Below are 71,630 nucleotides of genomic sequence, written 5' to 3' on the forward strand. Positions count from 1 at the left end.
GAGAACCAGGTCAGCAGAGCTGCTCTAGAGCCTAAGAACCAGGTCAACAGAGCTGCTCTAGAGCCAAAGAACCAGGTCAGCAGAGCTGATGTGGAGCCAGAAAACCAGGTCAGCAGAACTGCTTTATAACCATAGAACCGGGTCAGCAGAGCTTCTTTAGAGACAGAGAACCAGGTCAGCAGAGCTGTTGTAGAGCCAGAGAACCAGGTCAGCAGAGCTGCTCTAGAGCCAGAGAAACCAGGTCAGCAGAGCTGCTTTAGAGGGAGAGAACCAGGCCAGCAGAGCTGCTTTAGAGCCAGAGAACCAGGCCAGCTGAGCTGCTTTAGAGCCAGAGAACCAGGTCAGCAGAGCTGATTTAGAGCCAGAGAACCAGGTCAGCAGAGCTGCTCTAGATCCTAAGACCCAGGTCAGCAGAGCTGCTCTAGAGCCAGAGAACCAGGTCATCAGAGCTGCTGTAGAGCCAGAGAAACCAGTTCAGTAGAGCTGCTTTAGAGGAAGAGAACCAGGTCAGCAGAGCTGCTCTAGAAAGAGAGAACCAGGTCAGCAGAGCTCCTCTAGAGCCAGAGAACCATGTCAGCAGAACTGCTTTAGAGCCATAGAACCGGATCAGCAGAGCTGCTTTAGAGCCAGAGAACCAGGTCAGCAGAGCTGTTGTAGAGCCAGAGAAACCAGGTCAGCAAAGCTGCTTTAGAGGGAGAGAACCAGGTCAGCAGAACTGCTTTAGAGCGAGAGAACCAGGTCAGCAGAGCTGCTCTAGAGCCTAAGACCCAGGTCAGCAGAGCTGCTCTAGAGCCAGAGAACAAGGTCAGCAGAGCAGCTGTAGAGCCAGAGAAACCAGTTCAGTAGAGCTGCTTTAGAGGAAGAGAACCAGGTCAGCAGAGCTGCTTTAGAGCAAGAGAACCAGGTCAGCAGAGCTGCTCTAGAGCCAGAGAACCAGGTCAGCAGAGCTGCTTTAGAGCCATAGAACCAGGTCAGTAGAGCTGCTTTAGAGCCAGAGAACCAGGTCAGCAGAGCTGCTCTAGAGCCTAAGACCCAGGTCAGCAGAGCTGCTCTAGAGTCAGAGCACTAGGTCACCACAGCTTCTGTAGAGCCAGAGAAACGAGGTCAGTAGAGCTGCTTTAGAGGGAGAGAACCAGGTCAGCAGAGCTGCTCTAGAGGAAGAGAACCAGGTCAGCAGAGCTGCTCTAGAGCCTAAGAACCAGGTCAGCAGAGTTGCTCTACAGCCAGAGAACCAGGTCAGCAGAGCTGCTCTAGAGGGATAGAACCAGGTCAGCAGAACTGCTTTAGAGCCATAGAACCGGGTTAGCAGAGCTTCTTTAGAGACAGAGAACCAGGTCAGCAGAGCTGTTGTAGAGCCAGAGAACCAGGTCAGCAGAGCTGCTGTAGAGCCAGAGAAACCAGGTCAGCAGAGCTGCTTTAGAGGGAGATAACCAGGCCAGCAGAGCTGCTTTAGAGCCAGAGAACCAGGCCAGCTGAGCTGCTTTAGAGCCAGAGAACCAGTCAGCAGAGCTGCCCTAGAACCAGAGAACCAAGTCAGCAGAGCTGCTTTAGAGCCATAGAACCAGGTCAGCAGAGCTGCTGTAGAGCCAGAGAAACCAGTTCAGTAGGGCTGCTTTATAGGAAGAGAACCAGGTCAGCAGAGCTGCTCTAGAGGGAGAGAACCAGGTCAGCAGTGCTCCTCTAGAGCCAGAGAACCATGTCAGCAGAACTGCTTTAGAGCCATAGAACCGGATCAGCAGAGCTACTTTAGAGCCAGAGAACCAGGACAGCAGAGCTGTTGTAGAGCCAGAGAAATCAGGTCAGCAAAGCTGCTTTAGAGGGAGAGAACCAGGTCAGCAGAACTGCTTTAGAGCGAGAGAACCAGGTCAGCAGAGCTGCTCTAGAGCCGAAGACCCAGGTCAGCAGAGCTGCTCTAGAGCCGGAGAACAAGGTCAGCAGAGCTGCTGTAGAGCCAGAGAAACCAGTTCAGTAGAGCTGCTTTAGAGGGAGAGAACCAGGTCAGTAGGGCTGCTTTAGAGCAAGAGAACCAGGTCAGCAGAGCTGCTCTAGAGCCAGAGAACCAGGTCAGCAGAGCTGCTTTAGAGCCATAGAACCAGGTCAGCAGAGCTGCTCTAAAGGCACAGAACCAGGTCAGCAGAGCTGATTTTGAGGGAGAGAACCAGGTCAGCAGAGCTGCTTTAGAGTCATAGAACCAGGTCAGCAGAGCTGCTTTAGAGCCAGAGAACCAGGTCAGCAGAGCTGCTCTAGAACCTAAGACCGAGGTCAGCAGAGCTGCTCTAGAGCCAGCGAACCAGGTCAGCAGAGCTGCTTTAGAGCCAGATAACAGGTCAGCAGAGCTGCTCTAGAGCCTAAGACCCAGGTCAGCAGAGCTGCTCTAGAGCCAGAGAACCAGGTCAGCAGAGTTGTTGTAGAGCCAGAGAAATCAGGTCAGCAAAGCTGCTTTAGAGGGAGAGAACCAGGTCAGCAGAACTGCTTTAGAGCGAGAGAACCAGGTCAGCAGAGCTGCTCTAGAGCCTAAGACCCAGGTCAGCAGAGCTGCTCTAGAGCCAGAGAACTAGGTCAGCAGAGCTGATTTTGAGGGAGAGAACCAGGTCAGCAGAGCTGCTTTGGACCCATAGAACCAGGTCAGCAGAGCTGCTTTAGAGGGAGAGAACCAGGTCAGAAGAGCTGCCCTAGAACCAGAGAACCAAGTCAGCAGAGCTGCTTTAGAGCCATAGAACCAGGTCAGCAGAGCTGCTGTAGAGCCAGAGAAACCAGTTCAGTAGGGCTGCTTTATAGGAAGAGAACCAGGTCAGCAGAGCTGCTCTAGAGAGAGAGAACCAGGTCAGCAGTGCTCCTCTAGAGCCAGAGAACCATGTCAGCAGAACTGCTTTAGAGCCATAGAACCGGATCAGCAGAGCTACTTTAGAGACAGAGAACCAGGTCAGCAGAGCTGTTGTAGAGCCAGAGAAATCAGGTCAGCAAATCTGCTTTAGAGGGAGAGAACCAGGTCAGCAGAACTGCTTTAGAGCGAGAGAACCAGGTCAGCAGAGCTGCTCTAGAGCCTAAGACCCAGGTCAGCAGAGCTGCTCTAGAGCCAGAGAACAAGGTCAGCAGAGCTGCTCTAGAGCCAGAGAAACCTGTTCAGTAGAGCTGCTTTAGAGGGAGAGAGCCAGGTCAGCAGAGCTGCTTTAGAGCAAGAGAACCACGTCAGCAGAGCTGCTCTAGAGCCAGAGAACCAGGTCAGCAGAGCTGCTTTAGAGCCATAGAACCAGGCCAGTAGAGCTGCTTTAGAGCCAGAGAACCAGGTCAGCAGAGCTGCTCTAGAGCCTAAGACCCAGGTCAGCAGAGCTGCTCTAGAGCCAGAGAACCAGGTCACCACAGCTGCTGTAGAGCCAGAGAAACCAGGTCAGTAGAGCTGCTTTAGAGGGAGAGAACGAGGTCAGCAGAGCTGCTCTAGAGGAAGAGAACCAGGTCAGCAGAGCTGCTCTAGAGCCTAGGAACCAGGTCAGCAGAGTTGCTCTACAGCCAGAGAACCAGGTCAGCAGAGCTGCTGTAGAGCCAGAGAACCAGGTCAGCAGAACTGCTTTAGAGCCATAGAACCGGGTCAGCAGAACTTCTTTAGAGACAGAGAACCAGGTCAGCAGACCTGTTGTAGAGCCAGAGAACCAGGTCAGCAGTGCTGCTGTAGAGCCAGAGAAACCAGGTCAGCAGAGCTGCTTTAGAGGGAGAGAACCAGACCAGCAGAGCTGCTTTAGAGCCAGAGAACCAGGCCAGCTGAGCTGCTTTAGAGCCAGAGAACCAGGTCAGCAGAGCTGCCCTAGAACCATAGAACCAAGTCAGCAGAGCTGCTTTAGAGCCATAGAACCAGGTCAGCAGAGCTGCTTTAGAGCCAGAGAAGCAGGTCAGCAGAGCTGCTCTAGAGCCTAAGACCCAGGTCAGCAGAGCTGCTCTGGAGCTAGAGAACCAGGTCAGCAGAGCTGCTGTAGAGCGAGAGAAACCACTTCAGTAGAGCTGCTTTATAGGAAGAGAACCAGGTCAGCAGAGCTGCTCTAGAGGGAGAGAACCAGGTCAGCAGAGCTCCTCTAGAGCCATAGAACCGGATCAGCAGAGCTGCTTTAGAGCCAGAGAACCAGGTCAGCAGAGTTGTTGTAGAGCCAGAGAAATCAGGTCAGCAAAGCTGCTTTAGAGGGAGAGAACCAGGTCAGCAGAACTGCTTTAGAGCGAGAGAACCAGGTCAGCAGAGCTGCTCTAGAGCCTAAGACCCAGGTCAGCAGAGCTGCTCTAGAGCCAGAGAACTAGGTCAGCAGAGCTGATTTTGAGGGAGAGAACCAGATCAGCAGAGCTGCTTTGGACCCATAGAACCAGGTCAGCAGAGCTGCTTTAGAGGGAGAGAACCAGGTCAGCAGAGCTGCCCTAGAACCAGAGAACCAAGTCAGCAGAGCTGCTTTAGAGCCATAGAACCAGGTCAGCAGAGCTGCTGTAGAGCCAGAGAAACCAGTTCAGTAGGGCTGCTTTATAGGAAGAGAACCAGGTCAGCAGAGCTGCTCTAGAGGGAGAGAACCAGGTCAGCAGTGCTCCTCTAGAGCCAGAGAACCATGTCAGCAGAACTGCTTTAGAGCCATAGAACCGGATCAGCAGAGCTACTTTAGAGCCAGAGAACCAGGTCAGCAGAGCTGTTGTAGAGCCAGAGAAATCAGGTCAGCAAATCTGCTTCAGAGGGAGAGAACCAGGTCAGCAGAACTGCTTTAGAGCGAGAGAACCAGGTCAGCAGAGCTGCTCTAGAGCCTAAGACCCAGGTCAGCAGAGCTGCTCTAGAGCCGGACAACAAGGTCAGCAGAGCTGCTGTAGAGCCAGAGAAACCAGTTCAGTAGAGCTGCTTTAGAGGGAGAGAACCAGGGCAGCAGAGCTGCTTTAGAGCAAGAGAACCAGGTCAGCAGAGCTGCTCTAGAGCCAGAGAACCAGGTCAGCAGAGCTGCTTTAGAGCCATAGAACCAGGTCAGCAGAGCTGCTCTAGAGGCACAGAACCAGGTCAGCAGAGCTGATTTTGAGGGAGAGAACCAGGTCAGCAGAGCTGCTTTAGAGTCATAGAACCAGGTCAGCAGAGCTGCTTTAGAGCCAGAGAACCAGGTCAGCAGAGCTGCTCTAGAACCTAAGACCGAGGTCAGCAGAGCTGCTCTAGAGCCAGAGAACCAGGTCAGCAGAGCTGCTTTAGAGCCAGATAACAGGTCAGCAGAGCTGCTCTAGAGCCTAAGACCCAGGTCAGCAGAGCTGCTTTAGAGCCAGAGAACCAGGTCAGCAGAGCTGTTGTAGAGCCAGAGAAACCAGGTCATCAAAGCTGCTTTAGAGGGAGAGAACCAGGTCAGCAGAACTGCTTTAGAGCGAGAGAACCAGGTCAGCAGAGCTGCTCTAGAGCCTAAGACCCATGTCAGCAGAGCTGCTCTAGAGCCAGAGAACAAGGTCAGCAGAGCTGCTCTAGAGCCAGAGAAACCAGTTCAGTAGAGCTGCTTTAGAGGGAGAGAGCCAGGTCAGCAGAGCTGCTTTAGAGCAAGAGAACCACGCCAGCAGAGCTGCTCTAGAGCCAGAGAACCAGGTCAGCAGAGCTGCTTTAGAGCCATAGAACCAGGCCAGTAGAGCTGCTTTAGAGCCGGAGAACCAGGTCAGCAGAGCTGCTCTAGAGCCTAAGACCCAGGTCAGCAGAGCTGCTCTAGAGCCAGAGAACCAGGTCACCACAGCTGCTGTAGAGCCAGAGAAACCAGGTCAGTAGAGCTGCTTTAGAGGGAGAGAACGAGGTCAGCAGAGCTGCTCTAGAGGAAGAGAACCAGGTCAGCAGAGCTGCTCTAGAGCCTAGGAACCAGGTCAGCAGAGTTGCTTTACAGCCAGAGAACCAGGTCAGCAGAGCTGCTGTAGAGCCAGAGAACCAGGTCAGCAGAACTGCTTTACAGCCATAGAACCGGGTCAGCAGAACTTCTTTAGAGACAGAGAACCAGGTCAGCAGACCTGTTGTAGAGCCGGAGAACCAGGTCAGCAGTGCTGCTGTAGAGCCTGAGAAACCAGGTCAGCAGAGCTGCTTTAGAGGGAGAGAACCAGGCCAGCAGAGCTGCTTTAGAGCCAGAGAACCAGGCCAGCTGAGCTGCTTTAGAGCCAGAGAACCAGGTCAGCAGAGCTGCCCTAGAACCATAGAACCAAGTCAGCAGAGCTGCTTTAGAGCCATAGAACCAGGTCAGCAGAGCTGCTTTAGAGCCAGAGAACCAGGTCAGCAGAGCTGCTCTAGAGCCTAAGACCCAGGTCAGCAGAGCTGCTCTAGAGCCAGAGAACCAGGTCAGCAGAGCTGCTGTAGAGCGAGAGAAACCACTTCAGTAGAGCTGCTTTATAGGAAGAGAACCAGGTCAGCAGAGCTGCTCTAGAGGGAGAGAACCAGGTCAGCAGAGCTCCTCTAGAGCCATAGAACCGGATCAGCAGAGCTGCTTTAGAGCCAGAGAACCAGGTCAGCAGAGTTGTTGTAGAGCCAGAGAAATCAGGTCAGCAAAGCTGCTTTAGAGGGAGAGAACCAGGTCAGCAGAACTGCTTTAGAGCGAGAGAACCAGGTCAGCAGAGCTGCTCTAGAGCCTAAGACCCAGGTCAGCAGAGCTGCTCTAGAGACAGAGAACTAGGTCAGCAGAGCTGATTTTGAGGGAGAGAACCAGGTCAGCAGAGCTGCTTTGGACCCATAGAACCAGGTCAGCAGAGCTGCTTTAGAGGGAGAGAACCAGGTCAGCAGAGCTGCTTTAGAGGGAGAGAACCAGGTCAGCAGAGCTGCTTTAGAGCAAGAGAACCAGGTCAGCAGAGCTGCTCTAGAGCCAGAGAACCAGGTCAGCAGAGCTGCTTTAGAGCCATAGAACCAGGTCAGCAGAGCTGCTCTAGAGGCAGAGAACCAGGTCAGCAGAGCTGATTTTGAGGGAGAGAACCAGGTCAGCAGAGCTGCTTTGGACCCATAGAACCAGGTCAGCAGAGCTGCTTTAGAGCCAGAGAACCAGGTCAGCAGAGCTGCTTTAGAGCCAGAGGACCAGGTCAGCAGAGCTGCTCTAGAGCCTAAGACCCAGGCCAGCAGAGCTGCTCTAGAGCCAGAGAACCAGGTCACCAGAGCTGCTGTAGAGCCAGAGAAACCAGGTCAGTAGAGCTGCTTTAGAGGGAGAGAACCAGGTCAGCAGAGCTGCTCTAGAGGAAGAGAACCGGGTCAGCAGAGCTGCTCTAGAGCCTAAGAACCAGGTCAGCAGAGCTGCTCTAGAACCAGAGAACCAGGTCAGCAGAGCTGCTGTAGAGCCAGAGAACCAGGTCAGTAGAACTGCTTTAGAGCCATAGAACCGGGTCAGCAGAGCTTCTTTAGAGCCAGAGAACCAGGTCAGCAGAGATGTTGTAGAGCCAGAGAACCAGGTCAGCAGAGCTGCTGTAGAGCCAGAGAAACCAGGTCAGCAGAGCTGCTTTAGAGGGAGAGAACCAGGCCAGCAGAGCTGCTTTAGAGCCAGAGAACCAGGCCAGCTGAGCTGCTTTACAGCCAGAGACCCAGGTCAGCAGAGCTGCCCTAGAACCAGAGAACCAAGTCAGCAGAGCTGCTTTAGAGCCATAGAACCAGGTCAGCAGAGCTGCTTTAGAGCCAGAGAACCAGGTCAGCAGAGCTGCTCTAGAGCCTAAGACCCAGGTCAGCAGAGCTGCTCTAGAGCCATAGATCCGGATCAGCAGAGCTGCTTTAGAGCCAGAGAACCAGGTCAGCAGAGCTGTTGTAGAGCCAGAAAAACCAGGTCAGCAAAGCTGCTTTAGAGGGAGAGAACCAGGTCAGCAGAACTGCTTTAGAGCCAGAGAACCAGGTCACCACAGCTGCTGTAGAGCCAGAGAAACCAGGTCAGTAGAGCTGCTTTAGAGGGAGAGAACGAGGTCAGCAGAGCTGCTCTAGAGGAAGAGAACCAGGTCAGCAGAGCTGCTCTAGAGCCTAAGAACCAGGTCAGCAGAGTTGCTCTACAGCCAGAGAACCAGGTCAGCAGAGCTGCTGTAGAGCCAGAGAACCAGGTCAGCAGAACTGCTTTAGAGCCATAGAACCAGGTCAGCAGAGCTGCTCTAGAGGCACAGAACCAGGTCAGCAGAGTTGATTTTGAGGGAGAGAACCAGGTCAGCAGAGCTGCTTTAGAGCCATAGAACCAAGTCAGCAGAGCTGCTTTAGAGCCAGAGAACCAGGTCAGCAGAGCTGCTCTAGAAACTAAGACCGAGGTCAGCAGAGCTGCTCTAGAGCCAGAGAACCAGGTCAGCAGAGCTGCTTTAGAGCCAGATAACCAGGTCAGCAGAGCTGCTCTAGAGCCTAAGACCCAGGTCAGCAGAGCTGCTCTAGAGCCAGAGAACCAGGTCAGCAGAGCTGTTGTAGAGCCAGAAAAACCAGGTCAGCAAAGCTGCTTTAGAGGGAGAGAACCAGGTCAGCAGAACTGCTTTAGAGCGAGAGAACCAGGTCAGCAGAGCTGCTCTAGAGCCTAAGACCCAGGTCAGCAGTGCTGCTCTAGAGCCAGAGAACAAGGTCAGCAGAGCTGCTGTAGAGCCAGAGAAACCAGTTCAGTAGAGCTGCTTTAGAGGGAGAGAGCCAGGTCAGCAGAGCTGCTTTAGAGCAAGAGAACCACGTCAGCAGAGCTGCTCTAGAGCCAGAGAACCAGGTCAGCAGAGCTGATTTTGAGGGAGAGAACCAGGTCAGCAGAGCTGCTTTAGAGCCATAGAACCAGGTCAGTAGAGCTGCTTTAGAGCCAGAGAACCAGGTCAGCAGAGCTGCTCTAGAGCCTAAGACCGAGGTCAGCAGAGCTGCTCTAGAGCCAGAGAACCAGGTCACCACAGCTGCTGTAGAGCCAGAGAAACCAGGTCAGTAGAGCTGCTTTAGAGGGAGAGAACGAGGTCAGCAGAGCTGCTCTAGAGGAAGAGAACCAGGTCAGCAGAGCTGCTCTAGAGCCTAAGAACCAGGTCAGCAGAGTTGCTCTACAGCCAGAGAACCAGGTCAGCAGAGCTGCTGTAGAGCCAGAGAACCAGGTCAGCAGAACTGCTTTAGAGCCATAGAACCGGGTCAGCAGAACTTCTTTAGAGACAGAGAACCAGGTCAGCAGAGCTGTTGTAGAGCCAGAGAACCAGGTCAGCAGTGCTGCTGTAGAGCCAGAGAAACCAGGTCAGCAGAGCTGCTTTAGAGGGAGAGAACCAGGCCAGCAGAGCTGCTTTAGAGCCAGAGAACCAGGCCAGCTGAGCTGCTTTAGAGCCAGAGAACCAGGTCAGCAGAGCTGCCCTAGAACCATAGAACCAAGTCAGCAGAGCTGCTTTAGAGCCATAGAACCAGGTCAGCAGAGCTGCTTTAGAGCCAGAGAACCAGGTCAGCAGAGCTGCTCTAGAGCCTAAGACCCAGGTCAGCAGAGCTGCTCTAGAGCCAGAGAACCAGGTCAGCAGAGCTGCTGTAGAGCGAGAGAAACCAGTTCAGTAGAGCTGCTTTATAGGAAGAGAACCAGGTCAGCAGAGCTGCTCTAGAGGGAGAGAACCAGGTCAGCAGAGCTCCTCTAGAGCCTGAGAACCATGTCAGCAGAACTGCTTTAGAGCCATAGAACCAGATCAGCAGAGCTGCTTTAGAGCCAGAGAACCAGGTCAGCAGAGTTGTTGTAGAGCCAGAGAAATCAGGTCAGCAAAGCTGCTTTAGAGGGAGAGAACCAGGTCAGCAGAACTGCTTTAGAGCGAGAGAACCTTGTCAGCAGAGCTGCTCTAGAGCCTAAGACCCAGGTCAGCAGAGCTGCTCTAGAGCCAGAGAACTAGGTCAACAGAGCTGCTGTAGAGCCAGAGAAACCAGTTCAGTAGAGCTGCTTTAGAGGGAGAGAACCTGGCCAGTAGAGCTGCTTTAGAGCAAGAGAACCAGGTCAGCAGTGCTGCTCTAGAGCCAGAGAACCAGGTCAGCAGAGCTGCTTTAGAGCCATAGAACCAGGTCAGCAGAGGTGCTCTAGAGGCAGAGAACCAGGTCAGCAGAGCTGATTTTGAGGGAGAGAACCAGGTCAGCACAGCTGCTTTGGACCCATAGAACCAGGTCAGCAGAGCTGCTTTAGAGCCAGAGAACCAGGTCAGCAGAGCTGCTTTAGAGCCAGAGGACCAGGTCAGCAGAGCTGCTCTAGAGCCTAAGACCCAGGCCAGCAGAGCTGCTCTAGAGCCAGAGAACCAGGTCACCAGACCTGCTGTAGAGCCAGAGAAACCAGGTCAGTAGAGCTGCATTAGAGGGAGAGAACCAGGTCAGCAGAGCTGCTCTAGAGGAAGAGAACCGGGTCAGCAGAGCTGCTCTAGAACCTAAGAACCAGGTCAGCAGAGCTGCTCTAGAACCAGAGAACCAGGTCAGCAGAGCTGCTGTAGAGCCAGAGAACCAGGTCAGCAGAACTGCTTTAGAGCCATAGAACCGGGTCAGCAGAGCTTCTTTAGAGCCATAGAACCAGGCCAGCAGAGCTGTTGTAGAGCCAGAGAACCAGGTCAGCAGAGCTGCTGTAGAGCCAGAGAAACCAGGTCAGCAGAGCTGCTTTAGAGGGAGAGAACCAGGCCAGCAGAGCTGCTTTAGAGCCAGAGAACCAGGCCAGCTGAGCTGCTTTAGAGCCAGAGACCCAGGTCAGCAGAGCTGCCCTAAAACCAGAGAACCAAGTCAGCAGAGCTGCTTTAGAGCCATAGAACCAGGTCAGCAGAGCTGCTCTAGAGCCTAAGACCCAGGTCAGCAGAGCTGCTCTAGAGCCATAGATCCGGATCAGCAGAGATGCTTTAGAGCCAGAGAACCAGGTCAGCAGAGCTGTTGTAGAGCCAGAGAAACCAGGTCAGCAAAGCTGCTTTAGAGGGAGAGAACCAGGTCAGCAGAACTGCTTTAGAGCCAGAGAACCAGGTCTGCAGAGCTGCTCTACAGCCTAAGACCCAGGTCAGCAGAGCTGCTCTAGAGCCAGAGAACAAGGTCAGCAGAGCTGCTGTAGAGCCAGAGAAACCAGTTCAGGAGAGCTGCTTTAGAGGGAGAGAACCAGGTCAGCAGAGCTGCTTTAGAGCAAGAGAACCAGGTCAGCAGAGCTGCTCTAGAGCCAGAGAACCAGGTCAGCAGAGCTGCTCTAGAGGCAGAGAACCAAGTCAGCAGAGCTGATTTAGAGGGAGAGAACCAGGTCAGCAGAGCTGCTTTAGGGCCAGAGAACCAGGTCAGCATAGCTGCTCTAGAACCAGAGAAACCAGGTCAGCAGAGCTGCTTTAGATGGAGAGAACCAGGTCAGCAGAGCTGCTTTAGAGCCATAGAACCAGGTCAGCAGAGCTGCTTTAGAGCCAGAGAACCAGGTCAGCAGAGCTACTCTAGAGCCTAAGACCCAGGTCAGCCGAGCTGCTCTAGAGCCAGAGAACCAGGTCACCAGAGCTGCTGTAGAGCCAGAGAAACCAGGTCAGTAGAGCTGCTTTAGAGGGAGAGAACCAGGTCAACAGAGCTGCTGTTGAGCCAGAGAACCAGGTCAGCATAGCTGCTCTAGAACCAGAGAAACCAGGTCAGCAGAGCAACTCGCTCCACCGTGGGTGTGCGTAGCTTGCATGCCCTATGCCTACTTCGCAGATCGCGAAGTAGGCAAAGCTACGCACACTCCGCGGCCGGAGCATAGCACTGCGCCCAGGGTTACTCTAAAGCAGCTCTGCTGGCCTGGTTCCCTAGCTAGAAAGAAGCTCTGCTGACCTGGTTCTCTCCCTCTAAAGCAGCTCTGCTGGCCTGGCTTCTCTGGCTCTACAGCAGGTCTGCTGACCTGGTTCTCTGGCTCTAGAGCTGTTCTGCTGACCTAGTTCTTAGGCTACAGAGCAGCTCTGCTGATCTGGTTCTCTGGCTCTACAACAGCTCTGCTGACCTGGTTCTCTGGCTCTAACTCAACTCTGCTGATCCGGTTCTATGGCACTAAAGCAGTTCTGCTGACATGGTTGTCTGGCTCTAGAGCAGCTCTGCTGACCTGGTTCTCTTCCTCTAGAGCAGCTCTGCTGACCTGGTTCTCTCCCTCTAAAGCAGCTCTACTGACCTGGTTTCTCTGGCTCTACAGCAGATCTGCTGACCTGGTTCACTGGCTCTAGAGCAGCTCTGCTGACCTGGGTCTTAGGCTCTAGAGCAGCTCTGCTGACCTGGTTCTCTGGCTCTAAAGCAGCTTTGCTGACCTGGTTCTATGGCTCTAAAGCAGCTCTGCTGACTTGTTTCTCTGGCTCTAGAGCAGCTCAGCTGACCTGGTTCTCTGGCTCTAAAGCAGATCAGCTGACCTGGTTCTCTGGCTCTAAAGCAGCTCTGCTGGCCTGGTTCTCTGGCTGTAAAGCAGCTCTGCTGACCTGGTTCTCTCCGTCTAAAGCAGCTCTGCTGACCTGGTTTCTCTGGCTCTACAGAAGCTCTGCTGACCTGGTTCTCTGGCTCTACAACAGCTCTGCTGACCTGGTTCTCTGGCTTTAAAGCAGCTCTGCTGACCCGGTTCTATGGCTCTAGAGCAGCTCTGCTGACCTGGTCCCTTGGCTCTAAAGCAGCTCTGCTGACCTGGTTCTCTCCCTCTAAAGCAGCTCTACTGACCTGGTTTCTCTGGCTCTACAGCAGATCTGCTGACCTGGTTCACTGGCTCTAGAGCAGCTCTGCTGACCTGGGTCTTAGGCTCTAGAGCAGCTCTGCTGACCTGGTTCTCTGGCTCTAAAGCAGCTTTGCTGACCTGGTTCTATGGCTCTAAAGCAGCTCTGCTGACTTGTTTCTCTGGCTCTAGAGCAGCTCAGCTGACCTGGTTCTCTGGCTCTAAAGCAGCTCAGCTGACCTGGTTCTCTGGCTCTAAAGCAGCTCTGCTGGCCTGGTTATCTGGCTGTAAAGCAGCTCTGCTGACCTGGTTCTCTCCGTCTAAAGCAGCTCTGCTGACCTGGTTTCTCTGGCTCTACAGAAGCTCTGCTGACCTGGTTCTCTGGCTCTACAACAGCTCTGCTGACCTGGTTCTCTGGCTTTAAAGCAGCTCTGCTGAGCCGGTTCTATGGCTCTAAAGCAGTTCTGCTGACCTGGTTCTTTGGCTCTAGAGCAGCTCTGCTGACCTGGTCCCTTGGCTCTAAAGCAGCTCTGCTGACCTGGTTCTCTCCCTCTAAAGCAGCTCTGCTGACCTGGTTCTCTCGCTCTAAAGCAGCTCTACGGTCCTGGTTTCTCTGGCTCTACAGCAGCTCTGCTGACCTGGTTCTCTGGCTCTAGAGCAGCTCTGCTGACCTGGTTCTTAGGCTCTAGAGCAGCTCTGCTGATCTGGTTCTCTGGTTCTAAACCAGCTCTGCTGACCTGGTTCTATGGCTCTAAAGCAGCTCTGCTGACCTGGTTCTCTGGCTCTAGAGCAGCTCTGCTGACCTGGTTCTCTGGCTCTATAGCAGCGCTGCTGACCTGGTTCTCTCCCTCTAAATCAGCTCAGCTGACCTGGTTCTCTGCCTCTAGAGCAGCTCTGTTGACCTGGTTCTATGGCTCTAAAGCAGCTCTGCTGACCTGGTTCTCTGGCTCTAGAGCAGTTCTGCTGACCTGGTTCTCTGGTTCTAAAGCAGCTCTGCTGACCTGGTTCTCTCCCTCTAAAGCAGCTCTGCTGACCTAGTTTCTCTGGCTCTAAAGCAGCTCTGCTGACCTGGTTCTCTGGCTCTAAAGCAGCTCTGCTGACCTGGTTCTCTCCCTCTAAAGCAGCTCTGCTGCCCTGGTTCTTTCGCTCTAAAGCAGCTCTACTGGCCTGGTTTCTCTGGCTCTACAGCAGCTCTGCTGACCTGGTTCTCTGGCTCTAGAGCAGCTCTGCTGACCTGGTTCTTAGGCTCTAGAGCAGCTCTGCTGATCTGGTTCTCTGGTTCTAAACCAGCTCTGCTGACCTGGTTCTATGGCTCTAAAGCAGCGCTGCTGACCTGGTTCTCTGGCTCTAGAGCAGCTCTGCTGACCTGGTTCTCTGGCTCTAAATCAGCTCTGCTGACCTGGTTCCATGGCTCTAAAGCAGCGCTGCTGACCTGGTTCTCTCCCTCACAATCAGCTCGGCTGACCTGGTTCTCTGCCTCTAGAGCAGCTCTGTTGACCTGGTTCGATGGCTCTAAAGCAGCTCTGCTGACCTGGTTCTCTGACTCTAGAGCAGCTCTGCTGACCTGGTTCTCTGGTTCTAAAGCAGCTCTGCTGACCTGGTTCTCTCCCTCTAAAGCAGCTCTGCTGACCTAGTTTCTCTGGCTCTAAAGCAGCTCTGCTGACCTGGTTCTCTAGCTCTAAAGCAGCTCTGCTGACCTGGTTCTCTCCCTCTAAAGCATCTCTGCTGACCTGGTTCTCTGGCTCTAAAGCAGCTCTGCTGACCTGGTTCTATGGCTATAAAGCAGCTCTGCTGACCTGTTTCTCTGGCTCTAGAGCAGCTCTGCTGACCTGGTTCTCTGGCTCTAAAGCAGCTCTGCTGACCTGGTTCTCTCCCTCTAAAGAGCTCTGCTGACCTGGTTCTGTCCCTCTAAAGCGGCTTTGCTGACCTGGTTTCTCTGGCTCTACAGCACCTCTGCTGAGCTGTTTCTCGGCCTCTAGAGCTGCTCTGCTTACCTGGGTCTCTGGCTCTAGAGCAGCTCTGCTGACCTGGGTGTCTGGCTCTAAAGCAGCTCTGCTGACCTGGTTCTCTCCCTCTAAAGAGCTCTGCTGACCTGGTTCTTTTGCTCTAAAGCAGCTCTGCTGACCTGGTTCTCTGCCTCTAGAGCAGCTCTACAGACCTGGTTCTATGGCTCTAAAGGAGCTCTGCTGACCTGGTTCTCTGGCTCTAAAGCAGTTCTTCTGACCTGGTTCTCTCCCTCTAAAGCGGCTTTGCTGACCTGGTTTCTCTGGCTCTACAGCACCTCTGCTGACCTGTTTCTCGGCCTCTAGAGCTGCTCTGCTTACCTGGGTCTCTGGCTCTACAGCACCTCTGCTGACCTGGTTCTCTCCCTCTAAAGCAGCTCTACTGACCTGGTTTCTCTGGCTCTACAGCAGATCTGCTGACCTGGTTCACTGGCTCTAGAGCAGCTCTGCTGACCTGGGTCTTAGGCTCTAGAGCAGCTCTGCTGACCTGGTTCTCTGGCTCTAAAGCAGCTTTGCTGACCTGGTTCTATGGCTCTAAAGCAGCTCTGCTGACTTGTTTCTCTGGCTCTAGAGCAGCTCAGCTGACCTGGTTCTCTGGCTCTAAAGCAGATCAGCTGACCTGGTTCTCTGGCTCTAAAGCAGCTCTGCTGGCCTGGTTCTCTGGCTGTAAAGCAGCTCTGCTGACCTGGTTCTCTCCGTCTAAAGCAGCTCTGCTGACCTGGTTTCTCTGGCTCTACAGAAGCTCTGCTGACCTGGTTCTCTGGCTCTACAACAGCTCTGCTGACCTGGTTCTCTGGCTTTAAAGCAGCTCTGCTGACCCGGTTCTATGGCTCTAGAGCAGCTCTGCTGACCTGGTCCCTTGGCTCTAAAGCAGCTCTGCTGACCTGGTTCTCTCCCTCTAAAGCAGCTCTACTGACCTGGTTTCTCTGGCTCTACAGCAGATCTGCTGACCTGGTTCACTGGCTCTAGAGCAGCTCTGCTGACCTGGGTCTTAGGCTCTAGAGCAGCTCTGCTGACCTGGTTCTCTGGCTCTAAAGCAGCTTTGCTGACCTGGTTCTATGGCTCTAAAGCAGCTCTGCTGACATGTTTCTCTGGCTCTAGAGCAGCTCAGCTGACCTGGTTCTCTGGCTCTAAAGCAGCTCAGCTGACCTGGTTCTCTGGCTCTAAAGCAGCTCTGCTGGCCTGGTTATCTGGCTGTAAAGCAGCTCTGCTGACCTGGTTCTCTCCGTCTAAAGCAGCTCTGCTGACCTGGTTTCTCTGGCTCTACAGAAGCTCTGCTGACCTGGTTCTCTGGCTCTACAACAGCTCTGCTGACCTGGTTCTCTGGCTTTAAAGCAGCTCTGCTGAGCCGGTTCTATGGCTCTAAAGCAGTTCTGCTGACCTGGTTCTTTGGCTCTAGAGCAGCTCTGCTGACCTGGTCCCTTGGCTCTAAAGCAGCTCTGCTGACCTGGTTCTCTCCCTCTAAAGCAGCTCTGCTGACCTGGTTCTCTCGCTCTAAAGCAGCTCTACGGTCCTGGTTTCTCTGGCTCTACAGCAGCTCTGCTGACCTGGTTCTCTGGCTCTAGAGCAGCCCTGCTGACCTGGTTCTTAGGCTCTAGAGCAGCTCTGCTGATCTGGTTCTCTGGTTCTAAACCAGCTCTGCTGACCTGGTTCTATGGCTCTAAAGCAGCTCTGCTGACCTGGTTCTCTGGCTCTAGAGCAGCTCTGCTGACCTGGTTCTCTGGCTCTATAGCAGCGCTGCTGACCTGGTTCTCTCCCTCTAAATCAGCTCAGCTGACCTGGTTCTCTGCCTCTAGAGCAGCTCTGTTGACCTGGTTCTATGGCTCTAAAGCAGCTCTGCTGACCTGGTTCTCTGGCTCTAGAGCAGTTCTGCTGACCTGGTTCTCTGGTTCTAAAGCAGCTCTGCTGACCTGGTTCTCTCCCTCTAAAGCAGCTCTGCTGACCTAGTTTCTCTGGCTCTAAAGCAGCTCTGCTGACCTGGTTCTCTGGCTCTAAAGCAGCTCTGCTGACCTGGTTCTCTCCCTCTAAAGCAGCTCTGCTGCCCTGGTTCTTTCGCTCTAAAGCAGCTCTACTGGCCTGGTTTCTCTGGCTCTACAGCAGCTCTGCTGACCTGGTTCTCTGGCTCTAGAGCAGCTCTGCTGACCTGGTTCTTAGGCTCTAGAGCAGCTCTGCTGATCTGGTTCTCTGGTTCTAAACCAGCTCTGCTGACCTGGTTCTATGGCTCTAAAGCAGCTCTGCTGACCTGGTTCTCTGGCTCTAGAGCAGCTCTGCTGACCTGGTTCTCTGGCTCTAAAGCAGCGCTGCTGACCTGGTTCTCTCCCTCACAATCAGCTCGGCTGACCTGGTTCTCTGCCTCTAGAGCAGCTCTGTTGACCTGGTTCGATGGCTCTAAAGCAGCTCTGCTGACCTGGTTCTCTGACTCTAGAGCAGCTCTGCTGACCTGGTTCTCTGGTTCTAAAGCAGCTCTGCTGACCTGGTTCTCTCCCTCTAAAGCAGCTCTGCTGACCTAGTTTCTCTGGCTCTAAAGCAGCTCTGCTGACCTGGTTCTCTAGCTCTAAAGCAGCTCTGCTGACCTGGTTCTCTCCCTCTAAAGCATCTCTGCTGACCTGGTTCTCTGGCTCTAAAGCAGCTCTGCTGACCTGGTTCTATGGCTATAAAGCAGCTCTGCTGACCTGTTTCTCTGGCTCTAGAGCAGCTCTGCTGACCTGGTTCTCTGGCTCTAAAGCAGCTCTGCTGACCTGGTTCTCTCCCTCTAAAGAGCTCTGCTGACCTGGTTCTGTCCCTCTAAAGCGGCTTTGCTGACCTGGTTTCTCTGGCTCTACAGCACCTCTGCTGAGCTGTTTCTCGGCCTCTAGAGCTGCTCTGCTTACCTGGGTCTCTGGCTCTAGAGCAGCTCTGCTGACCTGGGTGTCTGGCTCTAAAGCAGCTCTGCTGACCTGGTTCTCTCCCTCTAAAGAGCTCTGCTGACCTGGTTCTTTTGCTCTAAAGCAGCTCTGCTGACCTGGTTCTCTGCCTCTAGAGCAGCTCTACAGACCTGGTTCTATGGCTCTAAAGGAGCTCTGCTGACCTGGTTCTCTGGCTCTAAAGCAGTTCTTCTGACCTGGTTCTCTCCCTCTAAAGCGGCTTTGCTGACCTGGTTTCTCTGGCTCTACAGCACCTCTGCTGACCTGTTTCTCGGCCTCTAGAGCTGCTCTGCTTACCTGGGTCTCTGGCTCTACAGCACCTCTGCTGACCTGGGTCTCTGGTTCTAGAGCAGCTCTGCTGACCTGCTTCTTAGGCTCTAGAGCAGCTTTGCTGACCTGGTTCTCTAGCTCTACAACGGCTCTGCTGACCTGGTTTCTCTGGCTCTAAAGCAGCTCTGCTGACCTGGTTCTCTCCCTCTAAAGCAGCTCTGCTGACCTGGTTTCTCTGGCTCTACAGAAGCTCTGCTGACCTGGTTCTCTGGCTCTACAACAGCTCTGCTGAACTGGTTCTCTGGCTCTAAAGCAGCTCTGCTGACCCAGTTCTCTCCCTCTAAGGAGCTCTGCTGACCTGTTCTCTTGCTCTAAAGCAGCTCTGCTGACCTGGTTCTCTGCCTCTAGAGCAGCTATACAGACCTGGTTCTATGGCTCTAAAGCCGCTCTGCTGACATGGATCTCTGGCTCTAATGCAGTTCTGCTGACCTAGTTCTCTCCCTCTAAAGCGGCTTTGCTGACCTGGTTTCTCTGGCTCTACAGCACCTCTGCTTACCTGTTTCTCGGCCTCTAGAGATGCTCTGCTTACCTGGGTCTCTGGCTCTAGAGCAGCTCTGCTGACCTGGGTCTCTGGTTCTAGAGCAGCTCTGCTGACCTGCTTCTTAGGCTCTAGAGCAGCTTTGCTGACCTAGTTCTCTACCTCTACAATGGCTCTGCTGACCTGGTTTCTCTGGCTCTAAAGCAGCTCTGCTGACCTGGTTCTCTCCCTCTAAAGCAGCTCTGCTGACCTGGTTTCTCTGGCTCTACAGAAGCTCTGCTGACCTGGTTCTCTGGCTCTACAACAGCTCTGATGACCTGGTTCTTAGGCTCTAGAGCAGCTCTGCTGATCTGGTTCTCTGGTTCTAAACCAGCTCTGCTGACCTGGTTCTATGGCTCTAAAGCAGCTCTGCTGACCTGGTTCTCTGGCTCTAGAGCAGCTCTGCTGACCTGGTTCTCTGACTCTAAAGCAGCACTGCTGACCTAGTTCTCTCCCTCTCAATCAGCTCGGCTGACCTGGTTCTCTGCCTCTAGAGCAGCTCTGTTGACCTGGTTCTATGGCTCTAAAGCAGCTCTGCTGACCTAGTTCTCTGGCTCTAGAGCAGCTCTGCTGACCTGGTTTTCTGGTTCTAAAGCAGCTCTGCTGACCTGGTTCTCTCCCTCTAAAGCAGCTCTGCTGACCTAGTTTCTCTGGCTCTAAAGCAGCTCTGCTGACCTGGTTCTCTGGCTCTAAAGCAGCTCTGCTGACCTGGTTCTCTGGCTCTAAAGCAGCTCTGCTGACTTGGTTCTCTGGCTCTAAAGCAGCTCTGATGACCTGGTTCTATGGCTATAAAGCAGCTGTGCCGACCTGTTTCTCTGGCTCTAGAAAAGCTCTGCTGACCTGGTTCTCTGGCTCTAAAGAGCTCTGCTGACCTGGTTCTCTTGCTCTAAAGCAGCTCTGCTGACCTGGTTCTCTGCCTCTAGAGCAGCTCTGCTTACCTGGGTCTCTGGCTCTAGAGCAGCTCTGCTGACCTGGGTCTCTGGATCTAAAGCACCTCTGCTGACCTGTTTCTCGGCCTCTAGAGCTGCTCTGCTTACCTGGGTCTCTGGCTCTAGAGCAGCTCTGCTGACCTGGGTCTCTGGCTCTAAAGCAGCTCTGCTGACCTGGTTCTCTCCCTCTAAAGAGCTCTGCTGACCTGGTTCTCTTGCTCTAAAGCAGCTCTGCTGACCTGGTTCTTTGCCTCTAGAGCAGCTCTACAGACCTGGTTCTATGGCTCTAAAACAGCTCTGCTGACCTGGTTCTCTGGCTCTAAAGCAGTTCTGCTGACCTGGTTCTCTCCCTCTAAAGCAGCTTTGCTGAACTGGTTTCTCTGGTTCTACAGCACCTCTGCTGACCTGTTTCTCGGCCTCTAGAGCAGCTCTGCTTACCTGGGTCTCTGGCTTTAGAGCAGCTCTGCTGACCTGGGTCTCTGGTTCTAGAGCAGCTCTGCTGACCTGCTTCTTAGGCTCTAGAGCAGCTTTGCTGACCTGGTTCTCTAGCTCTACAACGGCTCTGCTGACCTGGTTTCTCTGGCTCTAAAGCAGCTCTGCTGACCTGGTTCTCTCCCTCTAAAGCAGCTCTGCTGACCTGGTTTATCTGGCTCTACAGAAGCTCTGCTGACCTGGTTCTCTGGTTCTACAACAGCTCTGCTGACCTGGTTCTCTGGCTCTAAAGCAGCACTGCTGACCCGGTTCTCTCCCTCTAAAGAGCTCTGCTGACCTGGTTCTCTTGCTCTAAAGCAGCTCTGCTGACCTGGTTCTCTGCCTCTAGAGCAGCTCTGCAGACCTGGTTCTATGGCTCTAAAGCAGCTCTGCTGACCTGGTTCTCTGGCTCTAAAGCAGTTCTGCTGACCTAGTTCTCTCCCTCTAAAGCGGCTTTGCTGACCTGGTTTCTCTGGCTCTACAGCACCTCTGCTGACCTGTTTCTCGGCCTCTAGAGATGCTCTGCTTACCTGCGTCTCTGGCTCTAGAGCAGCTCTGCTGACCTGGTTCTCTGGTTCTAAAGCAGCTCTGCTGACCTGGTTCTCTCCCTCTAAAGCAGCTCTGCTGACCTAGTTTCTCTGGCTCTAAAGCAGCTCTGCTGACCTGGTTCTCTGGCTCTAAAGCAGCTCTGCTGACCTGGTTCTCTCCCTCTAAAGCATCTCTGCTGACCTGGTTCTCTGGCTCTAAAGCAGCTCTGCTGACCTGGTTCTATGGCTATAAAGCAGCTCTGCTGACCTGTTTCTCTGGCTCTAGAGCAGCTCTGCTGACCTGGTTCTCTGGCTCTAAAGCAGCTCTGCTGACCTGGTTCTCTCCCTCTAAAGAGCTCTGCTGACCTGGTTCTGTCCCTCTAAAGCGGCTTTGCTGACCTGGTTTCTCTGGCTCTACAGCACCTCTGCTGAGCTGTTTCTCGGCCTCTAGAGCTGCTCTGCTTACCTGGGTCTCTGGCTCTAGAGCAGCTCTGCTGACCTGGGTGTCTGGCTCTAAAGCAGCTCTGCTGACCTGGTTCTCTCCCTCTAAAGAGCTCTGCTGACCTGGTTCTTTTGCTCTAAAGCAGCTCTGCTGACCTGGTTCTCTGCCTCTAGAGCAGCTCTACAGACCTGGTTCTATGGCTCTAAAGGAGCTCTGCTGACCTGGTTCTCTGGCTCTAAAGCAGTTCTTCTGACCTGGTTCTCTCCCTCTAAAGCGGCTTTGCTGACCTGGTTTCTCTGGCTCTACAGCACCTCTGCTGACCTGTTTCTCGGCCTCTAAAGCTGCTCTGCTTACCTGGGTCTCTGGCTCTACAGCACCTCTGCTGACCTGGGTCTCTGGTTCTAGAGCAGCTCTGCTGACCTGCTTCTTAGGCTCTAGAGCAGCTTTGCTGACCTGGTTCTCTAGCTCTACAACGGCTCTGCTGACCTGGTTTCTCTGGCTCTAAAGCAGCTCTGCTGACCTGGTTCTCTCCCTCTAAAGCAGCTCTGCTGACCTGGTTTCTCTGGCTCTACAGAAGCTCTGCTGACCTGGTTCTCTGGCTCTACAACAGCTCTGCTGACCTGGTTCTCTGGCTCTAAAGCAGCTCTGCTGACCCAGTTCTCTCCCTCTAAGGAGCTCTGCTGACCTGTTCTCTTGCTCTAAAGCAGCTCTGCTGACCTGGTTCTCTGCCTCTAGAGCAGCTATACAGACCTGGTTCTATGGCTCTAAAGCAGCTCTGCTGACCTGGTTTCTCTGGCTCTACAGAAGCTCTGCTGACCTGGTTCTCTGGTTCTACAACAGCTCTGCTGACCTGGTTCTCTGGCTCTAAAGCAGCACTGCTGACCCGGTTCTCTCCCTCTAAAGAGCTCTGCTGACCTGGTTCTCTTGCTCTAAAGCAGCTCTGCTGACCTGGTTCTCTGCCTCTAGAGCAGCTCTGCAGACCTGGTTCTATGGCTCTAAAGCAGCTCTGCTGACCTGGTTCTCTGGCTCTAAAGCAGTTCTGCTGACCTAGTTCTCTCCCTCTAAAGCGGCTTTGCTGACCTGGTTTCTCTGGCTCTACAGCACCTCTGCTGACCTGTTTCTCGGCCTCTAGAGATGCTCTGCTTACCTGCGTCTCTGGCTCTAGAGCAGCTCTGCTGACCTGGGTCTCTGGTTCTAGAGCAGCTCTGCTGACCTGCTTCTTAGGCTCTAGAGCAGCTTTGCTGACCTGGTTCTCTAGCTCTACAATGGCTCTGCTGACCTGGTTTCTCTGGCTCTAAAGCAGCTCTGCTGGCCTGGTTCTCTCCCTCTAACGCAGCTCTGCTGACCTGGTTTTTCTGGCTCTACAGAAGCTCTGCTGACCTGGTTCTCTGGCTCTACAACAACTCTGCTGACCTGGTTCTCTGGCTCTAAAGCAGCTCTGCTGACCCGGTTCTAAGGCTCTAAAGCAGTTCTGCTGACCTGGTTCTTTGGCTCTAGAGCAGCTCTGCTGAGCTGGTCCCTTGGCTCTAAAGCAGCTCTGCTGACCTGGTTCTCTCCCTCTAAAGAGCTCTGCTGACCTGGTTCTCTTGCTCTAAAGCAGCTCTGCTGACCTGGTTCTCTGCCTCTAGAGCAGCTCTGCAGACCTGCTTCTATGGCTCTAAAGCAGCTCTGCTGACCTGGTTCTCTGGCTCTAAAGCAGTTCTGCTGACCTAGTTCTCTCCCTCTAAAGCGGCTTTGCTGACCTGGTTTCTCTGGCTCTACAGCACCTCTGCTGACCTGTTTCTCGGCCTCTAGAGATGCTCTGCTTACGTGCGTCTCTGGCTCTAGAGCAGCTCTGCTGACCTGGGTCTCTGGTTCTAGAGCAGCTCTGCTGACCTGCTTCTTAGGCTCTAGAGCAGCTTTGCCTACCTGGTTCTCTAGCTCTACAATGGCTCTGCTGACCTGGTTTCTCTGGCTCTAAAGCAGCTCTGCTGACCTGGTTCTCTCCCTCTAAAGCAGCTCTGCTGACCTGGTTCTCTGGCTCTAAAGCAGCTCTGCTGACCTGGTTCTATGGCTATAAAGCAGCTGTGCCGACCTGTTTCTCTGGCTCTAGAGCCGCTCTGCTGACCTGGTTCTCTGGCTCTAAAGCAGCTCTGCTGACCTGGTTCTCTCCCTCTAAAGAGCTCTGCTGACCTGGTTTTCTTGCTCTAAAGCAGCTCTGCTGACCTTGTTCTCTGCCTCTAGAGCAGCTCTACGGACCTGGTTCTATGGCTCTAAAGCAGCTCTGCTGACCTGGTTCTCTGGCTCTAAAGCAGTTCTGCTGACCTGGTTCTCTCCCTCTAAAGCGGCTTTGCTGACCTGGTTTCTCTGGCTGTACAGCACCTCTGCTGACCTGTTTCTCGGCCTCTAGAGCTGCTCTGCTTACCTGGGTCTCTGGCTCTAGAGCAGCTCTGCTGACCTGGATCTCTGGTTCTAGAGCAGCTCTGCTGACCTGCTTCTTAGGCTCTAGAGCAGCTTTGCTGACCTGGTTCTCTAGCTCTACAACGGCTCTGCTGACCTGGTTTCTCTGGCTCTACAGCAGCTCTGCTGAGCTCACGATGCACGCACCCGAGTTTGGGAAAATATATTTAAAAATAATATAAGTTTATTATAAGTACAAATATATTATTTTTATGAATATCTTAGATAATCTCTTGCCCTAATATGTATATTAAAGACACACACATATCATTTTGGTACATTAACTTTTTTTACGGGAGTCGCGCACCCAGCGCGCCCCAGCATGAATATCACGTCACGCGGGACCCGCCACCGCACAAGCATCTCGTACAGTAATGCGCATGTGTCGCGAATGCGCGGGAGCAGGAGTCGCGGACTGGTCGCATACCAATCGCACACATCACCTAATATTAAATGTATATGATGTAACTGAAAAACACGCAGCCGTCGCACACCGTACGCGGATCCTTCACAACTTTTCAAAAATGGCGGCTAGAATCCGCGCACCCACCGTGATGTGTACGCTTTGAGTCCACGAAAATTGGAAAAAAAATGTTAAAAAGAAAATAATATAAATATATTAAAATAAAAAATGAAATTAAAAAAACTAATCAATATTTCAGTTTGAATGTTTAAAAAAATTTTTATTTTCAATTTTCAGAAAAATATATAATGTTATTTAAGGAATAAAATATTTATAAATAAACAGTTTAAAAACTGTAGAAAATCAGTACAAAATAATAGGTATAACTACTATCGCACTTAAAAATTAGCATTTAAAAACCTTTGAAATTCACTGAAAAAAACCCAAGGCTTCAGAGACGTTATAGTTAGAAATTAGCATTTAAAAAAGCTTTGAAATTCACTGAAAAAAACCATAGGTTTCAGGGGTGTTATAGTTAGCTGGCCATTTCACTCGTCCAAAACCATAGAAAGTCCTCCGTTATAGTTAGTTCTGCTTACTATAACTCGCGTGCCCGCAATGCACTGCTGATGATGTCACATATTGCATCATTCATGACATGGTCAGTGACATCACTGATGACATTTAAAATGACATCACTGATGACATCATCCATGTGACAATCTGATACACCTCATCTTACACTAGTATAACCTTTCATCACTCACTGTAAAATACAGAGTACCATATTTGAAACCATTGACACACCAATACCAGTTACTACATACCCACTCACTGATTCCTAAGTCTACTACCACAACTCCCCATTCAACAACAGAATCATTTATACATGCAGTCAATAATTAATAGCACACTATCAAATGCACTTATACACATATATAGACATTGACACATCAGCAGTCATCTTAGTCGGTTATGCAGTCATCCTACTCACTCATGAAAAAAATTAATCACACTTATAATTACTCACTTACACAATTATCCAACAACACCTCATTTATTCAAACACATAGTAACTCATAGTTAATATGTTAAAAAAACCACCATTACAATTATACACTCATTCATATAGTTACTCTCGCAATCACTGACTTACACACACTTATTTATATACACCAACTCTCACATACAATGCCTTTTATTTTTTTACTTTGTTGAAGATGTACAACTAAAACATATATCAGCTCACCAACACACAAATAAATACACTCAGTCACCCAAACAACTGTTTCCACATGCACTCTTAAACCTATACACCTAGTCAATCAACCATTCACACATCTATGCATAGAGTTACACACACCCCATCCAACCACACACAAACTCAGTGTCCCATACAAATACTCACCAAACTAATAAATAACTAATATACACACTCATGTAGTTAGTGACCAACTGATGCAGCATGTTATTCAACAACAGAGACAGTGATGCACACATTCACATAGTTTTGTTACTAATCCATGTATTAAGTGAGACACTTTTAATTACTCACTTAAACAGACAGTCAGACAGCTACTAAATCCTCCATCCAGACAGTTATATATCCACTCAATCTTCAATACAGATTGGTATATATATAATACATATTTAAATTTCAAACTAAACCACATTCACTGGATGATGTCATCAGTGATATCATCAGTGATGTTATTTGATATGTCATCAGTGATGTCATCAGTGATATCACTGACCATGTCATGAATGATGCAATATGTGACATCATCAGCAGTGCATTGCGGGCGCGTGAGTTATAATTAGCAGAAATAACTATAACAGAGGAATTTCTATGGTTTTGTATGAGTGAAATGGCCAGCTAACTATAACACCCCTGAAACCTATGTTTTTTTCTGTGAATTTCTAAGGTTTTTTAAATGCTAATTTCTAACTATAATGTCTCTGAAACCTATTTTTTTTTCAGTGATATATATATATGTATATATATATTATATATCTCCAACAAAGGGATCCAAATTCTGGTGCACACTCGCAACGGGTGCTCTGCGTACGGGCCGGATCCTGGCCACAAAACCTCTTTCAGAACCAAAGACGCGGCACTCGGGAAGGAAATTTTCAAACGTGTGTTTATTCACAGCACAGCTCAACCAACGCGTTTCAGCCTACAAGGCTTTGATCACGGTCAGTGAGTCCTTTCTTTATCATACTATATATATGCCCACCTGGCCTTAATGTGGCATTGTGGGAGTTGTAGTATATTAAAATACATAGTTATATTTTAACACAAAAGGAGTCAATATTATACTGTAATTAACAGGAAAAGTAATCTTGGTAGAATTTCTAAATCAAGGTATAGTACCACAGATTTCATTTGATGTATATTGTGTCACATACATTGATATATATATATATGTATATATATATTATATATATATATACACACACACAGACCTCGCAAGGTCGAGCTGATTTGTTCATATTTTATTATTTATTTATTTATTTATTTGCACATTTATAGAGCGCTCTAATACCCGGAGGTGTCCTGGCGCTAGAAAGATAGACTGGTGTGTTGAAGCGTGCTTACTGAGTGAAGAGCCATGTTTTTAGACCTCTTCTAAAGGCCATCAGATTCTGGATTTGTCTGAGCGCAGGTGGAAGTTTATTCCAGGCCTCTGCGGCCCCAAGAGAAAAACTCCTGCCTCCCCAGCGAGCTCTTTTAATTCTGGGGACCGTGACCAGAGCCAGTTGTCCTGACCTCAAAGTTCTTGCTGGTTTATGCCAGCAGAAAAGAGATTTCAAGTGCCTAGGTCCCAAATCGTGGAGGGCCTTAAAGACCATGCAAACTGCCTTGAAAATGATTCTTTTACGGACCGGCAGCCAATGAAGTTTGACCAGCTCCTGAGATATCGAGGCAAATTTGGGTGTGTCAGTGATTAGGCGAGCGGCTGCATTTTGCAGAAGTTGGAGTTTTCTTAATACGCTCTGCTGGGCGTTTAGCATCAGGCTGTTGCAGTAGTCTAGGCGTGAGAGCACTAGACCCGTAACTATTGTTTTCCTGTGTTTCTTCTCAAGATAAGGTAATATTTTCCTGATGGTTTTGAGTATGAAGTGGAGGGAGGAGGAAAGAGCACTCACCTGGGATTTAAAGGTCAGGGAGGTATCCATCAGAATACCGAGATTTTTCACTTTGTCCACCGGATCTGGGAGAGGTCCCATTTCGTCTGGCCACCATCTCGGGGACCAAAAGTTGTCTCTGTCACCAAAGAGCAGAACCTCGGTTTTTGAGGAGTTCAGCTTAAGGCAGCTTTGTGCCATCCAGCGGCCAACTTCAAGCATGCAGTTTCTGAATCTATCGGCAGTGTTTTCTGTGTTGCCGGGAAGGAGGGACACCACAATCTGTGTGTCGTCGGCGTAGGCCGTGAGTTGAAAGCCGAACGATCGGATCACCGGGGCGAGGGTGGACACATATACATTAAAAAGGGTTGGGCTTAGCGAAGACCCCTGGGGGACTCCGCAAGGAAGCACAAAGGAGTGAGATTCGTGGCTGCCCAGCGCCACTGTCTGGGATCTGTCAGACAGGAAGGCTTGTAAGATTTTTAAGGCCTTTCCCTGAATTCCACAGGCCCTCAACCGGTTCACCAGTAGCTTATGGTGGACCGTATCGAAGGCCGCAGAGAGATCCAATAGGATCAGAGCTGCTCTGCCCCCTGTATCCATCACCTGCCTGATATCTTCCATAGATTTAATCAGGGCGGATTCCGTGCTGTGCCCCTCTCGAAAGCCGTGTTGGGAGGAATCCAGTACATCCGCAGATTTTAGGAAGGCGCTAAGTTGTGCGTTCAGGTAACCTTCTATTATTTTGGCCGGGAGGGGGAGTCTGGCAATCGGGCGATAATTGTTCATCTCCGTGATGTCAAGATTGGGTTTTTTGAGCAGGGGTAAGATGGAGGCTTGCTTCCAGCTAGAGGGATATTCCCCTTTCCCCAACATCTGATTGAAGAGGGGAGTGAGACCCCTGGCAATTGCGTCTGGTGCAAGTTTAGTTATTGTTGTGGGGCAGGGGTCATGAGGGGAGCCTGATTTAATTTTTAGTAGGCGACTTCTCACTTCTTTTTCCGTGATGGGCGGGAAATATTGAAGCGTGGGTTCAGGTCTGGCGGGATCGGGGGCCCCCCTCAGTGAAGAAGTCATCACTATCCTATCTAAGGGGAGAAAGATGTTTTCCACCTTTTCACGAAAGAAGGTTGCCAAACTTTCGCAGAGTGAGAGGCTTGCTGGAATTTCAATGGGTTTGGGGTTTGCTAGGGAAGCGACCGTGAGGAAGAGTTCTTTAGGGGTATTGGTAGCATCTTCTATCTGTCTCGTGAGAAAGGCTTTTTTCGCTTGAAAGATGGATTCTTTGTAGCGCCTTTGTTCCGAATTAAGCGTTTTTTTGTCTGCTTCTCTATAGTGCGTGCGCCAGATTTTTTCAAGTTTTTTGCACCTTATTTTGTGTTCCCTTATTTGATCTGTGAACCATGGGGCGGCAGGCTTGGCCCGAGTGGAGTGGATGGTTTTAGGGGGGGCTAAGAGTAAACAAGCCCGGTCCAGCCAGGTAGTATAGGTCTTAGCTGCTTCCTCCACATTGTTCGGAAGGGGGGGTAATGTAGTGTTTAATGTGTTATCTAGCGAGTCCCCAGTGATGTTTTTCCATTTTCTCACTTGTTTCGGGGTGTTTCTCTTGTTAACTGGTTTTTCATAAGTGGTGAGAGGAATAGAGAAGTGGATTGCTGAATGGTCAGACCAGAAGACTGGTAGGACCGAGGAGACTTTCAAATTGAGCTGATTAGAGAAAATCCCGTCTAGGGTGTGTCCTGCTCTGTGAGTAGGATCCATTACTAGCTGTAGCATGTCGATCCCAGCCAGTAGGTCGATATGCTTTCAGGGGATTGTGTTCGCTGTGGCAGTTTTCATGTCAGTTCTGAGCTTGCCACAGTTAATGCTTTCTGATTTTATAGCTGCTTTTGTTGCAAAAGGATGTTATCAGGGGTGCGCTGGTTAGAGGAGTGTTGGAAAAGGGGGCGGCGAATTTGGAAATACATTTTTGAAACACAGGAAGCAAAAAACACTGATTAGGTGGAAATAAACACTATTTTCCGATTTGCGTGTTTGCTTCTCGTTCAGGGACAACCACTCAGATGGCGTTTTCTGTCTATAAAGTTATCTGTATATCCGTCAGTCCTTACATGCACTCATCCTCTGGCCCACCAGAACAGTACATCCATCCACCCATCCACCCACCCATCCATCCATCCATCCCGACCCAACCATCCATCCACCCACCCACAAATCCATCCACCCATCCATCCATCCACCCACCCACCCATCCATCTATCCATCCATCCATCCATCCAACCAGAACAATCCATCCACCCACCCATCCATCTATACACCCATCCACCAACCCATCCATCCATCCATCCATTATACAATCCATCCATCCTTTCACCCGCCCTCTCACCCATCCATCCATCCATCCATCCCACCAGAACAATCTATCCATCTATCGCAATCAATCCATTCATCCATCCATCCATCCCAAACAATTAATCAATCCATCCATCCAAACCATCCATCTATCCATCCATCCATCCATTCAGCCATCGATTCCATCCCAAACAGTCAATCAATCCATCCATCCTGAACAATCCATCCACCCATCCCTTTCTGTGGGACTCCACCATCTAGTCAGCTGGGCGCTTTAGCAGATATGCACGTCCCCGGGTGACTCACCCTTTCATCCCTCAGGTTGATTGAGTACTCTTTAGTTGAGCCAGACTAAAAATACAGCAACAGCTCTACCAGGTGTTTCATATTCACAGCAACATCTACATCGCGTGCTTCATAATTAGCGCTTTTCGTATTTCCCTGTCCTTGCCTACCTATCTAGCCACCTCCTGTCGCTCAATAATCGATAATTTAGCTCGCTTTATGACCAATGCCCCAGTCTAACAATGTAGAACTCACCTTTCTGAGTTACACGAGGCTTCTAAATGACTTTCCCTGCGGGCATTGCGTGTCCTTGGCAAGAGACAGTCTGAACAAGTATTTCATGCATTCGAGTGAATTTCCCACCTCTTGTGTAAACTGACGGTTTCGGTCTGTGGTGCTCAAGTGTCTATGAGGCACAATATACAGCATGAAACATGTACGGGTGGATAGCCTTTGACAGAGGGCATGGTATTGGCGGGGGCTTTCACTAGCCCTCGGGGCTCACACACTGGGGTCTCTGCGGGGAAGGTGTCGGTCGTTTCCCCGTTTCTCCCCGTACTAGAAACGAGTTGGTCCGTTCCTTCTGCTCCCAGGCCTGCTGGTAGTAATCCACCACCCCGACTTCTGCCCTTTGACTTACTTGTGCTATACTGATTAATTACTTCAACTTTAGAGGTTTTCATTTGAGATGTTTTTTACAGTAATGTGAAAATCTGTCGTACCCTCTGGGTGCAATTTGTCTGGGGTTATTCCTCACCGGAAGTTCCCCTGTAGGGATTATTGGAAACTACAAATTACACGCCAATTACAGGCCATTATGAAGGCAGGTGTAAAGTTGCCTCTCTCAGTAGGGGGGCTGGTGCTACCCAAGGATACACAGGAGACTGGTCGTAAGGTTGAGGAAGCCTTTATTCAACTATAAATTTACTTAACCGAGAGAGCGCCGGGCTACACGCTCCGTTCGCTGCTCTCGCGCCGCGCTGACTCGCGCGCATGCGCAGTAGCGTCCGATCTGGCCGCTACGCGCTTTCCTGCCCCCTGACGTAGTGCGCGTCAACTAGACCGCGACACTACAGCAGGGCCACAGAGACACTATTAGCTCGCTGAACCGTCCTCACAAAAGCCCGCCTCTTGGCGCTCGGGAAGGGATTTCCGCTCGAGTTGTACAAAAATGCAAATCGTGGGTGTCAGACCCCTGGTGGAACCGGTTATCAGGATATGGCGTCAGTTGGCCCAGAAGCCGGGTGGTTTATGTTGTCTTGAGGTCCTTCCTCTACCCTTCTTTCCCGCTATTTCACCAGCTCGTCCTGATCGCAGGACATCGATGTTTAATCTCACAGGGATCTCATCTTTAAGGCGCCTGGGCCTGGATGGATTAATGGTTGGCTATGTGATTGGCTGGATGGATTTGAGTATGGATTAATGGAGAGCTGGGTTGCAAGACAGCTAAAAACTATGGAGGATAGATAGATATTCGAAGAAAGAAAGAAAGAAAGAAAGAAAGAAAGAAAACACACTAAGCCTACTCTGGTGGTCAGTCCATTTCATAGTCTCTGAACTTGGCTGGTCTCACCACAGCTCGCCCAACCCGGGTGTGTCTTACCGGGGTGGTATGTCCTTCTTTTTTTTTTTTTTGAAAATTTTTATTGAACAATAAATCAATTACAAGCATGGGCCTACAACCACCAGGGCCGGCCGCTAGATTCGGGAAGGATCATACAGAGGTTAAGGCAGTAGTCGACTCCCGGGGTCCAGCCCCGTACATGACTCCGGATAGTCCTAGGGAAGCAGGATACATAGGTTTAACATAAATAACAAATAAAAACAAAAGGCGAGGCGTAAGCGCAAAAAATGTGGGTCTGGCTACATCCGGGGGACTCTACTTCTGACCTTCAAATAGCTACTAAAAGGAAGGAGTAATGATAGGTCGGGGGGGGGGGGTCACGGGAGAGGAACGTCTATATTCGATTATCCCAAAAGTCGCAGGGAACCATCAAGGGTCAGGGGGACAAGGCAATATCGGTGGCCACTAGGGGGGGAACACAGATACCCCCACGATACGCGTTCCATTGCCCCCAGATTCTACCCCATGCCCCCGGTTTGCCACGAGCCACATACACGGTCTTCTCCCTGAACATGCACCAGTCCAAGTTCTCCTTCCATACGGACACGGTGGGAGGCCGCTGGGAACCCCAAAGCTGCGCTATATCTCTCTTGGCAATCATGTTCCCCAGGGCCGCCCACCGAGTCTGAGCCGCGTTATAATCATTGGGCTCCCACACATTCAGGACACAGCGACGCACCTCCGGCAGCAGCACTACCCCGGTGACTTGTCCCATGATCACATGAACCCGACGCCAGTATTCCGCCACCTCGCGACACTCCCAAAGGATATGGAGAAAGGTGGCTCTGAGTCCACATCCCCGCTTACAGAGCCCGTCTTCAGAAAATCCCATCGAGACCAGACGGGGACCCGTCACATACACCCGGTGGAGAATCTTAAGTTGGACCAGGCGGAGACGGGCTGGAATGGCCACTTCCTTGGGGGACGACAGTGCGGACTGCCAGTCCTCGTCGTCCAGTTCCACCCCATCCCCCGTCCACGCCTCCCGGAGGCGCACCAAGAGGTCAGCCCGATTATTGATGAGTTTTTTATAAATTAATGAAATAGTACTGTCGGGGACATGACCGTCGAGTATGCGGTCCTCGAGGGGCGAAGAAGCCGGGATATTGGTCCCCTCCCCAAAAACAGAGAGCAGGGCATGCCGAATCTGGGCGTAGCGGAAGAACTCCCTTTCCGTAAGTTCGTATTCGCTCTGGAGCGCCGCGAATGTTTTAACAGCACCCTTAATCCATAAGTCTCCCACTCCACTGATACCAATCGTGTCCCAACGTTCAAACCCCTTCGTTGTCCAAAGGCTTCCCAGGCGGTCGGAGGCAAACAGAGGAGTAGCACATGTTAAACGCTCACTCCAGCCCAAGGCTACATTGGCCGCCTTCCAGATCCGTACCGCAATCTTAGTAGGGCCCGTAAGGATCCGTCCAGCCGAGCTGGAGTAAAGTGCCCTGTTATAGTTGCCGCGGGGAAGCAGGAATTTATCCATCTCATACGCCGGATTCAAGCCAGGCGCATACGTGGCATGGTTAATGGCCGACAGCTGTGAGGCCCAATAATACCTGCGAATGTCGGGAAGCGCGATGCCCCCGTCGTACCAGGGGAGAGTAAGCTTTGCCAGAGCGATACGCGCCCGTCCGTCCCACACCAATCTCCTCTGCAGGCTCTCCACCTCCCGAAAGTAGGACACAGGAATAACATCGAAGGAGTTTTGAAGTGCATAGAGAAATCTGGGAAGAGACATCATTTTAAACAGTGCTGCCCGACCCAGCGGGGACAAGGGCAGCTTACACCACCGAGCCGTGTCCTCCCTCAAACGCCGAAGTGGAAGCAGGAGATTCTGCTCATAGCGAGCCACCGGGTCCATCGAGACGTATATTCCCAGGTATTTAAAGCCGGACAGAGATAACTGGATCGGAAGCCGAGGCGGCAAGAGAGGAGGGTCACCGGAGATAGGATAGACACAGGATTTAGACCAGTTGATCGTTAGACCCGAATTTCTCCCAAAGGAAGTCAGAACATCAAAGAGAGCATTAAGCGACTGCCGCGGCGAGGTGAGATACAGGAGAATATCGTCCGCATACAACGAGACCCGATCCTCGAAGCCCGGGGCCCAACGGATCCCTCTGATCGAGGGCTCCCAGCGGAGCCAAGCAGCGAGCGGCTCCAAGGCAAGAGCAAAGAGCAGAGGGGACAACGGGCACCCCTGCCTCGTACCCCTACCGAGAGCGAAGGGCCGAGAGACCCGCCCATTAACTACCACCTGAGCCATGGGTCCCGTGTAAAGAAGCTTCACCCAGCCAAGAAATCCCTCCCCAAAGCCGAATTTGGTCAAGACAGCCCAGAGAAATGGCCACTCGATGGTGTCAAAGGCCATCGTGGCGTCTAAAGAAACCAGCACGGCTGGTTCGGAGAGATACTCCGCCCTAGCGAGGGCGCCGTGAAGACGCCGCAAGTTAAGAGCGGTGTTACGGTGAGGGATGAAGCCGCATTGATCAGGATGAATCAAATCGCAGATGACGCTCAACAAACGGTTGGCAAGGACTTTCGCCAGGATTTTAGGCTCTGCATTTAGCAGCGAAATAGGCCTGTAGGAGGCACAGCGGTCTCGTGGCTTACCGTCCTTGGGGATCACGACTATCGTTGCCAGACGTTGGTCATCAGGAAGGGAGCCTGCCTCAAGGGACTCCTGAAACATACGACGGAGGAAGGGCGCGAGTTTATCCGGGCGTAACTTATATAATTCAATAGGCAGCCCGTTGGGGCCCATCGCCTTGCCCGAACGAAGGGACCGAATCGCCGTTGCAATTTCATCTACCGACAAGGGGGCGTCCAGCTGCTCACGGTCTTCGACAGACAGGCCGGGCAAAGCAATATCCCTCAGCAGAAGGCGAGAGTCTTCTTCATCCCTATCAGTCACCGGGGAGTATACGGCCCGGAGGTGGTCAGCGAAACATTCCACAATCTCACCAGGCTCAGTCACACACACTCCCTCCGAGACACACAGCTCCGGGACCACACGGTTCACTCTCTCCTTCCTATCCAGCCACGCAATCAACTTTCCCGCCTTGTCCCCGGCATCATACAATCGACCCTGCTGTTCCCTATACAACGTTTTGGCGGCGTCAGTGACAAGAGACCTGTATTCGAACTGTTTCAGGCTGAGGGCATGGAGCCCGTCCGGAGTGACACCCGCCTCCAAGGCCGACTCCAGCCCCGAAATGTCAGTCTCCAGCTTCACCACTGCCTCACTCTTGAGTTTCTTAGCCACCACTATCTGGGAGAGGGCGTGTCCGCGAATTACGGTTTTAAAGGCTTCCCACAGGGACATTGCGGACGACACCGACCCCTCGTTGTCAAGGAAGTATTGGTCCATAGCCTTAACCAGGCTGTCGCGAGTCATAGGGTCTCGCAGGTACCACGGGTTAATGGGAGCAATCCGCCCTGCAGACCGCGTCTCGGTGTCAAAGAGCAGCCAAAGCGGGGAGTGATCGGAAATACCCCGCGCCAGGTGCCTAACCTCCCGAATCCGACCAGTCTGTGCCGCGGGCATAAGGAAATAGTCTAACCTAGAAAGACTCCCATGCGCCCCAGAGTGAAAGGTGTACTGACATTGGGTCGGATGCATTAATCTCCAGCTATCTACCAGGCCGAAGGTCTCCAGCAGGCCACCAAGCCATGCCTGGGCCGCGGGGAGGGCCCTGGGTGGGTGACGATCCAGGTCACCCGAAACCACCGAATTAAAATCCCCGCCCATAAGCAAAAGGCCATCCGGAAGTTCAAGCAGCATTCGACCCAAGTCCGCGAAGGTGGAGTTCTGGAGGCCCGGGGGGACGTAAACTGAGACCAGGGAAAGGGGCTGCCCCTCCCACCTCCCAGACAGACACACATAGCGCCCTCTATCATCCGAGACTACCCTAGTGATATCAAACGGAAGTGAGGATCGCAGGAGAATGCCCGCCCCCCTGGAACCAGTTGTGAAACCAGAATGGGCCACGAGGCGGTAGCCTCCCCTGTTCATTGCATGACAGACATTGCCCACCAGATGCGTCTCCTGGATAAACACCACATCAGGAGTAAGACGACGCAAATACTGCAGTACTATACCCCGTTTGATACGATCCCCCAACCCATTGACGTTCCATGACATCAGTCTCAACCCGTCCCCCCCATCCCCTCCAATAGATCAAAGGCCCCCCAGTCCGTAGCACAGTTCCCGTATCTGGACAAAAATCAATACCTCGCCCTGTAAACAAAAAACACACAGCAAAACAACCCCTCCCTCCCCCCAACCCCCCCCAAATCCAACTCCCCCCACCCTGCACCCCTGCGGGCCTGAAAACCCCCCCAACTTGCAGTGTGCCTGTCGCCCTACTAACCCCATTCTACGAAAAGACCCCGGAGGAGGAAAGGGACCCGTCCCCGCCCGCCCCCCACACAGGTCCTAGTGAGACAAAATGAACAAAAGAAGTAAAACCCAGCTGAACAGTGCAAAATGGCAAAATCAAGGACCAAAAGTCACTCCAAAGGGGACCCGTCACCTTCGGCGCCTGCAGAGGGCCCGGGACGGTCACCTCTGTCCGGCAACGAGTCCAGCCAGTCACTCACGGCCACAGGAGAGTCAAAAAAGGCAGTCCGATCCTCATGTTCCACCCGGAGTTTTGCAGGGTAGAGCATAGAGTACTTTAGGCCCAGTTCACGGAGACGGCGCTTCACCCCCTGGAATCCCATCCGCTGTTTCTGAACAAGTTGGGTAAAGTCCGGATAAAAGTTAATGGATGAGTTCTCATGACGCACCGGGCCGTGGACCCGTGAGGCCTGCAGAATCGCATCTCGATCTCTGTAGTGGAACAGTTTGGCCACGATAGGCCTCGGGGGGGCCCCCGGCCGTGGCCGACCGCCCGGAACTCGATGTGCCCGCTCCACGGCAAAGAACTTACTTAGGCCTGCAGGGGCCAACTGTTGGAGGATGAGGTCCTCAACCAGGAGGTCAACCGGGCGGCTATCGGAGGACTCCGGTACGCCTATGACACGGATGTTGTTGCGTCGGGCCCGTCCCTCGAAGTCCTCCAGCCGCCGGGCCATCTGGTCGTTGACCGCCTTAATGTCACCAAGCGCGGCCTGCAGGTCCGACACATCCGTACCAAGGGTGGAGGTTCGCACATCGAGAGCCTGGACCCTCTCAATTGTTTTGGAGAGATCTGCCCGAATTAAGGTGACATCAATCGCCACCGTGTCGATTTTACGGGCCAGGGCCTCGTATTGCGTGGCGATGGTTTCTCTGATGCCATCAATGGCGCCCATGATGTCCTGCAGGGAGAGCTCCGGAGCGACGGTCGTGCCACCACCGACGGCGTCCGGGGGGGGGCCGGTCGCTCCAGGGGACCCTCTGCCCTGAGTATAGCGGTCCATGTTGTTGGCCTGGACCGGTCCCCCGCGGAGGGAGGCCTTAGTCTTACGCCCCTCGGGCCCCCCCTTACCCCCCATATGGTCACGGACACCGAAGGGGATCGCTGATCAAAAGTCGTAGGGGCAACGGCACCGCAGACCAGCGCCTCACCAGAGACCACAATGTAACGGTGCGGGGGGACCCAAGGCGATGGGCACTCTAGTGGCCGGTGGTGACAAGGCCTCGCACAGAGGCCAAGGAAACACCCCGCCACATCAACTGCACTCGCAGGCCAGCCCCCTGAAGTCCGAAAGTGAAACCGAAAGTGGTAGAGCGGCCACTGGCACCGCGCTGCAGCCGCTGTTGTTCAATTACGACACGGCTCCACGGTTCACCTTCGCCCCGGGCACCTCCGTCGGGTGGGTCCCAATAGTTCGAACAACGACAACTCAGGATTCCCAGGTCCGATTCGAGTTCTGAAAGGAGATACGTGCTCAGCCGGTCTTCATCTGCCAGAATCCACAAACCAAATCAGGATATTCTCAGGATAAATTCCGAGGAGCAGCAAGGGTCCGGGGAGCCCTGTGCTCACGCGACCATCTTGGATGCGCGCTAGGCTCCTCCTCTGGTATGTCCTTCTTGACCTCCTTCTGCGACCGGGCTCCCTCTTCTACCTTCCGGAGTGCCCTGGCCCTCTCTTTCTCCTTCCTCCTCGTCTTCCCAGACTCTTTCCTCTGGGGCCCATCCATCCTGTATGTCTCTCTCTCCGTCTTGTTCTTCTCTCCTGTTCTCTCCACATTCTCCCTTAGGAGCTCCTGCTCCCCTTGTCATGCCTTCTTATGGTGTCGCCCCTTCCGCGTCCTCCCGGGGCCATTGTAAGATTTTGTTGCACTTAGCCATGCGGTCATGGGACCACACGTTTCCGTCACTGAGCAACGCTGCTCGGTCGTACACTTCTTCCACTCTTAGGGGTGGGGAGTACTTGCTTTCTCCTTTTCGCTTTAGGGTTGCCAGCTTCACTCTGACCCACTCCCCTTTTTCCAACTTTGCCTCCTTCACCTTCCTGTTGCGGTTGTAGTGTTCAGTGTAAATGCGTTGTGCCTGTTCCAGATTGTGTTGTACAACCGCTGGAGACCACTTACTGGTGATTGTCTTCTCTTGCCAAGCAACATTGTCTCTAGTGAATGGTTGCCTTCCTCGTAGGATTTGGAAGGGGCTGTACCCCGTGCCAGTGGGGGTGATGCGGTATGCCCAGATGGTGCTTTGTAGTTCCTTTTCCCAGTCTTTGCCCCTCGTGATGGCGGCCTGTATAGAGCCCATGAGTACCCTATTGAACCTCTCTACTTGTCCGTTGCTGGCCGGATGATAAATCGACGTGTGCCTGAGTATTATGCCGTTCCTTTCAGCAAATTTGGACCATTTGTCCGAGGTGAATTGGGGTCCATTGTCACTGATTATCGTTCTGGGGATGCCTTCCCTGAGGAACACCTCCTTGAGGAAGCGCAAGATTGTGTCTGTGTCCATGACCTCTTGGGTGTGTACCTCTGGCCACTTCGAGTACTTGTCCACCAATACGCATAGGTATTTCGGTATCCCCTGATCATCCAGTATGGGTCCTAAGATGTCCACTGCCACCTCTTCCCATGGGTTGCTGGGAATCGCGAATTTCCCTAGTGCCGGCCTCATTGGCTTTAGTATTTTGTCCGCTCCTTGGCACTGCGCACAGTCTCTCACGTGCCTTTCTATTTGCATGTCCATCCCCGGCCACCAATACGTTTGTTTGGTCCTGGCCTTCATCTTCACAATTCCCAGGTGTCCTTCATGTAATATGGATAGCAGGTCTGGTATTATATTCTCCGGTGGTACCACTCTGTTCCCTCTGTACACGAACACTCCGTCGTTCCCCACCGACAGCTCCTCTCGAACCTCATAGAACTGCCGGACCTTGGGCTTCTGTAGTCTCCTCTCCGGCCACCCTTGTATAATGTACTCCTTGATGTCGCCCAGATCACCGTCTGCTGCATACGCGTCTGTCTACTCCTGTTTACTGATGGTCTTTTCCGGGTCGTCCATCAGGGCTACCATCTCGTCTTCTTCCTCTGTGCCGCTGGTGGCCCTTTCCATTGCTGACGCCCTGCTGAGGTAATCCGCTATCTTGTTCCTCGAGCCCGGGATGTACTCCACGTCGTACCTGTACTCCAGGAGTTTCAGCGTCATTTTTGCAATCCTGGGTGTGGCGCTAGCATGGCCGCAGGACGTCAAAACCTTCACTAGGGGTTTGTGGTCTGTCTTCACTTGAAAACGTGTGCCCCACAGGAACTGGCGGTACTTTCCCATGGCCCAGACCACGGCTAGCATCTCTTTTTCGATTACGCTGAACTTTTGTTCGGAAGACGTCAATGTTCTGGATGCGAAGCTGATCGTCTCCGTTCCACCTTCTGGCCTTTCCTGCATGAGTACCGCTCCTAGCCCTTTTTCGCTTGCGTCCGTCATCAGTATAGATCTTCCCCGGGGGTCGTACCCGTGCAGCGGGATCGCCTGGCTGATTTCGCGTTTCACTGTGTCAAATTCTTCTTGCTCCTCTTCTGTCCATGCAAACACCGTCTTGTCCCTCGTGAGTTGTCTCATGTTGTGTGTTTTCGTGGCGAAATGGTGGACAAACTTGCTGTAGTATTCCGCCATTCCCAGAAAGGACCTTACTTCTTCCTTGGATGTGGGTGGGGGCGCATCACAGATGGCCTTCACGTTCCCTTTTTTCGGTGTTATCCCATGTTCTCCTATCTCATGCCCCAGGTATGTGACTGATGTCATTCCGAAATGACACTTCGCCCACTCCGCCGTCAGTACGTGTTCCTCCAAGATCTTTAACACCACTTCCAACTTCTCGTCGTGGTCTTCTAGCTCCTTCCCCATTACTAGGATATCATCCTGAAAGTATTGTACTCCCTCTATACCCTTGAATAGGCGGGCCATCAGCTTTTGGAACACTGCTGCTGCAGACGCTAGTCCGAAGGGCATGCGACAGAATTGATAGCATCCAAACGGCGTTATGAATGACGTCAGTTTCTTGCTCGCGGGATGCAGCACCACCTGGTGGTATGCCGATTGCAGGTCGATGGTGGAGAACCATTTCACACCTTTCGTGCGGGCCAACATTTCCTCTATGCGCGGCAAGGGGAATTTTTCTACCACGATGCATTTGTTTAATTCACGGAGGTCCACACATAAGCGCACCTTGCCTGACGGTTTCATGGCCACCACCAGTGGCGCCAACCACTCCGCGCTGTCGATCGGTTCGATGATTCCCCCGTCTTCTATTCGGTGTAGTTCCTGTCGTACTGCCTCTCTCACTGCGATCGGTATGTTCCTTACTCTATGCGCCACCGGGCTGGCATTCTCCTTGAGGACGATCTTGTGGGTAAACTTCTCAAGTTTACCAATCTTGCCGCCGAACACTTTCGGGTGTCCGCTCCGCCATTTCGCTGCTGTCCACTCTTCTCCGTCCAAAGTCACCAGCACTTGGATGTCCCCTCCTGGGTTCAGCTGTATCCCCAACTCTCCTTGGTCCATCCACCCGAGGACTGATGGTCCCTTCTCCGCGACATATAGTTTACAGTGGGCGCTGCGTTCTTTGAACTGGAATGGCAGTCTCCTGAATCCTACCATCGGGATGGGCTCCCCTGTGTAGGTGACTGGTCGTATGTCGGGTGGATCCAGGCGTGGGCCCAGTGTGGGTTCGAACCTCTCGTTCCATACCGATCTTTGGACAATCGTGTAAGGGGACCCCGAATCCACCACTATGGTGATTCCTACCCCTCCGATGAGCATGTCGCACTGGGGCTTGCGCGCTCTTTTACCCTCGATGCCCATTACCTGGTCTTCCACGCACAGGACTTCATCGTCTTCCTCCTGGCCGTCTTCTTCTTCAACTATGTCCTGCGCCACGAATTTCACCGCGCGTTGTTTCCCTTTCCTTCTGCACACCTTCTCGTAGTAGCCGACCAGGCCGCAAAATGCGCATTTGGCTCTGAAGGCGGGGCACCGTTTGTCATGTGCCGCGTGGCTCAGGCTCCCGCATCTGTAGCATCTCGCCGTTTCTCCTTTGTCTGGTTTCCACGGCTGTCCCGGTTTTCCTTTCGCCTTGTATGATCCTCTGTAGTCTCCAGGCGCCGGTTTTCCTCTTCCATACTGGTCCGCGTCGTCTACCTTGTTTATCGTGAGTCTTGGGGCTTGATCTCTCTTTGCTGCTTCTGCGCAGCGCTTGGTCAGCTCTGCCCTCTTCACTATGGCGATCACGTCTTTCAGCGTCGCGTCACCACTCGCCCACAATTTATCTTGCACTGATTTGCTTGTCGTATGCATCACGATTTGGTCCTTGATGAATTCGTCTTGTAGAACTCCGTATTTGCATGTTATCGCAAGTTTCCTCAGTGCCGCCACATAATCGTCTATTGTTTCCCCCGCTTCTTGCTTCCTCTGCTGGAAGTTGTAGCGGTCGATGGAGGTACAAACTGCAGGACGATAGTGGTTGTCCAAATCTTCCAGGGCGTGTTTGAACACGTCGGTGTCCGCTGCCTGCCTGGCGACCGGTGTTAGGTTTTGGAATACCCGTATGCCTTCTGGTCCCAGGTTGTGCAAGAGTATCCTCTTCCTTCTGGCGCTGGAGAACGCCTCCTCTTTCTCATCTTCCAGCGCTTCTAGGTAATTCTTGAAGTACTCCCTCCAGTCTTCCCATTTCATTTGGGGTTCTCCTGGCCTTGGGAGGAACGGAACCGGCGTCGTTAAAGCTGATGCCTGCGCACTCATCTTCACGTCCGCTTGTTTCCTCGGGCTACCTGGTGCTTCTGTCCTTTCCCCTCTTCTTCGGGTCGCTGGGATCTCGTTGGAGCTACCTGCGCCATCTCCACCCGATTCCGCCAGGGTCTCTGCTGCCGCACCCGTCCGCCCCTGGCTGTCTTCTACCACGTGGAGGGCACACTCACTGCTCTCGTGCCTTCCTCTGGCGTCCGTCCGCCGCTACCGCGCTCTCTCGGTGCGTTGGGGTCTGTCCTCGACCTCCTGGATCTGCTCTCCACGTGTTGTGTCGTCCCCCTGCGTAGGGCTACCTTCTATGTGCTGGTTGGGGGCACCTCCTTCACTGAGGGTCACTGGGTCCGCTCTATCCCATCCTCGTCGCCACTGTAAAGTTGCCTCTCTCAGTAGGGGGGCTGGTGCTACCCAAGGATACACAGGAGACTGGTCGTAAGGTTGAGGAAGCCTTTATTCAACTATAAATTTACTTAACCGAGAGAGCGCCGGGCTACACGCTCCGTTCGCTGCTCTCGCGCCGCGCAGACTCGCGCGCATGCGCAGTAGCGTCCGATCTGGCCGCTACGCGCTTTCCTGCCCCCTGACGTAGTGCGCGTCAACTAGACCGCGACACTACAGCAGGGCCACAGAGACACTATTAGCTCGCTGAACCGTCCTCACAAAAGCCCGCCTCTTGGCGCTCGGGAAGGGATTTCCGCTCGAGTTGTACAAAAATGCAAATCGTGGGTGTCAGACCCCTGGTGGAACCGGTTATCAGGATATGGCGTCAGTTGGCCCAGAAGCCGGGTGGTTTATGTTGTCTTGAGGTCCTTCCTCTACCCTTCTTTCCCGCTATTTCACCAGCTCGTCCTGATCGCAGGACATCGATGTTTAATCTCACAGGGATCTCATCTTTAAGGCGCCTGGGCCTGGATGGATTAATGGTTGGCTATGTGATTGGCTGGATGGATTTGAGTATGGATTAATGGAGAGCTGGGTTGCAAGACAGCTAAAAACTATGGAGGATAGATAGATATTCGAAGAAAGAAAGAAAGAAAGAAAGAAAGAAAGAAAGAAAGAAAGAAAGAAAGAAAGGAAGGAAGGAAGGAAGGAAGGAAGGAAGGAAGAAAGAAAGAAAGAAAGAAAGAAAGAAAGAAAGAAAGAAAGAAAGAAAGAAAGAAAGAAAGAAAGAAAGAAAGAAAGAAAGAAAGATTGATAGATTGACAGACAGACAGATAGAGAGATAGCTAGATAGATAGATAGATAGATAGATAGATAGATAGATAGATAGATAGATAGATAGATAGATAGATAGATAGATAGATAGATAGATAGATAGATAGATAGATAGATAGATAGATAGATAGATAGATAGATAGATAGATAGATACCTGTGATTAGGCTGGTGGATGGATGGAGTAGTTAGAGATGCGTGAATGAATGGCTGTATGGCTGCATAGCTTGTGTACTGATGGATGGATGAATGAATGCTACTTAGGTGGATGGATGGATGTATTAATGTTTGGGTAGATGCGTAAAAGGTGTTTGGTGATTGGATAGATTCATTTGTTTAGATTGCTAGATATACAGATATTTTTTCAAAGCCATAGAAAATAGATGCAGAGGAGTAAATTGAGAGACGATGAACAAGCAGGTACATTAAAATGTTCCCGAAATATGCGGAGTATATAACGGATGCAGCGAAAAAAAATATTTTTACGTGTCAAGAATCCAGTGCTCGAGACATGTCACAAACGGCACCCTGTATGCCCCATGTGATTTCAAGGCAGGAAGCCATTTTTGTGCAAAATGTCCCGTCTTATGAGCTTCCTTCAGTGCGGCACCATACATTACAGCGCATTAAACCTGGCTCATTCGTCACACCAGCCCAAATAAACACGGAGCGCTTTAGTAGCAACAGCTCCATGTGCGTGCTGTCGCCTCTCCAAAGCGCTAACCTGTCCCATGAAAGACGACCCCCGCCCGACACCCCAGTAATACTGTTGTGCCTACTGTTAAGTTTCCAGGACATTTGAGACGTTTGGATTTTAGTAGTTAACACCGGCAGGGATTAAGTAAACTAAACTCTCCACATTAGGTCCTTGTTGTACAGTAACCAGAAGTTGTAGGTCGTGCATTGACAGCCTGTCACACAGTCGTAAATGCGCGATACATTGTCATCAAATCGGCTCTGACCGCGAAGACGCCCTGCTGCTTATCGAGCAGATCTGCAGCACTAAGGAAACTTAGGCGCTAAAAGAACGGAGTGTCCGATTGATGACAATGTATTGGCAGGGTTTCATGCCTGTCTGTCTTCAACCACCCACTAGGGTTTTGAATTATGTACTACGAAGGGGTATGGCAGCACCCACTGTGGATTAATAAGGAGTGTGAACTGCAATAACCAGGATGCCATTCGGCATACGCCCACTGGGGCAGGACAATTTAAATGACTGCAGGTGTGTTCACATTTTCGTTGCTGTTTTTCCCTATGTGACTGCCAGTGAACAAGGGCTGTGGGAAGCCCGAAACGCGTTTGGCTTAGTGTATTTTTGGTGTGTAGCAGAAGGCTGAAAACGCTGCCGTCCTCAAATAAAAGGATATCAGCACTCTGTGTGAGGCATCTTCTTTTGCGAGCAAACTTTGTTGGATATATATATATATGTATATATTATCTACTGGCGGTCGCCAGTAGATAGTTATAGTTAGGAGCGTGTTTCCATAGGAAATCCGCAACATTCTATTTGGAATAACTTTGGCACCGGTTGACGAATCCTCGCGAAATTTTCAAAATAGGTGGGGCGCTCTGCTCCGCTCCTACCCTGAAAGTCTCGGGGGGATTCATCAAGCGGGGGCTGAGAAAAAAGGGGGGTCCCAAAACGCATTTTCCCCATGCAATTTTCCATAGGGACCTTTAGTCCAAGGTACAGCCCGAACGGCTGAACAGAATTACTTGAAATTTGGCAGAGAGGTAGTCCTCAGCTCAGGGATGTGCCTTTTGCATATATGGAGTCAATCTGTTCAGTAGTTCCTGAGAAAATTGCAGTTAAAAGCACATACATATCTATAGCCGCGCACCGTGCGCGCACCCTAACGTGCACAAGCGTAATTCTGATTGGTGGTTACATGTTAGTCAACGTTCGAGTCGGTCGAAATCAGGAAGTGTCGGCCGCCATTTTGTTTGTTTTCAGTGCGAGAGTGAAAAAGGAAGGTGGCGAACGTGAAAAGGGGGCAGGGTAGAGAGTTCCTGACCCCCTAGCCTTTGTCAGGGGGTCCCTGAAGGACCCCGAAGGCAGAAAAAAACATTTAAAATTTTTTTTTTTAAATCACGGGGGTGCGCGCACGGTGCGCGCACCGTGAAATACCCAAAAAAAAAAAAAATGTTTTTTTTTTATACGTAGTTTATTGTAAAATAAAGATATAAAAAAAATAATAATACATACATAACATAGCATTTAAAAAACCGTACAAATTCACTGAAAAAACCATAGGTTTCACACACGTTATAGTTAGGAATTAGCATTTAAAAAACCTTGCAAATTCACTTAAAAAACCATAGGTTTCACAAATGGTATAGTTAGGTGGATATTTCACTCGTAAAAAACCAATGAAATTCCCCTGTTATAGTTAGTTCAGATAACTATAACTCGCGCGGCCGCCACTCTATCACAAGGATGATGTCATCAGTGATGTCATGAGTGATGCCACTGACCATGTCATGAGTGATGTAATATGTGACGTCATCAGCAGTGGACTGCGGTCGCGCGAGTTATAGTTATCTGAACTAACTATAACGGGGGAATTTCATTGGTTTTTTACGAGTGAAATATCCACCCAACTATAACATGTGTGAAACCTATGGTTTTTTAAGTGAATATATATATAGATATATCTCCGTTAGGTGTTCCTTCTCCTGGACACCCAATCCTACGACGGCACACGTCCAACAAATACAAGTTGAAACTCCGATTTCCAGATCAGTATTTTTTTTAAAATGATATATTTATTTTTGGCTCAAACAATAGGCAATAAACGGTCCTTTACGTTACAATCCCTGACCAACGCTTTTCGGCGAGTTGCCTTCTGCTGGGTCACTGTGGGTTCGACATTGCACACATTATATTACATGTCCTTCTTCCATGTCCATAACCCCTGATTGCAACTAGAGCGATACCTTTCTTAGTTTTTCTTTGGTCAAAAATCCCCGCCATTAGTGATTCACTTCATCACATCAAAAGAAAATCTTGTAACATTTGTGTTGTTATATTCCTAAACAATTTAATATATTTTTTCTTTTTTTCTTTTTATTCCATTCTTGTTCCCTTAAATTCATGTGATGAATTTTGATTTTTTAACTACAACACACATGTTTTTGTACTGCATTTTATCACCGTATAAGGGCCAAAGCGAGTAAAGATATTAAATTACAAATCAATGATTGCACAAATAAACAATGTTTCTCCCTATTGCACTTCCCATTGATTAAAATTTAACAATAACACCAATGCACAATCAAGGATGGAAAATGGTCTAAGTGTGAGTGTATAAGTAATAAATCCTTAAAAGATGGATTCCTAAAAAGAGCACAAAAAAGGCACAATGGATTAAAAACATTATCACTATTATTTCTCTTCCTAACCAATCCCACAATTTTTGTTTGATATATTAAAGCGCCGGTTATTCTTTCTCTTATTGGTAGTACAGTGTGACCATTCATCGTGCGATAGTTCTTACTGTTTGTTCCATACTCGCAAGCCTTGCATGAGGTGCATTTCACAAAGCCTTCCCGATTCTTTGACAACCATGAACCCACTCCTTGCTGGTTCTTTCAGGGAATAAAGTGACTAGAGGTTAAAATGTCACCTAGGGAACATACCTTCTTTGATGTGATTTGTGGGCCATTTTCAAAGATTTTTATTAAATGTTCATCATTTCTCAGCACACACCAGTGTTTTTTGAGGACTGACGCAATGGTTGATTGTGCCAAGTTATACTCCAGAAAGATCCTTTTAATATCACTGCTATTCTCTTCCTGAGACTTTTGAGGATAAAGAGACTCCTTTCTTGATTTTTCCTGAGATCTACATCTTGCATCTTCAAGAACATTACTTGGAGATCCCCTCTGTCTAAACATTCCGGACAGCCTGTCCACCTCTTCATTGTATAGCGCTTCAGTCGTGCAAATTCCTCTTGCCCTCAACATCTGGCTGTACGGGATGCTCCATTTTAATGCACCTGGGTGGCCACTGTTAGCATGTAAAATGGAGTTGGTTGCAATAGGTTTTCTGTGGATCCTGGTGGTTAAGATCCCCTCTTTGACTTCCAATTGTATGTCCAGGAAGCTACAGTGCTGTTGGCTCCAAGTACAAGTGAACTGCAGGTTACACTGGTTGGTATTCAATATTTTCATGAAGAGCTCCAGATCTTTCTCACTGCCCTCCCAAAGAATAAACAGGTCGTCAATAAAAATGGTCCATATAGCCACCTGTTTCATAAACACGTTGTTCTCCTTGGCCCAGGCGACCTCCTTCTCCCACCACCCCATGAAAAGATTCGCATAGGTGGGGGCGAAGGAGGTGTCCATTGCCGTTCCCTGTTCTTGCAGGTAGAATTTCCCGTTAAATATAAATACATTGTGTGTAAGGCAATATTCCAGCATGTCCAATAACATATGTGTGTGTTCTAACAACTCCACTGGCCGATCATTCATGAAGCTCGTGCAGGCCTGTATTCCCATTTCGTGCCTGATTGAAGTGTACAATGATACGACATCCATTGTTACCATGATGTACTCTTTTTTCCAAGGGATGTCGTCTAATATTTTCAAAAAATCAGTGCTGTCCTTGAAGTAAGAGGGGAGGTTGATCACATATTCCCGTAAGAATAAATCAAGAAATCTGGAACTATTTTCTAATAAGGATCCAATGGAGCTTACTATTGGCCTTCCGGGCGGGTTCACTGTACTTTTATAGATGTTAGGCAATAGATAAAAGGTTGCCATTCTTGCATTCTCTGTGCGAAGATATTTCAATTCCTCCCAGTCCAATTAGCCTCTCTCAAACCAACCCTTCAATTTATGATGGTATTCTATTTCCAATTTGGTTGTGGAATTTGTTTTCAAACAAGTGCAGAGCTGTAGGTTGTTCAGTTGTCTTTGTGCTTCCTTTATATATGTGACTTGGTCCATAAGGACGATATTTCCCCCTTTGTCGGAGGGCTTGATAATCAGTGCAAGATTATTCTTTAACTCATTGATGTCTTTTCAATCCCTTGATGAAAAATTGCTCTTAGTGTGGTCATTCTTCGAATCTTTTTAAATGTTGTTCAAATCATCGACCACAAGTTAATATATATATACACACATACATACATATATATTACCTACTGGCAGTCGCCAGTAGGTAGTTATAGTTAGGACCTAGTTTCCATAGGAAAAGCGTTTTTTCTTTTCCCAATAACTTTGGCGCTGGTTGATGAATCTTCGCAAATTTTTTAAAACTAGTGGGGCACTCCGGTCAGCTCCTGTCTTGATTCGTCAAGCGGGGCCGAGAAAAAAGGGGGGTCCCAAAACGCGTTTTACCCATGTTAATTTCCATAGGAAACTTTAGACAAAGCTACAGCCCGAACTGCTGAACGGAATTACACCAAATTTGGCACAAAGTTAGGGCTTGGTACAGAAAGAGCCCTTCTTTTAAATGATGTAAATCCGTTCAGTAGTTCCTGAGAAATTAGAAAAAGAAAAATGGCCGCAGTGGATTCGCGAACCCTGCCGAGCACTAGCTTCATTCTCATTGGCTGCCAACACTCCAAACCAGGTAGTGTTGGCAGCTATCTCATGAACCAAGCACAGGGTCAAGACTGATTTGCATATGTCTGGGTCCAAACTAGGGTGGCGTAGTTGGCTAAAGAGCAATGGATTTAACCCAGATCTTATGACTGGGGGAGAATGTTTGCATTGTCAGCATTCCGTCCATAATTTGTTTTTTGTAACAATCTTGTGAACCGAGTCACAAGAAAACAGTGAAACAAAGTGAAAAATGAAGAAAAGGGGGCAGGGTGGCAACACCCTGACCCCCTAGGCCGGCTCAGGAGGTCCCAAAAAAGCATTTTTTTTAAATAATTATGGCGGAATTCACATTGGGGTCGTGAATTCCGCCAAAATTATTTTAAAAAATGAAGCACGGGAGTCATTAGTTCTCGCCTGACTCATCACATGCGCTGGTCTGGCGAGACTTATTGGGAGGGCTCCAAAAAGTGCTACCAGGCCAGCCTAGAGCTACAGTGCATGTGCGCGGTTGCGCGGTCGCGCGCGCCGCGCTTTACCGCAATTACTTTCACTTTGTGATCGCGATCGTGATCACTTTCACTTTCGCGGCCGCACGGCCGCTTTGCATAGCCAATAGGTCTTGCTTTTGGGACCTTGTAAGTATTTAGTTATGCAACTGTTGCATGACTAAACACTTATAAGGCCCCAAAGGCAAGACCTATTGGCTATGTCAATGCTTGTTTTTGAAAGCCCCCGGGTGGGACAGGTCCAGGGGGCACTCGCAAATTAATTAGCGGGGACCCCTGGGACTTATTGATTATAGCAAGCGGCAGAGAGCGGGGGCGGGCAGCTGGCTGCGAGGGATTAAACAGGCTTTGGCTCCGCTGGCAGCAGTCACCCTGTGTGAACTTGGAGCGCGTTTCACAGCGTGCCTCTCACCCGAGGTCTTAGAGAAAAAACATTAAAATGTATGGTTGAAATGCAAGTGCTTTTTAAGTATATAATACTTTTACTTTATCACTGTTATAAGGTGACAGTAGCGTGCACTTTTTAACAAGTGGCTTGCATAGCTATGCACCAGAAGTCAGTGTAACACCACACTCCTTACCAACAAGTGACAGGACACTGAATTTGTCCCCGCCCACCCTACGCTTGTTAACACTATTCAGCAACAGAGTGCAATTACAGTGCTCGTTGGTGCACGAGGCATTTTTTATACTGCATTTCTCAGGTGCATTAATTCAGAACATTCCTCGCCCTCAACACAGCGGATTCACACAAGCCCTGCTGTGCCTGAATACTTGCAGCGTGAGTAACCCTCCGCCCTGACTCAGCGCAGCTCCGACCTCCCAAGGGCCTGAGGACGGTGGGGGCTGCAGTCAAGTCCCGCATCCGCAGTGTTCTGTTTACACAGCTACGAGGCCTGCCTGCAACAGGGCCCGTGTCGCCCGTGTGACGATTGGAATGTCACTGCTTTGGCGAGTAAAACAACAATATGTTGGAAACCTCGCTCAGTGGCCCTGGTGACGAAGTAGGCGGTGAAGGTATTTACTGCTCTCTGTATATACCGATACCTAAGGGCGCGGTAATTACAGAGTACATAAATAGCTCATATTCTGAGTTTTCAGCTGGAAAGTGAGAAATTACAAGTGGAAGCTCAGTTTTCCTGTGCTGAATTCCACATTTAACATAATTTATTGCACATTTCCCTGCAGTATATTTCAGCAGGACTGACCTGCCTGAGTTTGCCTGTGGCAGATGTTTGGGGGTGCTGTCACGTCCGCATTGATCAGAATTCCAGTCCATAGCGCTCCCTTGTTTGAGCGGGGTTTGGAATTTATGCCAACGTCATAATAGGGGACCAGGTCCGTACCCACACTGGTTCCAGTCCTTGTTTTTAAACCCACCATTATTGCTTTCATGTGTTTAAGGCTAATTGGTTTAATGGAAGCAAACTAAGACTTCAACTCCCAGAAAGCATTTGAGACTAAGGCTACAAACAGTGCCCATGATGATGAGTGTGGTCTCCCCCCTTCAAAAACAGTGTGCACCTACATAGCTGTTAGAACGACAGTGTGCTGTTCATATAGGAAGGGGACAGAACAGGAACATAAGCAAAGTGCCTGGAGCTTGACTCTGGAGCCAATACAACTCTGTATCTCAGATTTTGGATGTCGTTCCACTTTTTCGAAAGTTTAAACACTTGCATGCCTAAAATGCTGGGAACATAAAATGTCCATGATAAAAAAACGGAATCCAATATCTTGGTGACCGTTAGGCAGACCTCCTGCTTTGAGCCTGAGCAGTCAGTGATGCTTGTAGGAGTCCCTTTCTGGGCGAGTTGGGCTGTTTGAGGGCCCAGGGGGACATTGAAGAGGAAGATGTTAGTGGCCTGCCACTTTAAGAATACCTGTGATGAGACTTCGAATCTGGGAGTTGTAGTTTAAAAACAATACAGTTTGACTTCTTATCACATATTTCTTTTTTAACTGAAACACTATTTTAAGGAGGGACAGGTTCCAGCCATGATGGTGTACAGAAAGTAGAGAGGTGGGAGCAGGAAACCCCTGACATCTGGAGGATCCATATTGAGAACTGATCCCTGGTGTGCTCTGAAACAAATGATTTTCTGCTCCTTTCTGAAATTCAGGAGTGGCGGCTGAGGCTGATATTACTGAGGAGGATGTTATAGAACTTGATGCACACAGCAAGAGGGCACGCCTCCTGCTTTTTGCTTTCTTATGTTTCTCGATTGTGAGTCTGGACATTTCATGGCTCCCTGTTTAATTGGATGTCTGAGGTACTTCGTGTTTCGGCATAGTGCCAATATCGGCAACTGTTGTCACAACACACATAGGTACATAAATAAACCACACGACACATATGTAGGTGGAGAAATATTGCTGCAGGTTTATTAGCATAACCAATTATGCAAACATGGTGGATTATCTTACGGGCGATCCGATCCCAGGGCAGGCAAACCCCTATGCCGCCTGCCCGTCTGATAAGCCTGAATGACACCGTGGCAGTCGCCAATTGGTGCATACCAAACCTTGGGAGGGGCCACCCCCTCCCATCAGTGGACCACCAGTCCACTTGTTTACTCACGCCCCCCTGTAAGAGGTGGGCGGAGCGTATTATGGCAGCCCCCGGTTGCTCAGACCCACAACCGCCCGTAGGACTAACGGGGCGCCGTAGTTCTTCCAGGGGACAACGCTAGACATCCCTGGGTATCCTGACTTAGCATCACGCTGTGCTGCTGCTTGAAGTACCCCTTGGTATCTGCAGACTCTGGATCGCCCTGTAACTCCTCCACAGCCTTGGGAGTGGCCACCGTCACTACCAGGGCCCCCCACCAAGGTAGCCTTATTTCCTTACAACCTGCTGCAGCCAAAGCTTCCCCTAGGTCCAGTAGGGAAGGATCCATGCCTAAACTAGAGAGGTGCACCCCATCTCTCTCCAGGCACCCTGTGGACTCGGCGTGTATAAGACCATGCCTGATGAAGCCAAAACCTCTTATTGCCGGGCTTCTCCCAGGTCCAGCCAAAACAAGTCTTAACCAATACAGGACCGGAGGACAGCATGCCCCATCAGGACAGGTGCCCCCATCCATTCTAAACTCCCCATGGATTTATGACTGAATTAACCTGCCTAAAAATAGGCGATGGTCCAATGATACCTTTGCCTGGCTGAAGAACAAAACCTATGCCAAGCCACTCCTGCCAGGAAGTGCCAATGCGAGTGTAGTTAAGAGTTGACAAGCCCGCTCTACCTCCTCTTTCCTCAGTTATCCGAGTCTAGCACTAGTCGGAGTATGACCATCACCTTCCGACAGTCACCACCCTATGTGAAGCCTTGCCCTCCCAAACTTCTGCTAGCATACCAGGGAGCACACAGGACAGCGTGACCCAGGGGGGAACCAAAGCATAAATACCTCTCTATGTTGAATACTGGGAATGCCAATAGTTCTCCTGCTACTTTTTAGCCCAAATATGTTTCCCAGGAGTTTCCCCCAATCATCTGGACCAAATCGCCCCTGTTGGAAGGCCACTTCCACAATCTGCATAGCTGCCAGCCAGTGCTGGAGGGCGGGAGAAGTTGCCCGTTACCGTTACTCACATCAATGGTACCTGTTTCGTCGAACTCAAGGACGGGCTACTAAGTGAGCTTACCAGGCTCCGCCCTTGAACCAGAGGTCAGACCCAAGCCCCTCTAAGTTCTGCTGCTTCACCTGCCCGTTAACACGAATAACTGAAGCAACTGAACCACTTATTGCCGTGCTACGTGTCCTCTTGGACAGGTGCACGGACACCTGTCCAAGCATCCAAACGCAACCAGAAAGTCGAACCGTACCCAGAACGGTAACCCCCAACTGGCCTGGGAGCGAGACAGACAATGCTACTGCCTCAACAAGGTATGTCCTTTGCCTATTCCTGGTCTGGCTGTAAGAGTTAGACATTGCCAGTCCTAGTCCCGGGTGAAAATAGGAGCTTTACAGCTGCTGGTGCGCATGATGAAACACGTGGCCTGATGAAGCAGACTAATTCCCTTGCTACTGTTGTGCACGAACCCACAACCATTGGCTCTCCATGGTACAATACCTTCATGCTAATCATGCGCGCGATGAAGCAACTGGCACCATGCCAACAAAATATCAACTTAATCTTCTAAGACTGCAAGAGAGCTCATATTATTGTCCGTATTATGCTCACTGGCACCCTACCGCCCCGGCAGACAGAGGGTGCCTGATCGTATGTAGCCCCAACCATACGTATGTCACTGACGGTATACCAGGGTACGATGACACTCAGCTGACTCTACTGCTGAGTGCACGTTGCACCATCACAGGTATGTCTCTGCCTGTGCCGTGTCTGGCTGCAAAGTTCGCGACATTGTCAGCCCCAGTCCCGGGCGCAAAAAGAAGCTTTACAGCTGCTGGAGCTATCGATGGTACACTTGGCCTGCAGACACAGAAGGAGATGCCCTTACTACTGCTGTGTATGAACCCACAGGCATTTGCTCTTCAAGGTGCAATACCTTCCTGCTAATAATGGGATCCTTGGAGAATGTTGACAACCATGGTCTGCCATAGCGGGAGTGCCAGCTCTACTCAGTTTCTAGAAGAACACCTAGTTCACGCCCCCAAAATTACCACTTATCGCCGTGTTGCCTGGGCAGGAGCAACTTGTCAAAGTATCCAATGCAACCAAGCAGTCTAACCTTACCCATAACAGTGACATTTACAGCCTTAAACATGCCGCTTAAAAGGTATGTGTTTAATGCTAAATGGTTTGACTTCTGCTCTTGACAGCATCCCTTCTAACCAACAGTGTTGGAAACCACTAAGTTGATTCTGGTGCAAGTCGTCCCCTGTTAACCTGGCACTGTTAGACCAAATGGACCTATAAACAAGCTTCCTAACCAAAAGTATATCATGTTGCCCAACATGGGACACTGTTACTACTACCCTATGTATGTTCTGGCATGGCCATACTGCCACAGGTATCCCCCTTAATCCTGTTCAACCACTAAATAAAGCTGTCCAAGGGAACAAGAAGTTACCCGTGCACCTCGCCCTGGGACCAAGTATGGGGAAGAGTCTATGTCAGGTAGAGCAAAAGCACGCTCTACTCTGTTCCTAAGTTACCAAAGTGCCGATACATGAAAATTCTCCTCATATGCAAAGCAAAGTACTAGGGCAAAATTGATTTTCATAGGCATAAACATGTACCCCCAAGTCCTCATTCTATAAGAGCGCCGTGTTAGTGTCTCCGGCTTGGGGAGGGGCAGCTCATACTTTCTGAACACCTTGCTGTCTGAAGTCGCAGCTAAACTTCATTACAAGTGTATGTGCTCGGGCCTGTCTAAAGACAATGTAAATCCAATACTACTGTTGTGCTGGAACCCACAACCACTGCTCTCCATGGTTAGATAGCTACCTGCTAATAATGGCTTTCTTTTTAGAAAATTTTGAAAATTCTTGTTCTGCAAAGAAGGAACTGCAAGAACTAATGAGTTCCATGAAAGCTACAACCTGGTTCGACACTATACCAAGTTACAACTATATCGCCATTTAGCATGAGTAAGGGTAGCCTGTCAATGTATCCAAACGCAATTGAGAATTCGAACCTTACCCTGAAAAGAACATCACTGGCCCAGAGACGAGGCAAACAATGCTAGGGTCACTCAGCCGCCTCCCTCAAAATTTCCTGCTGGTTAATTGACCAAAGACTGGCAGGTACCTTAAGTAGTAATTATCTTGCGCCGTTATCCAAAGTACCCGCACCTGCCAGGTTGCTGGTACTGCACGAGCACTCTGGCCAAGTGCGAATTGAGTTTCCTCAATATTCTGGGATAGTGTTTTCAACATAGAAAGACAGCCGCATCACCTTGGCCTTCAATGACAGACACCATCCTGTGAACTTCCCAAGCCCCATATAGGCCCCCCTGCCTACTCACTGCACCCTACAGCAGGACAGTTGTGTAACTATAACCAGGACTCACCAAAGGGGCCCCATCAGTTAGGTCCACACTTAGCTCCTGCTATGCTGTCAACATAGAACATCAAAACTACCCTGCTTTGCTCAGGCAATGACTAAGGGTTCAGACCGGCCACTAGCACGCCGCGCAGCTACTAGGTGTTCAGCTCACAGAGAAGCCTAACTGATCAACAATCCTAGCGTTAATCCAACGCGCATTGAGAAATACATCTCAATTTATACAAATGTAAATGTATGTGAACGTAAAGGAGTTGAAACGTAAAACATGAGCTCCAGTTACATGACATACAGAGCACGTGTCATTGCATCCCTATATTTACTACAAAAGGCACTACCTACAACAAGCCCATCTATTGCTAATCAGTGCTTCTATTTGCATAAGGTGAGATAAGCCACATTATAGCTCAGTTGCAGACAACCGAGAGCTAGCCGCCCCCACTCCTTGCTCTTGCACTCCACCCAGAGCACCAGACCACCAAATAAGAATAAGCCAAGGCCACTCAGCCTCAGTTACCAATGAACAAAACACTGCGGTCTCGGTTCCACTGCCTCACTCATGAAATTACCGGGCACCCAAAGTGAACGGCTAATATAAAGACACCAACGGAGCGGAGGGAGCCCTGCGCAGGCTTACGGGTCGTTTAAATTAACTAATCTGCAGGGCTACACAGCTTGCTCAGGCGAGTACTATGGCAAGCAGCCTGGCCACCAGCACACCGCGCCTTTACCAGGTGTTCCGCTCACCGAAAAACCTGACTGAACACCATTCATGGCGTTAAACTCACGCGCTTTGAGAAACATCTCAATTATACCAACGTAAATGATGTGACGCAGGAAATATCGAAACAGGATGCACGAGATACGGGGGGGGCAGCATAACATCAGAGTCTGTAGGCACGACAGGCCCAATGAACACACCAACGTGCGCCAGGACAGGCCCAGACATGGTTCCCCAGCCCAAAATTCCGCAGTTCTGGCTGCGAGGCCACCAGTTCTCTTGAACCCAAAGAAGGCTAAATAAGCACTATCAATAATACTAGCTCCGCTATAAGCACAGCAGGGGAGCCGCCTAACCAGGAAAGGTAGATGAAAGAATCTATTTCAAGTGTGCGGGGACATCTTTCTCTGAGAAAATAAGACTACGGAAAAAACTCTGATAACTGAACCAAGGAAATTAAGCGGATTCGTTTTATGCCATAACTGACGAACCCCTGGGGTAGCACTAAATACCTCTGTCAATGGGATACTGGTTGTGTACCGCGGCAGTATAACGGGGGGACTATCCTGAAATTTCAAAACAACCCATAACTTCTTTGATGACTCGCATAATGCACGCTCCACCAGGGCTCAAACCCAGCTCCTCCGCTTAACGGCCGAGTCGCCCCTAAATTGTGTGTCGGAAACACCAGACCTGCATGCCACCCGGCTCCAGCAACGCCCATTGATACCCCAACAAGCTATCCACATAGGGACCCTATCGCCAGATTGCCGTGGGAACCGGAGTACCACCCTCAACCACTGAACCTGGCAGCGCCTAATTAACGTGCACAGCCCCGCTCCGCGGCACAGGCACCCCGCCTTAATGCCTGCGCCAGCGATCCCCATGGACTCGCAAGCGAGTCAATGCCCGACCCTGTGAGTGAAAAATGACCAGACCCCCGCACCTCCCGCAGCGGATGGACTGCCCCTGCACCGAGTGTGACTGCCAAAGACCCTCCCATACTGGGCACTGACAACAGAGACCTCACTTGCTCCCCGCAGCTTCCGCCGCGCACTCACCAGTGCATGGGTGAGCCGCACAGTGACTGGGTGGGGGCAACCCCATCCTGCCCTCATTCCAACACCCGCCTGTCGCAATTTCCCCCAGGAGACCTCCGAATACTGTGCCCCTGGCACACCTACATATATATCCACATAATACAGAGAGGCCGCCCTGGCCGCACGCCTTCTACATGGGGGTACCTAGGCCGCGTGCATTAATGCACCGGCATGCCTTGTGCGTGGTGTGACATCAGACAGTGCGCCTGCATGCATCGTATGAATCTACATACATAAAACCCGTGTACGCTGCACTAGCGCCGCCGCCAAAATGCCCGCCAGTGCCCCAGAACTTTGCGAGCTTCCCTTTGAGAAGCACCTCAAACACCAACCTGGCTTCATGAACCCATGTAAAAACAATGAACACAGTATCAATAGGTCAATTCTACCGCTCATATCCCCAGTATTTGAATCTTTTGATAGGAAGAATTAAAGATCTGAGTGAATATGCCCAGTGACTATATAGATGCACCTCTGTCTGGACAGATGCGGCTTGCTCCTATGAGCTAAGACGATCTGCTTCATAACACCTGGGTGAACTGCTCAGGCTAGGCATGGAGCTGTGCGGACCACACAATACACCACCCACCGAAATGGGCCTCCAGACGAAAAAACACGAACACTCCTGACCCACAACATCGATCCCTCCGCGCCAGACAGATAGGAAAGAGAAGGGGGGGCACCACCCCCAGCCAACCTCCGACACAACTCGGCCCCCCACACCCACCCGGAACGCGAGGCGCGATGGTTGCATTTGTTTCGATAAGGAATAGAAGCAGGCCTGAAACAGCCAGGAGGCAGCAACCCTGAGTCAGCAGCATGAAGGGGCCGCAATTACCGCACTCACCTCCACCCACACAACAGTCGGACCAACCACGATGATAAACCAGTCCAGCCAGCCCTAGCATGACGCCTCCAGCTAGCCCCTACCCGAACTGGGCAGGACCCCTCCAGCCTGTGTAGCTCCCGGTCCTCGGTCGGCGCAACGCCGCCCCATGAATTCATCGTCTCATGAGCCGCGCAACTCCTCCCAGATTCCCAGGAGACCTCATTGTATTTCGTGTTCCTAGAGTATAGAGTCTGCTGGCAGCGTAGTGTAGCGCCCAGAATACTTGCGGTTTTAACAGTGCGCGAACGGTGCCAGGAGCAGCAAGTGCCTTCAACAGATCGCTAGTCTACCGCTCAAAGCAACCACCTTGTTCAAAGCACACAATTCCGCGCCAGTAGCAGGCCTGTTCTCAACACGGTATCCCCAATATAGTGCACAATATCAGCAACTAGGTTAAAAACGCACCACATACGTCGCGATCGTGGTGGGGCAGGGATGCACGAGGGGAGGGACACAAGGACTTGGCTGCTGCAAATTGTCCGCTTAAAAATTGGCAGCACCGATACGTGGTTCCCAGAATCACAGAATGTAAACGCGACCCCGAGGCTCGAACCCTGGTAAAAGCACCCGAGTCGGCAGTCTATCCGACGGACCACATCCCCTCACCCCTTGCAGCCATATGTAAATGCCAGTACACATCGGAGAATTGCCCATCCGCAGGCCTCAACCCCAATTCCCGGTTGCCGCACTCAGCGCCCAGCGCTTCACCCATGCCGTGTAGCTAACATCGACATTCCGGGCGTATAGTTTAAAACAGGCCCCAAGGCCCCGAGTGCCCCCGAGACCCTGGCACCTCGAGTGCAAGGGAGCAGTCCACCGGCAAAGCGTGTCAAGCGCCTTCCCCCCAACGTATCCTAATTAGGGCCCGCCAGGGTAAGGCAAAGTGGGTGTGACACGGACTCCCTGACCCCTCGCGACCAGAACGCTGTACCTCAAGCAATGTTTAGGCCAGCGCTGGATAGCCCATGACGACAAAAGGGGCGCCTCTTAACAAATACAAATAACGAACAAAATTACAGTCCACGCACTAACAATCCACTCGGCACACACCCCGCAGGCGGCGCATAGCCTCTGCCCGAACGTCCCCGCAGTCAAGCCACAACAAATTTGAATTCCTGTTCGCTCTCCAGGAAGTGAAGACACATGAGGAGATAGCAACATGAGCCAACAAAACTAAGCCAACACCGTAATTACATTACACATATAAGGACGGGGAGATTAAGTGATTTGCCCAGAATCACAGGATGTGGACGCAACCTCGAGGCTCAAACTCCGGTTTCCACGTAACAATGCCCGACTCCCAAGCTAGCTTGGAGAGTTGAGAGTCTACATCGACTCTGAAGCCGGAATAACGCGGGCCGCGCGCAAGACTAAATGCCCCCAGCGCCCTAGCGAGCCACCGCGCCGCCCGAGACTATTGAGACCCCGATAGCAGGGCATGCTCTTGCCCCCCCTTACCAAACTCGCCCCGACAACCGACCTACAAACCCGCTCCGCGCCGCCCCCCCTCCCCCTCCGACCACAGGGCCCCGTCACCTGGTACTGCCCAGGGACAGGGCTGGGGCGAGAGGAAGGTTACCGGCAAACTCACCAATTAGAGGCACTGGAGGAGGGCGCACGACGATAACCAGTAACGACGAGACGATCGAGCAGCGACCTGCTCTAAGGCGAGACGAGAGGGACAAGAGGGCGAGGAGGGGGCGGGGACAGCCTATATACCCCCGCCCCCTCCCCCCTTCCGCCGGAAGATCCCTTGCCAGACGTCTTCCCTGGCCCAAGCCAGAAACTAGACCGGCTGCCCACAGTGCCTTCATGTGGCACTAAGGCGGCCGCCCTTTTAGGGGGGTTGCGCAAAGCCTTGCAATGCGTGCCCTCGTGCTGCCTGTTCCTGTTTTAACAGGTAAATCACTGCTCGATACTGGACATGTGCACCGACAGAGGGATAGGAGAGACCCCATGCAGGACACACAAATAGAGCCTTTACCGGCGGCTTTGGAAATGCCCTCCACTCCAAAGCGAAAGGCCGCACTCAATCCTTAGCGAGGGCTCGGCACATAATGAGGAGCAGCATCCAGGCCGCCACGCCCCCTTTTCTACGGTCTGAGAAATGTAAAGTAACACTGGGGGGCACTTAGAAAGGTGGAAGGGGACATTTAAAGGGCCCGATGAAAACCGTTCCTCTTCAATTGTGTAGCGCAGATAATTCCAGCATTGTATTATACCTGAGTGTAATATTAAACGTGTTTGTGCCTGAGCCTTCTGGCTCCCCTGAGCATCGTGGCAATATCTACAGTATATATGTATACCAAACGGAGCAATTAAGGACTGGTGGGAACTGTGGGCACCACACACACACACACACACACACACACACATCAAAGTTACAAGCGCACACGCTGTGCACCGCCAAATTACGGGTGCACACACACACTCTGCACCTTAGAGTTAGCAGAGCTCACACGTTCTGAATCTCAGCGGTACAAGAGACACACAGTCTATACCCCAGAAGTTACTAGTGGCACACGTGCTACACCCTGGAGTTACAGGCACGGACACCATATGCACATTGAAGCAATGCGACGAGTAGCAAGTGCATGCAGCTTTGCTAGCTGGGGTCTTTATTATGCAGACCTCTACTCGCTCAGTGAAAAGTTCTGCAACTTTTTTGTTTTTGAGGTGACTAAAGTTCACACCTATAACTCGGAATTTCTGAGCTAATGCATGAATGCAAACAGCGCAGGTTGGAAACATTGAGCATGAACACATTTTTTCAGCTTCTAACACGTTCAGCCCCTGGGAGCTACCCTTTTACACGCGGGAGCTACCATTGTCCACATTCTCTGAATATCAGAACTGCCCTGCATGGATCATGATCCCGTTCTCTGGGATGCACCATCTTGGAAAGGGTCTACGCATTTCCTTTTACCATCATCAGTACATACATTACCTGTAAAACTCATGAATTATTTATTGCATAGGGAGCATGGGCAGTAATTCCCTCTTCATATTTCCGAACTCTGTTGTCAGAAAGCATATGCACCAACTCGAAGATTTTTCGATATGAATAGATCCTATGAAGATGGAAAAGCGCGGACCTCTCCTACATCAGCAGCACAAAGAATGGGACCATGACACAGCCCCAGGTGCACACAAGATCTACATATCAGAGGAACAGGTGCACACGTGCTGTTTTAATCCCTCTGCCCTATTATGTACTAGATGGTACAAAAGGGGGTGGTGATGGACGGAGTATCAGAACCAATCAAACACTCACACCCAGTCAACAGATCTGGGTTTGATCCATCACCGTTCTTTAGCCCACTCTGCCACCCCAGTTCAGACATGGTCATATGCAAATCAGTCTGACCCTGTGCCTCATGGGAACAGTCCAGCCCGAACTGCCAAGCCATGCCTTCCCTGGACCGGAAACAAGCTTCCTGGGACCGGTTTCTGGCATTTCAGCCGTCTTCAGCAAGGCTTGCTTGAATCCAGTGGCAAAGTGAGCAAGGGACTCACGTCTGAGCATACCCTGCCAACTTCTGGCGTACAAAGCGGTACAAAAGGGGGTGGTGATGGACGGAGTATCAGAACCAATCAAACACTCACACCCAGTCAACAGATCTGGGTTTGATCCATCACCGTTCTCTAGCCCACTCTGCCACCCCAGTTCAGACATGGCCATATGCAAATCAGTCTGACCCTGTGCCTCATGGGAACAGTCCAGCCCGAACTGCCAAGCCATGCCTTCCCTGGACCGGAAAAAAGCTTCCTGGGACCGGTTTCTGGCATTTCAGCCGTCTTCAGCCAGGCTTGCTTGAATCCAGTGGCAAAGTGAGCAAGGGACTCAACGTCTGAGCATACCCTGCCAACTTCTGGCGAACAAAGCGGTACAAAAGGGGGTGGTGATGGACGGAGTATCAGAACCAATCAAACACTCACACCCAGTCAACAGATCTGGGTTTGATCCATCACCGTTCTTTAGCCCACTCTGCCACCCCAGTTCAGACATGGCCATATGCAAATCAGTCTGACCCTGTGCCTCATGGGAACAGTCCAGCCCGAACTGCCTAGCCATGCCTTCCCTGGACCGGAAACAAGCTTCCTGGGACCGGTTTCTGGCATTTCAGCCGTCTTCAGCAAGGCTTGCTTGAATCCAGTGGCAAAGTGAGCAAGGGACTCAACGTCTGAGCATACCCTGCCAACTTCTGGCGAACAAAGCGGTACAAAAGGGGGTGGTGATGGACGGAGTATCAGAACCAATCAAATACTCACACCCAGTCAATAGATCTGGGTTTGATCCATCACCGTTCTTTAGCCCACTCTGCCACCCCAGTTCAGACATGGCCATATGCAAATCAGTCTGACCCTGTGCCTCATGGGAACAGTCCAACCCGAACTGCCAAGCCATGCCTTCCCTGGACCGGAAACAAGCTTCCTGGGACCGGTTTCTGGCATTTCAGCCGTCTTCAGCCAGGCTTGCTTGAATCCAGTGGCAAAGTGAGCAAGGGACTCAACGTCTGAGCATACCCTGCCAACTTCTGGCGAACAAAGCGGTACAAAAGGGGGTGGTGATGGACGGAGTATCAGAACTAATCAAACACTCACACCCAGTCAACAGATCTGGGTTTGATCCATCACCGTTCTTTAGCCCACTCTGCCACCCCAGTTCAGACATGGCCATATGCAAATCAGTCTGACCCTGTGCCTTATGGGAACAATCCATCCCGAACTGCCAAGCCATGCCTTCCCTGGACCGGAAAAAAGCTTCCTTGGTACCGGTTTCTGGCATTTCAGCCGTCTTCAGCCAGGCTTGCTTGAATCCAGTGGCAAAGTGAGCAAGGGACTCAACGTCTGAGCATACCCTGCCAACTTCTGGCGAACAAAGCGGTACAAAAGGGGGTGGTGATGGACGGAGTATCAGAACCAATCAAACACTCACACCCAGTCAACAGATCTGGGTTTGATCCATCACCGTTCTTTAGCCCACTCTGCCACCCCAGTTCAGACATGGTCATATGCAAATCAGTCTGACCCTGTGCCTCATGGGAACAGTCCAGCCCGAACTGCCAAGCCATGCCTTCCCTGGACCGGAAACAAGCTTCCTGGGACCGGTTTCTGGCATTTCAGGGGACCGGTTTCTGGCATTTCAGCCGTCTTCAGCCAGGCTTGCTTGAATCCAGTGGCAAAGTGAGCAAGGGACTCAACGTCTGAGCATACCCTGCCAACTTCTGGCGAACAAAGCGGTACAAAAGGGGGTGGTGATGGACGGAGTATCAGAACCAATCAAACACTCACACCCAGTCAACAGATCTGGGTTTGATCCATCACCGTTCTCTAGCCCACTCTGCCACCCCAGTTCAGACATGGCCATATGCAAATCAGTCTGACCCTGTGCCTCATGGGAACAGTCCAGCCCGAACTGCCAAGCCATGCCTTCCCTGGACCGGAAACAAGCTTCCTGGGACCGGTTTCTGGCATTTCAGCCGTCTTCAGCCAGGCTTGCTTGAATCCAGTGGCAAAGTGAGCAAGGGACTCAACGTCTGAGCATACCCTGCCAACTTCTGGCGAACAAAGCGGTACAAAAGGGGGTGGTGATGGACGGAGTATCAGAACCAATCAAACACTCACACCCAGTCAACAGATCTGGGTTTGATCCATCACCGTTCTTTAGCCCACTCTGCCACCCCAGTTCAGACATGGCCATATGCAAATCAGTCTGACCCTGTGCCTCATGGGAACAGTCCAGCCTGAACTGCCAAGCCATGCCTTCCCTGGACCGGAAACAAGCTTCCTGGGACCGGTTTCTGGCATTTCAGCCGTCTTCAGCCAGGCTTGCTTGAATCCAGTGGCAAAGTGAGCAAGGGACTCAACGTCTGAGCATACCCTGCCAACTTCTGGCGAACAAAGCAGTACAAAAGGGGGTGGTGATGGACGGAGTATCAAAACCAATCAAACGCTCACACCCAGTCAACAGATCTGGGTTTGATCCATCACCGTTCTTTAGCCCACTCTGCCACCCCAGTTCAGACATGGCCATATGCAAAGACATGGCTTGGCAGTTCGGGCTGGACTGTTCCCATGAGGCACAGGTTCAGACTGATTTGTATATGGCCATGTCTGAACTGGGGTGGCAGAGTGGGCTAAAGAACGGTGGTGGATTAAACCCAGATCAGTTGACTGGGGGTGAGTGCTTGCAATGTTCAATACTCCGTCCATCATTTCCTTTGGTTTTGCTTTGTTCGCCATAAATTGGCAGGGTATGCTCAGACGTGAGTCCCTTGCTCACTTTGCCACTGGATTCAAGCAAGCCTGGCTGAAGACGGCTGAAATGCCAGAAACCGGTCCTAGGAAGCTTGTTTCCGGTCCAGGGAAGACATGGCTTGGCAGTTCGGGCTGGACTGTTCCCATGAGGCACAGGGTCAGACTGATTTGTATCTGGCCATGTCTGAACTGGGGTGGCAGAGTGGGCTAAAGAACGGTGGTGGATTAAACCCAGATCAGTTGACTGGGGGTGAGTGCTTGCAATGTTCAACACTCCATCCATCATTTCCTTTGGTTTTGCTTTGTTCGCCATAAATTGGCAGGGTATGCTCAGACGTGAGTCCCTTTCTCACTTTGCCACTGGATTCAAGCAAGCCTGGCTGAAGACGGCTGAAATGCCAGAAACCGGTCCTAGGAAGCTTGTTTCCGGTCCAGGGAAGACATGGCTTGGCAGTTCGGGCTGGACTGTTCCCATGAGGCACAGGGTCAGACTGATTTGTATCTGGCCATGTCTGAACTGGGGTGGCAGAGTGGGCTAAAGAACGGTGGTGGATTAAACCCAGATCAGTTGACTGGGGGTGAGTGCTTGCAATGTTCAACACTCCATCCATCATTTCCTTTGGTTTTGCTTTGTTCGCCATAAGTTGGCAGGGTATGCTCAGACGTGAGTCCCTTTCTCACTTTGCCACTGGATTCAAGCAAGCCTGGCTGAAGACGGCTGAAATGCCAGAAACCGGTCCTAGGAAGCTTGTTTCCGGTCCAGGGAAGACATGGCTTGGCAGTTCGAGCTGGACTGTTCCCATGAGGCACAGGGTCAGACTGATTTGTATATGGCCATGTCTGAACTGGGGTGGCAGAGTGGGCTAAAGAACGGTGGTGGATTAAACCCAGATCAGTTGACTGGGGGTGAGTGCTTGCAATGTTCAACACTCCGTCCAACATTTCCTTTGGTTTTGCTATTATGTAGTAGGGCCTTACAGGAGAGGTCATGCCAATCACAGGGGTACCCCAACCCATAGTGTTCCCTAGTGTATGTAGGTGTTTTCACTGTATTCTAAGTGTCTTTTAGCATAGCACTGGCACTAGGCCTGGTTAGTTAGAGTCAGTTACCACCAGTACCCATCAGCAAAACGTTTAGGGCACAGGATGACTTTGCAACAAGGCCTCTTTCTGCACATCTCTTGCTTCTTTTTGCACCTTTTTTCGTCTTTCTGGATTTTTGTTGCCTCTTTCTGCATTTTTCTTTCTTATTTCCGCGCCTTTCTTCCTCTTTCTGCATATGTCCTACCTCTGTAGGCATGGTTAGAAATTAGCATTTAAAAAACCTTAGAAATTCACTGAAAAAACCACAGGTTTCAGGGACGTTATAGTTAGAAATTAGCATTTTAAAAAACTTAGAAATTCCCTGAAAAAAGCCACATGTTTCAGGGACGTTATAGTTAGTTGGACAGTTCACTCGTAAAAAAACAGAGAAATTCGTCCGTTATAGTTAGTTCAGCTAACTATAACTCGCGCCCCCGCAATGCACTGCTGATGATGTCACATATTATATCATTCATGACATGGTCAGTGACATCACTGATGACATCACTGATGACATCTCAAATGCCATTACTGATGACATTACTGATGACATCATCCACGTGATATTCTGATGCACCTATAACCTTTGATACACCCACTCTAAAATACAGACTACCATTTTTGAAACCATAGACACACCAATACCAGTTACTACAGACCCACGCACTGATTCCTAGGTCTACACATGCGTCCACTCATTCACCTATACAGTCACTCATACGTGCAGTCACTCATCAATACAGCACTATCATATGCACTCATACACCTATATAGACACTCACACATCACCACTCATTCATAGAGTTACTCACACACCTAGTCAGTCATGCAAAGAATCAATCCCACTCCCATTTACTCACCTATACAGTTATACAGTCACCACCTCGCTTATTCATACAGACACTAACACATACTTACTCTCTTATAGAATCACTGATACAAGCACACACTCATCCATAGAGCCACTCTCACAATCACTCACTCCCACATATAGTCATTTATATACTCCAACACTCACATATACTGCCTTTCACATATGTAGTTACTCACACATGTACCAACACACCCATACACACACTCACCCACCCATACAGCCCTTCACACATGCAGTCTTGAACCCATACACCCAGTGAATCACCCACTCACACATCTATGTACAGAGTCATACACCCCCACCCACCCACACAGACACTCAGGCACCCATACAGATACCCAGACAACCAATCAATAACCCATATAGACACTCATATAGCTACTCACAAACTCACACAGCTGCTTACACACCGACTGACAGACTGATACAGACATTCACACAGTTTAGTCACTAAACCATGCATTCAGTAAGACACGTTTAATCACTCACTTATTCAGACAGTCATGCACCTACTAAATGTTATGTTATGTTATGTTAATAACTTTTATTAGGCGCACAGCTGCCCCAGCGAAGGGGCGTCCTGGCGCCTGATCAGGTACACAACACAACAGGTCAAGGCTAAGAAAAAGAGAAATCAAATAGCAGAGGCAAACAGATGTGTTTTAATGGCGCGTCTAAAAAGAGTCAGGCTATTTAGGGCGCGAATATGTAAAGGGAGGGAATTCCATAGATCAGCCGCCAGAACACGGAAGGAGCGTCCTCCCATCCTACTCAGCCTGAACCTAGGTTTAGTCGCCAGATGGTAAGATTCAGACCTGAGAGACCGCGTGGGGACGTATGGAGAAATAAGGCCCGCCAAAGCAGGGGGAGAGGAAAGCTTCAGGATCTTAAATGTCAGACAGAGAGCCTTAAATTTGATTCTCTGTCTGACCGGAAGCCAGTGAAGGGAGGTCAGAACAGCAGAGACAGAGCATCGTCTCGGAAGGCCAACAATGGCCCGTGCAGCAGCGTTCTGCACCCTCTGAAGCCTAGTAGCCTCAGCCTGGTTGACTCCAAGTAGCAAGGCACTCCCGTAGTCCAGCCGGGAAAGAATAGAGGCCTGAACCACCAGTTGCCGAGTGGGGGGGTCAAAGAATTTGAGGACTGACCTCAGCCCTCGCAGAATACCAAAACAGGTAGCTGCTGTCTTCTTTGTATGGCTGGTATAAGAAAGATTAGAATCCAGCCAAACCCCCAGATTTTTAACTTCGGCCGCTGGAATGGGGGACACCCCCAGTTCAGAAGGCCACCACTGGTCTCCCCAAAGTTCCGCCTGCTTCCCCACAACCAGGACCTCGGTTTTCTTAGCATTAAGCTGTAGGCAGTTGCTACGCATCCAGCTAGCCACAGCTATAAGTCCTGCACGGAACCTGGGCGCAGTCACCTCAGGGTCCCCACTGAGTGTCACCGCCAGCTGCGTGTTGTCGGCATACGATGTCATGGTAAGGCCACATTGCCTGACGACAGCGGCCAACGGTTTCACATACAAGTTGAACAATGTGGGGCTTAAAGCAGAGCCCTGAGGGACTCCCAGTTCCAAAGAATGGAAAGAGGACTGGCCAGGTGGAATGGCTACTTTGAAAAACCGGTCCGAGAGGAAGGAGCGGAACCACTGAAGAGCCTTCCCCCCAATACCCACTTCCTCCAAGCGCCGCATCAGAATGTCATGAGACACCGTGTCAAACGCGGCGCTCAGGTCTAACAGTAGGAGCGCCGCAGTCTGCCCCGCATCCAGCACTGACCGCAAATGCTCGGTCATAAAGAGCAAAGCAGTTTCAGTGCTGTGTTGGGCGCGGAAACCATTTTGACTCTCGTCAAGAATGTTATTACGAGAGAGGTGGGCAGACAAGATGGAATTCACGTGTGCCTCAGTGACCTTGGCGGTCCAAGGCAGGAGGGAGATGGGCCGGTAATTCTCCGGGAGCAAGGGGTCAGAGTTGGGTTTCTTCAGAATAGGGCTGACCACAGCTTGCTTCCAGGATGGCGGGACCACGCCCTCACTGAGGTAAAGATTAATCACGTCCAAAATGGGTTCACGACAGAGAGGCGGGAGACGGATAAGGAACTCCGGCTTCAGTGGGTCTAAGGGGGAGCCAGATTTAATTTTAAGGCTCAGAGTGTTAAATACCTCGTTAGACATGGCCGGCAGGATGGACAGAGTTTCGGACACCGAGACCTTCATATCACTAAGAGCATCCCCGGAAACAGATGGTATAAATCCTCGATAGATTGTCTGCACCTTCCCCACGAAAAAGGATGCCAGACTTTCACAGTGAGAGTCCGTGCAGATTTCTTGCGAGGTAGCCCGTTTCCCCATCAGGTCTTTGAGTACCTTAAAAATTAACTTAGAAGGGTTAGGGCTGTTGGAAAACTCAGCTGCATAGTAAGCGGCCCGGGTTTGACAGATAGCTCTGTGATAGGTCTTAAGCGGGGCAAAGTACAGTGATTTTAACGTGGGATCAAAGGATTTTCGCCAGGCCCTCTCAGCTTGCCTGCAAGTTCTCTTGAGTTCAGCAAGAGTCTCATTATACCAAGGGCTACGATTTTTAACGTGACATTTAGCCCAGCACAGAGGTATAAGAGAGTCGAGGGCAGTAAGGACCCAGTTGCAATACTGTTCATATCCCTGTTCCACATTCTGCAGTTTGCCCAGGGGTTGTGCCTCCAATATCCTGACAAACTCCTCCAACTTGAGTTTACGCCAATTGCGCTTTAAGATCTGTTTATCCACAGGTTTAAATTGCGGGTTTTCTAGGGGACATGACACCTTAACCAGCAGATGGTCAGTCCAACCCACCACCATCGGGTCAGATGACCTAGCCCGAACTAAGGTGGTAAAAAAGGGGTCAAGTATATGACCTCCTATATGGGTGGGGGAGGTGACTAGTTGGTTAAATTGCATCGCTTCCAGGTCCGCTAACAAGGAGCTGATGGATAGAGATGACGTCTGATCAAGATGTATATTTAAGTCACCTACTATGCTAAAGTTAGCACACCTAGGAGCCAGCGAGCCAACCACATCCGCAAGGGCGGCCTTAAAAACAGTGTCGTTCCCAGGTGGACGATAGATAAGCACACCACTGAAGGTAAATTGATGATTGACCTTTACCTCAAACGAGGCGCTTTCACACATTGGAAGATCCAAAGCCTTCCACTCAGCTGGGAAGCAGGATTTAGTCGCCATGGCTATACCACCTCCCCTAGTCAAGCGGTTCAAAGTAAACACCGTGTAGGTAGAGGGGAAAGCCAGATTTATAATGGCAGTGTCAGCGTCCTGTAACCAAGTTTCGGTAAGAAAAATGATGTCAGGAAGGTCCGTATCTATCATGTCCCGTAGTAACTGATGGTGCTTGACCAAAGATCTAACATTCAAGCTCCATATATTGAGTTCCTGCTCGGTGCAATCCGTGTGAATGCCACGGGCAGTCCCTTCAGCAGGTCGTACCCCAATGGGAGTGGCCAAGGAAAAACTACCGCAAGAACAATCATAAGGTCCCGAGAGAGGAGGTACAGGGACAGGGTTACACGCCAAAAGGCTGTCTCTTATGGAAAAGAGATCAGCACGATCGTACCTGAGTGTCGCTATGTTACACATGATGGTGCAATGGCAGGAGGCCAGAGTCCATAGCCCGCACCCGCTACCTCGACGCGGACGAGCGCAGACGGGCAGGACTCTGGCACGACTCCGGCTAAACGACGGCGTCCCACTGCGCGTTCCCGCTGCGCGGGAGAGGACGACTTTAAATAGGCGTCTCCCAAACCAGCTCAAGCGTCGGGACGCTCCAAGATGGCGCCCGCGCAAGGACACACTCACCCCAAACAAAGATGGCACCCACAGCTATCCAGCCCCAGGACCCGGACCCGCCAAATGGCGGTGAGTTTTCAACAAATTAAATGCGAGTGAGGGGACAGAAGCCCAGCAGAGCGGTGGCTAAAATCAGGGGATAAAAAAGAAAAGCAACCAAGATAAGCTAAAGGTATTTAAAAATATCAGAGCCCGCTGGCAGCGCGACCTGCGCTAGTGCAGCAATGATCAGAACACTTAACAGTGTAAGTCCGCCTTAAATAGGCGTCTCCCAAACCAGCTCGAGCGTCGGGACGCTCCAAGATGGCGCCCGCGCAAGGACACACTCACCCCAAACAAAGATGGCACCCACAGCTATCCAGCCCCAGGACCCGGACCCGCCAAATGGCGGTGAGTTTTCAACAAATTAAATGCGAGTGAGGGGACAGAAGCCCAGCAGAGCGGTGGCTAAAATCAGGGGATAAAAAAGAAAAGCAACCAAGATAAGCTAAAGGTATTTAAAAATATCAGAGCCCGCTGGCAGCGCGACCTGCGCTAGTGCAGCAATGATCAGCATTTCATCCATTCAGACACTCATACACCCACTCATTCTTCAAATCACCTTGGCATTTATATATATAAAACATATTTAAACTTTACAGAAACACACAGTCACTGGATGTTGTCATCAGTTATGTCATTAGTGATGTAATTTGAGATGTCATCAGTGATGTCACTAACCATGTCATGAATGATGGAATATGTGACGTCATTAGCAGTGCATTGCGGGGGCGCGAGTTATAGTTAGATGAACTAACTATAACGGAGGAATTTCTCTGGTTTTGTACGAGTGAAATATCCAACTAACTATAACGTCCCTGAAACCTGTGGTTTTTTTCAGTGAATTTCTAAGGTTTTTTAAATGCTAATTTCTAAGTATAACGTCCCTGAACCTGTGTTTTTTTCAGTGAGTATATTTATATCTATATAAAGTTCCACCGTACAAAAAGTACTCATGCACTCCTTCCGAAAATAACGGCACAATTACAGGGCTTTGGAAGAATTTATTGCAAGGATTCCAAGTCGCAAAATACCCAAAGTGTTTCGGCGAAACCGCCTTATCACGGCGGTTTTGCCGAAACGCGTTGGGTATTTTGCGGCTTGGAATCCTTGCAATAAATTCTTCCAAAGCCCCGTAATTGTGCCGTTATTTTCGGAAGCAGTGCATGAGTACTTTTTGTACGGTGGAACTTTATTCAGAAACAGGGACAACCTCAGACCCTGAATTGCACCGCTGCCAAGTGTCCCGGCAACTTCTGAGGAGGTGGAAAGGCTATATATGTGTGTGTATATATATATATATATATATATATATATATATATATATACACACCAAATCCACCAGCCGGCAAGCCATGCGCCGTGGGTGCCGCTCTCCGTACGGTGGTTTACGGATACAAACACAGGCACACACAGTAGTCTCCTCTCGTCCACTGCAGTTATCAGAGCACACTCTCAGATCAATTATCTTTTCAGAAGATGTATTCCACAGATGCCAGAATGACAGACGCGTTTCGGCACAGTCGCCTTCCTCAGTCTCATATATAGATATATATATTACCTACTGGCAGTCGCCAGTAGGTAGTTATAGTTAGGACCTTGTTTCTATTCAAAAAGTGTTTTTTCTTTTGCCAACATATTTGGTGCCGTTTGACGAATGTTCGCGAAATTTTCAAAACAAATGGTTCACTCAGGTCAGCTCCTGTCTTGAAACTTTCGGGGTGATTTGTCCAGTGGGAGCTGAGAAAAAAAGGGGGGGTCCAAAAACGCGTTTTCCCAATGTCAATTTCCATAGGAACTTTAGGCCCGAACTGCTGAACGGAATTACACCCAATTTGGCAAAAAGGTTGCTCTTAGTTCTGAAAGTGTGCTTTTTAAAAAATGGTGCAAATCCGTTCAGTAGTTGCTGAGAAATTCAAAAAATAAAATATCAATATCTGAGGGCCGAGGAGGATTTGTACACCCTCCCGAGCACAAGCTTCATTTTGATTGGCTGCCAATACTCCAAACCAGGAAGTGTTGGCAGCCATCTTGTGACTCAGTAAAACCGAGTCACAAGAAATGTGTTAAACAAAGGATAAAAAAGAAGAAAAGGGGGCAGGGTAGAAACACCCTGACCACCTAGGCCTGCTCAGGGGGGTCCTACAAGGACCCCCAGGGCCAAAAGAAGCATTATTTTTTAAAGTTTTTGGCCAAATTCATACTGGGTGCGCGAATTCATCTGAATTTTTTTTTTAAATGAAGCGCAGGCTCCCACGCTTCGTTTCGTTGAGCCTCCGGATGGGCTACGTCCCAGGGGCTATATGGAAATTATATGCGGGGTCCCGCGGGAGCCCTGGGGACCGCCACCTCTCCGGGGCTTTATTTATTATGCACAGGGGGCACGTGGCACTCCCTCCTGGGGGCTTTAATTAATTTGGGATGGTGGGCCTCGCAGGCCCCTCCAAGCCCCAGGAACCGCCACTTCCCCGGAGCTTTAAGTAATTAGGAGTGGG

Source organism: Triturus cristatus, chromosome 4_1 (assembly GCF_964204655.1).
Source record: "Triturus cristatus chromosome 4_1, aTriCri1.1, whole genome shotgun sequence".
Classification (NCBI taxonomy): domain Eukaryota; kingdom Metazoa; phylum Chordata; class Amphibia; order Caudata; family Salamandridae; genus Triturus; species Triturus cristatus.